Raw genomic sequence first — 64,449 nt, 5'->3', positions numbered from 1 at the left:
CAGATATGTGCCCTGACTGGGAATGGAACTGGCAACGCTTTGGTGTTCAGGATGATGCTCAACCAACCGTGCCACTCCGGCCAGCATCATGTCCTTTAGCTTTAACTCTGTCGAGGTAGTACTCTTGCCGAAGGCTAAGAATGAACTCAGCAAGAGTCCTGCCAAGTCACCTTAGAGAGAATCCCCCATCTTTAATATCTGAGCGACCTCTGGCCTGCCTTCAGCAAGAATCCTAAACTGGTTTAGCAAGAATCCTTCCTACCCTTGGTGTCTCCTCCTTTTCATCATCTTCTTTCTTTCTTTTTAAAATTAAAAACATATTGATTAATTTTAGAGAGAAAGGGAGAGAAACACCCATTTGTTGTTCCACTTATTTACACATTCGTTGGTGTATTGGGACTATGAGGAGGTTACTCTCACCAACTGAGCTACCTGGCCAGGGCTCCTTTCCGTAACTTTCATCCACTTGTCCTTATTGTATTTAGAGTTGAGCACAATCTCTCTTCCCTATTGTAATGTCCCTATTGCAATAGTCCTGGATAAAGTCTTTCTTACCATTTTAATAAGGGTCAGCATAGTTATTTCATTAACACTGCACATGCTATCTCTGAAAGGTTAAACATAGAAGGGCCCCTCCTCCAAGGAGTGGCATCTGAAGTTATGCCCCTGAGGCCACTTTAGGTTTCAGTCAGGAGACTGAGCATTCCTAATTCTGCCTTCTCACAAGACCGGTGACGTTCAGCTGAGGTAAATGGATGGTGAGGAGTGAGTAAACCAGGGGGTGGGGCTTCTGTTGAAAATTCAAATCACCTTCTGAGTTACCAAAATAATACTCTTCCATTTTAAACTCTGTCCCCAAGGGATAATTGCTGTCTCTATCCTGGATACATTTCCTTAATTTTACTTATTAGCTTTTTAAAAACCACTGAGACAGACACCTCCTACACCCACATAAGCTTATGTATACATTAACATGACAACTGTTTCATGACACTTGCCTGGAACTTAAAAGTGCAGGTACAGCCCAGCCTCAGTAGCTCAGTGGTTGAGTGTTGACCTATGAACCAGGAGGTCACAGTTCAAATTCCCGGTCAGGGCACATGACCCGAGTTGTGGGCTCAATCCCCAGTGTGGGGCGTGCAGGAGGCAGCTGATCAATGATTCTCTCTTATCATTGATGTTTCTCTCTCTCTCTCTCTCCCTCTTCCTTCCTCTCTGAAATCAATAAAAATAAAGTTTTAAAAAATGCAGGTACATTTATTGTTCATTTTAGAAACTTTCTAAGAGAACCATCAACTCTTCAACAGAAAGCATCATATGACAATTTTGTACGTTCCAAGACTCTTAGAACACCTGGTCTCAAAATCCTTGTGTTTTGGGATCCATCAGTCCTAAACTATGACATCATGACCTTACCCAATCCTAATCAACTCCTGTCCTGCCCCGCCAAGCTAAACATCAAAGTCTCAAGCAATACCACGACTTTGTCCTGCTGCCTCTGAGCCACTAGTACAGCTTCTTACTATGGTAAGAAGAAACTCAGTTTTGTCTTACCAACAGATTGTTTTACTGATATTCTGGGAAACTATTTGACAGCATAGAATAAAAATAAGATTAACTAGTCTGATTTATTTCCAATAGAAATGTCAAGGGAAGGCTGCAAGTACAACCCTGTAGTATAACTGGATATGAAGGACTGGGACTTGATATTCAGACCTAGAGAGAAACTTTTCCACTCCTATCTTCAACTGCTAGGTGTGGAGGCAAACAAAAACGGGGTGGTGGTAGTTACTCTGTGCCTGACACAACGGATTTTCTAATTTAATCTTTATAAGGGAAGCACTTTTATTATCCCCATTTGACAGATGAGAAAATTGAGGCTTAGCAACATAAAGTACTTGTCCAAGCTCACGCAGCTAGTAAGTGCCATCAGAGGGCTTTGAACCCAGTATTCAGACTGAAGTGACGGCACTCTTAATCACTGCACTCACTATACATTTCATGAGAGTTCAGAATTCCAAAAGGAAAGACAAAAGTGTAACTGAGCTCAATGTCACCTAATATTGGCTTTAGGAGAAGAGCTTACACAGTGCTAAGATAGCACAGAATTAATTTTTCCTAGGGCCAAGAAGGACCCTGGCCGGGTGGCTCGGTTGGTTGGAGCGTCGTTCTGTGCATCAAATGGTTGTGAGTTCAATTCCTGGTCGGGGCACATACCTAGGTTTTGGGGTCGATCCCCAGTTGGGAGGTAACTGATCAATGTTTCTCTCTTACATCAATGTTTCTCTCTCTTTCTCTCACTCTCCCTCCCCTCTCTCTTTCCTTTCCTCCCTCTAAAAACAATAAGCAGATCCTCAGGTGAGGATTTTTTTTTTTTAAAGGAAGCTTTTATAAAAGAGGTGTTAAAGAAAAAATTATTCTGAAGCCTGTTAAAATGGAAAGAAACACTTGATTCGGGAATATTGCAATAGGAACATTATAATAGGGGAGAGAGATTGTGCTCAACTCCAAACCCAATAAGGGCAAGTTGGGATTTACAACCATCAAGCCAAGTGAAGAGGTCCGTGGATAAAAGAATTAGTAAGAGGGTAGGGAGGGTCTTGCTAACCTGACTTAATAGGATTCTTGCTGAAGGCAGGCTAGGGCTTGGTCAGATATCAAGGGCGGAGGATTCTCTCTCAACTACGTAGAGTTTTTAGTAAAGTTGGACTTGGCAAAGACACAGAAGTCCAAGGTGAGGCCTCGACGAGAAAAGGGCTCGGAGGAGCCTCATGAAGTTTGGTCAAAGAGAGTCATTGTCGGAGGTGACATTTGATTAATTTGAATAACACGCTTGACAAGCAGGAAAAAGGATGGGAGAGCAATGTGAGATGGAGGGAGAGCTGCTCATCTATAGCAGGGCTGTCAGGTGGGTTTCTCTGCGAGGACGGACATGTCCAACACCTGCGCTGGCTGTTCCAGTTACCACTAACACGTGTGGACATGTGCTGTTGCAGCTGGGAGCTGGGTGTTTCTATAATTTAGATTTAAATAGCCCTATGTCGTCGCTGTCCTGGCTAGCGCAGATCTACAGCCTCCGGGTAACAGGGGCGTGGACTCTGGGAAGGAGACGCAGGAGGCAGCCGAGGAGCAGGTGCCCACGCAGCAGCTGTTGCTTTCACCTTTGCCCTGAGCGCCAGGGCTGCCCAGCCCTGCCCAGCGGTAACGACTCTGGCCTTTGGACTCTCCACTGCACTGAGAAGGAAGGTGAGAGAAATTGTATCCCTGGCACTTGCTGTCTCTGTATCCACCCGGACTCAGCAGTTTTGTTTTTCAACGGCCACATAGTTTCGATGCCCACGTTGGAGAAAGAGGTTCACAGGTCGATGCTCAACCGCCGAGCCACGCCCACTTCCTTGTGATGGGCGCAGCAAGAAGGGGCTTCCAGGGGGGCCCTTGCTTCAGGGGAGCAGAAGCAGGGCTGGCTTTTTTCCCTGGGTGACTTGAAGAGTCCTAAGCCGAGAAACAAGAGTTTGTGTGTCAACTGCAAACAACCTTCTGAGGGTTCTGTTATTGTCTTACGATCTGTTTATTGAGTCAGGTGGGTTTCCTAAGGAACAAAAAGCCAGTGAAAACAAAAGTTTCAGACTCCCTCCCCACCCCACCCCACTCCCTCACACACACACTCTTGCCTCTGAGTTGGAGCTCAGAGGAGGGGACGCCATCCAAATGCTTTGATGACTGGAAGGACCCTCCAACATATTGCTTCAGCTTTTCACATCCGGGTTCAAAAAAGCTCCGTGACTGTCATGTTTCTAGCTTGCCCGGCACACATCACCAAAGCTCTCTGACTTCCTGGCTGTCCCTCTCTGGCGAGGGGGGTTCCAGCCTGCTTTGCTCTACAGTGGGGGCAGCTCTCCTGTTCGCTCTGTGTTTGTTCCTGTCATCACCCATGAAGGGACAGCGGTGCCAGGCGCTGGCCATTAGCTCCTCCTGCGGCAGGACTCTCATAAAGAGCTGGCTGTCAGGGATTTTAATGGAAACCCTCAGGAAACCACAAATCTTTGCGCTTCCCTCCAGCATCCTCTCCCTCATTTCCATCACAATATCACTCCAGAGGGACCAGAGACCCAAGCTGGAGCTTGGGAGAGCAGATTGGTAGGACACCAGGGGTAGAAAAAGGTGAAATGGGGGAGGGGAACAGAGCTGGCACAGTTGGTCTTAGGGAAGCATCTGCTGGGTGGCCGGTTGATGATGGTCACCTGGGCTCCCAGGGCCTTGGAGAGGGGGAGGGGCAAGATAACCCAGGGCCACCTGGAGGAAAGAGAGAAGAGGATAGCAGAGGTTTCTGGAAGATCCGCAGATGGGCCACTGATTTCACCCTCCGGGATGAATTTAAGCACCATGTAGCAGGCTGCTTGGGACTAAGCCATGCCTTTGCCTCTAGCCTCCTGCCTGGGCACATCAGCAGGTGTAGGTAAAACCGGACAACCAATGGGTCCGGGCTGCCTGTCACTACTTGAGCCAATTCAGCAGAGACAGGGTTCAATCATAATGAGCGTTTGTTCCAATACTGCCGGCAGTGTGGGAGAGCAGCAGGCCACCCACAAACCTCTCTGCACCCCCATAAGCCAGCTGCTTACAGGCGTGGGGAAGTAGGGTGTGCAGGTTGGGATGGGGCTTCATTGTTTGGGCAACAAGTTTGTTAATCTGCCAGAGTCCATTCATTGTCTTCACTAGCTGAGTTTAGACAGAGACCCCCCCCAAAAGCTAGTAGCCCTTGAAAGTCCTAGTAAAGGTCAGGGCTTGAAAGTCCTAGCAAAGGTCAGGGCTGTGCACCACCCAGTTAATCTAGGAACCACTCAGTTAATTTAGGTAATAATAGTTGAAGCATCCCTACCTTAGTTCCCTTAATTCCTTAGATACTTATATGTAGATCCTTGTTGATTATTGTTAATCAGATACTCCCGTTAATCTATTGATGAGCTAATCAGATACTCTGCCTACACTCGGAAATCTATTGATGAGTTAATCAGATACTTTGTCTATTCCTGGAAATTGTCTGCTGATCTGTGTGTCATTGAAACCTCCTTACCCTAAGGGCTACTCCAGATCAATAAAAGATTGGAGCGGCCTGAGCACGGAGGAAGTCCCTCTCCTTGAGTTGGACTTGCCCGCCTGGACCTCCGATATTGCAAAATTATCTCGTGTCTTTTTCTCTCATTTGTTGTGTGGCTCCTCTTTCAGGTACCGAACCCTACTCCACGCGGGTCGTGGAAGGAAACACTCGACATTAATCTTTCCATAATAGGCAATTCTTTTTTAAAATATATTTTTATTGATTTCAGAGAGGAAGGGACAGCGAGGGAGAGAGAGAGAGATAGATAGAGAGAGAGAGAGAGCTAGAAACATCAATGATGAGAATCATTGACTGGCTGCCTCCTGCACGCCCCACCCTGGGGATCAAGCCTGCCACCCGGGCATGTGCCTTGACTGGAATTGAACCCTTCAGTCCGCAGGCCGACGCTTTAGCCACTGAGCCAAACCAGTTAGGGCTACACAGGTTTTTTTGTGTGTGTGTGTGTGTTTTTAATGTCCATGTTGAGCCTCCCTGATGCCCCAGAGGTGGGGGATTATGGTGGTTCCTCTACTAAAGCTCTGCTTTATTCAAATAAGGGAAGTTCAGATGAAGTTTCTTTCTGCATCTGCTGTAGCTCATGGCAGTGAAAGGATTTTTTTAGTCCCTTCACCTGCCATTTCTCTGATGTCATTTCACAGCCTGACGTCCTGGGCACACGCGTGGGACACATGTTCCCAATGAAGGTGGTGAGAGCTTACACCCTCTAGGAAACTTTCCTGGACCGACTCCATCAGATGTGGATTTTGCCTCCTCCATGAGTCCTTTGGAAGAGGTTTCCTGAGAAGGGCCCGTTTCTCCTCCGTGTGTTTCCCTTCAATTGCCAGAAAAGATTTCTACCCTCACAGGAGAGTAATGATCCGTAGTCTCACTTCTTGGGACTAAATAATTGCTTTCACAGGAACAGCTACGTTTCAGTAGCATCAAATCAAGCATCTGGAAAGCTCTCAAGAATGAAGAGGGATGGATGGACATAGGCAACAGGAATCCTCAGCGGAGTCCTTACAGGTGTTTCTAAAATCGCTATGATTCAGGAACTTAAAGTTGATTTTTTGTTTCATCTTGCACCAATCCTGAATTAATCGAGGCAGAAACAGCTCTACTGGCTGCCAATCCTTGGAAGGTAGGAGTCTGGGTTGAGCCAGGTGTGGACGAAAACGGGGTCACAAACCTGACAAGCTCAGGGGAGGCCTGCATGGTGGCCTTACAAACTCAGAGACGGAAAGCAACCACAGGTGATCTGAATTAAAACTTCCTAATAAAAGGGAGTCATGGCGGGCAGTCATGTCAAGGCTGGTATCTTCTCTGACAAAGGTCAGTCTGTACCTTCACTGAGCCTGTCTATTGTCTTTCTGCATCTAGGATAACATACCTTGGGAATGTCAGGGTAATTTCCTTTTTCCAGACCCCTCTGGGCACAAACACTGCAGCAGAGCATAAACCACAAAACCCCTCATTGTTACTCGTGTTAATTGTTAACTGTTAATTATCTATACCCGCCAAGTAAAAGAAGTATGTGTCTATTCATTTTACTTGTTGTCTAATCCCCAAGATTCCCCCATTTTGCTTTCTCCTGCTTCCCTAATCTATCAACAATGGATTTCATGTAACCTCCTTTGATTCTGATGTATAAAATAAATGGTAAAACTGCCATTTTCCAGAACATTTTCTCAATCCGTTGAGAGTTTGCCTCCCAGTAATTGTCATCAATTTGGCTCAAATAAACTCATAACGATTCTGAAAGGTTCAAGTCCGTGCTGCTCGGGCAGGCTAAATAGCCACCTTAGAAGATAAAGAAAAATTGAATTTATTTAAAGAAAAGGGGATGGGGGTGGGAATATCCAAAGGGAAGAGCTACACAGCACTGAGCCAAAGGGTATTGGGTCCGTGATGGCAGCGAAAATGTACTCAGGACAGTAAAACAAGGAAGGCCATAGGACAGTGATGGCGAACCTTTTGAGCTCGGCGTGCCAGCATTTTGAAAAACCCTAACTTAACTCTGGTGCCGTGTCACATATAGAAATTGTTTGATATTTGCAACCATAGTAAAACAAAGACTTTTTTTGATATTTATTTTATATATTTAAATGCCATTTAACAAAGAAAAATCAACCAAAAAAATGAGTTTGCGTGTCACCTCTGACACGCGTGTCGTAGGTTCGCCATCACTGCCATAGGAGAAGCAACAGGAGAGCCGAGGCTGGGCTGCTTTAGTTCCCTGAAACGTCAGAGAGAAGCGGCCTTGGAGACAGGTTTAGGGGGTTAGCCTGGGACGAGCGGCTGCTACCCATTGCTCTCCTGGTTGCAAGTCCCCTGGGGTCCCTTAGGGGGAAGTGGGGGGGGGGGGAGGGCATAGCGCTGACATGCTTCTCTTGGGGAGAACCGGTGCTGGGTCCTTTGTCCTGAGCGTATTTATTGCTCTTTTATGGGTAGAAAGCTTAGGGGAGGTCTCAGGGGAGCGTTTCCATAGAATAGTCATCAGCTTTCCAGGTGTGCTTCTTCAGGTTCATGGTCTCCACGGATTGGTCGGTCCAGGGGGGAGGGGGGGTGTCATTAGTCAATGTAGCTGGTCTGGAGGCAGCCTCAGAGTCACTGGTCTGATTTTTCTGCTTTTCTGGGTCTGGAGTTAAAATACAACTGAGGCCTAGAGGTTGTACAACTGAGGACAGTAAAACAAGGAAGGCCATAGGACAGTGATGGCTAACCTTTTGAGCTTGGCATGCCAGCATTTTGGGAAATTGAGGGAGGGCAGCAAGTGAGGTGCCTCCCTGACGTCTTTAGGGAGGAAAACGTCAGGCGGTCTAAACTGCCTGACCAGGGATATGAAAGATCAGGGGTTCAAACCACATGACCAGTGATGTGCTAGGGGAGGAAAGGTTACCCTGGGCGAGGTTCTTGTTTTCCCAGTTTTGCCCCTTGCTAGGCATCATCCCTGCTGAGTTTCTGTACCTGGCCCACCGTCCTTGCTCTGCTCATGTCTGTCTAACAGATGCTCTCCAGGATGTTATGCTGACCCAGGTAGAAAAGGAAGGGAACCCCTATTATTTGAAACCAGTCAGGACTCTGATCCCCCCACCTGTCTGAGGACAGTCACCATGTTGCTGTGAGAAGCCAAGACCCCCCAACCTTGGGCGGCCCTCTCTTATTGACCAACTCAGTGGAGGAGCCACGATCTCCCATACGCTTGGGAGCTGTCAGGATTAGAAAAAGCTGAGCCGTTCATAGAGGTTTGTGATACCCATTTCACAGTTAAGAAGCTAAGCCTAAGAGAGGGCCTGAGATCTTGACTTGGGTCTCAATCCGATGCTCTCTGTACAGCGCCCCTGCCCCCCAGAGGGCCTAATTAGGAACCAGGCGCCCCTCGATCAGCGCAGCTGGAGCCGGGGAGCCAGACGGTTCGGATCTGCGCCTGCGCAGGGCGCCCCGACGGCGCGGTCGCGGTGGCCCCGCGGGGAGGGGGAGGGCGAGCCGCAGTCCAGCCCCGCGCGCAGGGAGCGTGGCTCAGCGTCCTCGCGTCTCCCGGGACAACCTCGGGCGCCGCGCCGGCCTCTCGGAGCGCAGGGGCGGTTAATTGGAATGAGGAGGGAGGAGGGGGGCATGGCAGCCCACCCCAGGGGCCAATCGAAGGCCTAGAAAGCCCTATATGCAAATATGAGGGCCGGGCGGACCCCAAAGTAGGAAGAGCGCGGGTTGGGGTTAGGGGTTGTCTGGCAGCCAATGGGAGCGTGTCCCAACCCTTCGAGGAGGGGGTCCTCAAGCGTGCTTGCGAGCGACCAGGGCCCGCACCGCCCGGGCGAGACGGGGGAGTAGGAATCGTGGGTAAGAGCTCCCCAAAGCCGGTGCTGGCCCTCGATCGCGGCCCCCCAGGGCCTCCCCACTGAAGACCCACACGCCCCCGATGTCCCCACGGGGCTCATTCCCCCAGGGCTATTCCTCGGCCCTCCCTGCTGGCGTTCCAAGGCCACAGCCTCTCACCCCGACGGCCCCTGCGCCCGTGGGCGCGGAGCCTCTCTCTTCTCAGTTGGTCTCAGTAACGCCCACTCTCTCCCAGCCCCGGACTCGAATTTACCGCTAAAATAACCTCATTCCCTTTTCTCATCCTCAAGGCCCCGATGCCAGGACCTTGCCCACAAACCGACCCTTCTTTTCCCAGCTCCACACACCCTTCTGTGCGCACATCTCTCCGGGGGCACCCTCACTTGCTGCCCTCCCTCGATTTCCCAAACCCCTGGCCCCCAGGGAGCTGTCCCTTCGATACCAGGGAATCCTGGGAATCGCACCACCCTCTCCACCCCCTCTTTCCCCATCGTGACACCCTCTCTTGATCACCTGTCTTCCTTTTTCTGGCCACGCCTTCCAGAAACACACCTGTGGTTTCCATGGCCAGCACAGCCCTCTGCAGCTGCTCCTGCCTCCTTCCCCCTCTTTCTCTCTCACTTCCATTTGTATTTCTCACCCTCCTAAAGGAAAGTTCTCCGTGAGGAAAGATCTCGTTGGGGATTTGAATCCTAGGAAAAATGTAACTTATCTGTGGGGATGTGCTAACATTGACTAAGCGCTGGTATGCGGCAGGCACTTTTAATACGTTCACCAGTCCTACCATCATATTTTTATTTTACAATCTAGCCCTTATTTTGGAACATGCACTGCTTTAAAAAATACTAACTTATCTTTAAAACAACCCATAGGTCATAGGATGAATATTATCTTCATTTTTCTTATGAAGAAACTGAGGTATAAGAGACTCAGTTTCTCATCCATAGTCACCCTCCCAGTAAGTGGCAGAGGTAGGTTGCATCCAGATCCGTCTGCCTTTGCTAGTAATCCACTGAGTACTGTGGAGAAAATGGCTGGGCATGAGCTTGCTCTGAAAACTGCACCGTCCACTCTTGTGAAATTCCTTAATTTTTAGCAGAATAAAAGATGGCATTTGAGTCAGCACGATTCTTATTGTTCCCAGTGAATGTGGCCGGTCATTCTCAGCACTTTTTAAAAATTAATTCATTTATTTAAAAATTATAGTTGACACACACTCTTATATTAGTTTCAGGTGTACAATATAGTGATTCGACATTTATATACCTTACAAAGTGATCACCATGATACGTCTAATGCCCATCTGCCACCACACAAAGTTATTATGATATTATTGATTATATTTCCTATGCTATACATTAGTCTCAGCACTTCTTCTTGGCAAAAATTCAAAGGGTGGCTAGAATGAAAAGCCAAAAGGCCATAAAAGGCATCTTATTTGATCCTGCCTCCATCAACGCTCAAAGCACTTTTCTAGATAGGAAATTTTTAATCCTCTTGGTGATCCTGTAATCACAGAGAAGATAGGGAATGAGAGAGGAGATAATTATAGTAGTCCCCCCCTTATCTGCGGGAGATATACTCCAAGATTCCCCAGTGGATGCCTGAAACCACAGATAGTACCAAACCCTATATGTACTGTTTTCCCCCCCTATACCTACATACCTGTGATAAAGTTTAATTTATAAATTAGGTGCAGTAAGAGATAAACAACAATTAAGAATAAAACAGAGTAATTATAACAATATACTATCATAAAAGTTATGTGAATGTGGTCTCTCAAAATATCTTATTGTACTGTACTCACCCTTCTTGTGATGATGTGAGATGATACAAAGCCTAGGTGATAAGGTGAAGTGAGGTGCGTGATGCAGGCATTGTGACGTAGCATTAGACTACTACTGGCCTTTTGACGACCCCTCAGAAAGAGGATCATTGAGCAATGCCAGTGTTGATGGGTGGGTGTCGGGAGCAGATGGTGTCGATGGTTGGGGAAATGTAATAGTGTTTTCAGATCTCAGTTGACTTTGGAAAGCAAAACCGTGAATGATGGGGGACCTATGTATTTGGCTTCGTAGGGTATACGGTGTCAAAGAGGCAAATCTGAGAGCAAGTCTGTAAGCAGACCTCTTACCTCCACATCTTCCCCTCACCCCAGTCCACGCCAGCCTTTTCCAAGAGCTAGCCACTGGAAGCCAAGGGAGAGATGCTTCTAGTAGAGGAATGAGGACCAAAAGATGCAGAGGGGAGGGAGGAAGGAAAACCTATTGTCTGGGGGAAGAGAAGGCAGTCACAGGCAGACACAGCAGGAGGGCTCTTCAGTGCCGCATATTTCTGCAGACTGAAAGAAAAGCCTGGGCTCTGAAGGTCAGGATGAAAAGATTTGGCTAAAACTTGAAACATGTTCCCCTATTGTTCTTTTTTTTTTAAAATATATATTATTGATTTTTAACAGAGAGGAAGGGAGAGAGATAGAGAGCTAGAAACATCGATCAGCTCCTCCTGCACATCTCCTACTGGGGATGTGCTCGCAACCCAGGTACATGCCCCTGACCGGAATCGAACCCGGGACCCTTCAGTCCACAGGCCCACGCTCTATCCACTGAGCCAAACCGGTTTCGGCCCCTATTGTTCTTTTTTAAAAAAACCATATATTTTTATAGAGGGAGAGAGAGAGAGAGAGAGAGAGAGAGAGAGAGAGAGAGAGAGAGAAACATCACCTCTGAGAATCACTGATTGGCTGCCTCCTGCATGCCCCCCACTGGGAACCGAGCCCGCAACGCTACCCCGGCATGTGCCCTGACAGGAATCGAACCCCGATCTCCTGGTTCATAGGTCGATGCTCAACCACCGAGCCACCCCAGCCGGGCTCTCCTATTGTTCTTTTTAAAAAATATGTATTTTATTAATTGTTTACAGAGAGGAAGGGAGAGGGATAGAGAGTTAGAATTGATGAGAGTAACCTCGATCAGCTGCCTCCTGCACACCCCGTACTGGGGATGTGCCTGCAACCAAGGTACATGCCCTTGACCGGAATCGAACCTGGGACCCTTCAGTCCGCAGGCTGATGCTCTATCCACTGAGCCAAACTGGTTAGGGCTCCCCTGTTGTTCTTAATCATATGATCCTTTCCTGCCATTTACAGGACACCGTATTAGTTCAGCCTTGCAAAGAAAGCACTAAACCTTATTCTACCCCTTTGCACCACCTCTAGGGGCAAGAAGAGTAGTCAACAAGTATAGTCCAGAAATAACCTGCAGTGTTTGCATGGAGCCATCCTAGAGCTCATTTCCTCCCCCTGGTGGCCAGGGAAGGTCATTTTCATGCAGTCTAACCCCGCTTTGGTTAGCAGCCTCTGGCTTGGAAGATCCCAAGCTCAAACCCCATTCTAAAATGGAAGAAAATATCAGATGTTGTTCACTGTCTTAACTATCCTATTTGGGAAGGTGAACTGAACGTGTCTTGGGTAATTAAGAAAAACAAAACTGAAGATTGTATTCCTGTGTTTGCTAGATTGGTAGGCCAACGTACTCTTCTCTTTTAAGCTCCCAAAGTAAAGGTGCGCACTGCCTGGTCACTTACCTGGCATAATGGAAAGGTAAACAGAGGGGCAGGAAGCCGGGGCTTCGCTCCTGGTTCCACTGACTTGCTCCCTGGCTTTGTGCAAGTCAAACCTCCTCTAAAAATCAAACAGGTTGACCTAGAGTCACTCTCCAAAGCCCCACCCAGCTGTAATATCCAGGAATTCACTAGAGCTTGGAAAATGTTCTAGTTATACCCCTACTAAGAGCCCCGATACGAGGTTGATATTGGTAAAAAGAAGGGAAAGAAACAGTGAAAATAATTACCTAGTGGAAACCATAGAGCTGTTCCCAGGTTATGGCAAAATTGGGAGACCCAGGCCCCTGTGGGAATTTGGAAGCAGTTGGCTTTAAGGAAAATGCTGTGGGACCAACTGATTCTCAAGGGACAAAAGTCACCAAGACTCCTTGTGGGAGCCAGGAGATCAGTTGCTTCACTTTATGATTGTACCGTTTATGGGTGATCAGCAGAAAGGGAAAGGCAATGGGTGGAGTGTGGAGGCAAAGCAGCCCATGGAGTCAGACAGACCTGACTTCTAATCCCAGCTCTGCCTCTTACCTTGCTCTCTCCTTGCCTTAGTCTTCTCATCTGTAATAGATTGAAAATAATATCTATGATAGGGCTTTATCAGAAGGCAGGAGAGACGGTGGGAACCCCCAGGTTAGCAGGGAGGAAGTAGTTGCTGAGACTGGGAAGGAAAATCTGGTAGAGCCTAGTAAAGCCTAGAGTAGACTGAGAGGGTTCTAGCTTCAGCCAGGGTCATATCTAATTCTTGTTCTGGAAATGAAGGCGTGACTGTGTTTGGTCCAGCCTTGGAGGAAGCAGCTTTTGTTCTAAGGCCTTGCTGCTTGGAGGTCAGGCACCTCCAGATGTCTGTGGGGCCAGGCATGTAGCCTAAATGACAGAAGTGACCTGGACATACTAACATGTTTTTTTCTCTCTTAATGCTACTGTAAGGAAAACAATAGCACAAGGGCAACCGTCACTTGGCTCCTGTATCAGAGAGACAATAGGGAATGTTAGGGACTGGGGCAGACACGGAAAATGTCTAAAGAGGAAGCCATTCCCCTGCTCTGGTTAATTGCTGGCATGAAGCAATGGGGACCTATTTTCTGAAAGAAATAGGGGAATCTGGGAGTTTTATGAAAAAAAAAAATCTACATTTTCTAGTACTGGTAACTACTATTTAGCAACTATAACAACCACCACACACTACTGTGGGCTGAGTAAATGTTTCTGCAGGCGAGATTCAGGATGTAAGCCCTAGTAGCAACCTTTGAGCAAGTTACTCTCTTGTGGGAGATTGTGGAGAGAAGCTGGCAGGGTCTAGCCCAGGGGTGGGCAAACTTTTTGACTCGAGGGCCACAATGGGTTCTTAAACTGGACCGGAGGGCCGGAACAAAAGCATGGATGGAGTGTTTGTGTGAACTAATATAAATTCAAAGTAAACATCATTACATCAAAGGGTACGGTCTTTTTTTTCAATAGTTTTATTCATTTCAAACGGGCCGGATCCCAGCCGTAGTTTGCCCACGGCTGGATGGAGCAGGAAGGCGAGACTCGGGGAAAAGAAAGCCAGGGGACCAAAGGCACCAGAAATAGCCACATATGACAGCAACCGTTGTTTGCCTTACACCTGTCTCAGGTGCCACCGAAGTGGCTCAGGGGAAGGAAGGTAGGCAAGAATGCTGTAGTGAACTAGTTCCTTTAAAAGTACATGGGCCTAGCCCTAGCCCTAGCTGGTTTGGCTCAGTGGGTAGAGCGTCGGCCTGCTGACTGAAGGCTCCTGGGTTCAATTCTGGGCAAGGGCACATGCCTGGGTTGCAGGCTCGATCCCCAGTAGGGGCCGTATCTCTCTTCTCTCTGAAAAAAAAAGTACATGGGCCAAGTTTCTTGCTATTTGTGCCTGAGGCTCTCTCTTGTGAGAGTAAACAATTTGACCTTTGGTGATGACGTTGTTGTTCTCTTTGAGGCAGACAAATATAAGCAGTCATAACTTGTTCTTCCTACTTGGACAAGGATATGAAAAAGAGCCAAGACAGCCCACAACTCGAGGCCAAATTCAGGGTCGGTTTTCTCTCCTCGAGTTAACATTAACCTTTAGGTAAACGGGGCCACTCCTCAAGGGCTTGGTAAACCGGAGCCGTTGTGGATGGAGGTCGAAGGGAGTGGAGCTGGCTGTTTACCTGGAAGGAAGGGAGCAGCCGAAGGTCAGGATTTCATGTACTTTAGCCTTCTTGAAGTTTGCCAAGAATGCGCCTGTTCGCTGGGAAAAATTGACTCTCAGGGCCCAGGTTTCATCGCTAAGTTGCACTGAGCACAACTCTTTCTTCCCCTGAGCAGGTGTCACCGTAAAGGGACCTGGGTGTAAGTGACAGCCCGCTTCAGCAAGGGAGAGAAACAAGTGCCCATTCTTGGCCAACTTCATAGTTCTGCCTCCCTTTTGGGGGTGGCTGTGAGCATTCAGTGAAATGGAATATCTGACAATTATTTGAAAAGTCCACATACAGGTTTGTTATTAAACTAGTGACCCGGTGCACAGATTCGTGCACATTGAAAGGAAATTAATTAGAAGGTGCTGGTGGGGTGGGATTGGGTGAGATGGGCTGGACATGCCCTGGAGCCAGCCTCTTGTGGTCCCTCCCCGGCGTCTGAGGAGTGAGCAGGGTCCCTCCAGCAGGTGGGGTCCCTTGGCCTGGCCTGCGGGGATTGGTCCAAAACTGGCCCTCTGACATTCCCCAAGGGGTCCCAGAGTGTGAGAGGCCACTCTGCAAAGTTGCCGAGGTACAGGGTGTGGAACACAAACCCAAGTGTGCAGTAAACGAGATTCAGGGCTGACAGTGCCCCAGCAACAACGTAGCCCACCGCTAAAGGTGGAATCGTGCGGCCTTGCGAGGAATTGGGCTCCCTCCTCTCTGGTTTCGGGGTATGTCACCCGAGAACTGCCACAGCCAAGTCACTGCAGCTTGGCAGCTCCTGCACTGAGCGTCTGCCCCCTTGGTGGTCAGTGTGCGTCATAGTGACTGGTTGATGGTTGGACACTTAGCATATTAGCCTTTTATATATATAGACAGAGGCCCGATGCATGAAATTGGTGCAAGGGGCTCGGCCCTCACAGTCCCAGCTTCATCCGGAAGGTCGTCCAGGAGGACAACTGGAAGGATGTCTGGAAGGTCTTTAGGCTGTCGGGTCTAATTAGCATATTATGCTTTTATTATTATAGATTATTTATAGGTTTAGAGCCCCTCCCCCCAATTTTGGTTTGGGAAAGGGACAGAGCGAGGTGGAAGGGTGTAGTCATGTTAAAAACATGGCCGTTAGGCATAAAATTGTCTTGAATTAGCAAGTCTGGGTACAGAGGAGAGGTGATTCCCAAGAGGTTGTGTGACTGGTGAGCCTGCTGTAATTGCATATTGCTGGTTGTAGTCCAAAGGGTTGGAATCCCTCTGGGAAACAACATGGTGATATAAAGAAATAAATACATAACATACATAAGCTACAGTATTTTCATATTCATTAACCTAGTACTTCTGGTCCTGGATATGTGTTGTAAGAAAATAATCCCAAAGAAGTAAAAGGCTTTCTGTACATGAAAGTGTACATTTTAGAGCTAGTTATAGAATAATAAAGTTGGAAGCAACTTACATTGTTAACAATAGGGCAATGGTTGGTTAAATTCAGACACATTCCTTTAACGGGGTATTATTACACAACCATTAAAAACTAGAAATATGTAAAGTTGGCTATAACCGGAAGGATATTGATATGATATAAAGTGGCCAAAAAGCAGATACAAAATTCTTTACGTGTTATGGTTACAATTATATAAGAATAATTACGCTTGAAATTAATACTAGCCCTGCTGGTGTGGCTCAGTGGTTGAGCCTTCGACCTTTGAACAGGAGGTCACTGGGTCGATTCCCAGTCAGGGCACATGCCGGGTTGTGGGCTCCATCCCCAGGAGGCAGCCCATCAGTGATTCTCATCATTGATGTTTCTATCTCTCTTCCTCTCTCTGAAATCAATACAAAAAAAATTAAAAAAATTTTAAGCATAAAAAAGAATATACAAAAGGGCCAATGTTGCCATGTTAGGGTAGAAGAGCTAAAGGTGACTTCTCACCCTACCCTCTCCTAAACTTCCTTTAATGTTATAGTATTTCAAAAATAGTAATAATAAATTCGAATAAAGATGTTATCACTATCTTTACAAGAAGTTGAAAAGTATGCGAGGGAAGAACAGGTAGTAGAATCAAGAGGACTACAGGCATTAAAAGAGAGGACTGGGTGGTAGGAGGTTGGCCAGGGTTTGGAGGTGAGGAGAAGCAGGAGAACACCAGAAATAGGCTGGATGGTCATAGAAGTCTTAGATGTGAACAGGATATAAGTCAGTTAATTAGGCCTGGGCAGTTCTGGGTTACACAGAGGCAAACTAAGCACCTTCTTTTTTTTTTTTATTGCTTAAATTATTACAAAGGGTATTACATATGTGTCCTCCCCCCCCCCCCCCCCGCCCTTGACAATCCCCTGGCCTCCCCTACCCCCCAGTGTCTTATGTCCATTGGTTATGCTTATATGCATGCATACAAGTCCTTCGGTTGATCTCTTGCCCCCCTCCCTCCTGCCCCCCAACCCTCCCCGGCCTTCCCGCTGCAGTTTGACAATCTGTTTGAGGCAGCTCTGCCTTTGTATCTATTATTGTTCAAAAGTTTATAATGGTCTCTATTATCCATGAATGAGTGAGATCATGTGGTATTTTTCCTTCATTGACTGGCTTATTTCACTTAGCATAATGCTCTCCAGTTCCATCCATGCCGTTGCAAATGGTAAGAGTTCCTTCTTTTTTACAGCAGCATAGTATTCCATTGTGTAGATGTACCACAGTTTTCTAATCCATTCATCTACTGATGGGCACTTAGGCTGTTTCCAGATCTAAGCACCTTCTTAAGGATTAGTGAAGCAGGGGTATTAAAAACCATTAAAAAAAAAAAGACTTGATATTTGAAATTCAAGCAGACATCAAAGAAGTCATCATGGGGGTGGAGGGATGAGAATTTTGCAGGCCTTCCTTACGAGTATTTTATGATGGGTCTTGTTTTCACTTGGAATGGGATGGTGGGGGAGACACGACAGCCTCTTTTGTGGTTGGGGTCTCCGAAGCTCTGCTTTTGTGCCCTGGGCTTGAGTCAGTCCTGCGCTCCATGAGCACCGGTTGCTTTTGCTGTCAGGACCACAGGTTGCCTGCAAGGGGTTTCGTGCAGTGCCCCAACGTTAACAGGCCTCCTCAGAGCACCTCATCTGCACCCCCGGGACTGACTCCCTCAGCTAGGAAGGCTTGCAGCGGTTCTCAACCCGTTTGTCGCGAACAATGAAAATACATCCTGCATATCAGATATTTACATGACAATTCATAACAGTAGCAACATTACAGTGATGAAGTCGCAACGAAAATAATTTTCTGGTTGGGGGTCACCACAACATGAGGAACTGTATTAAAGGGTCGCGGCATTAGGAAGGTTGAGAACCACTGGCTTAGGGCTTGGTTCTGAGGCTGTCTCCAGACACTCACTCACTTTAATAATAAGATTGTTTACCAGGTGGTGCCAGGCATAGCATCTCAGCCTGCTCCTGAACGTCCCAGGAGGGAGAAACCACAGCCAGGATTGGCCGCGGGAGTCCCTCAGGCCAGCGTCAGGGGCAAAAGATGGAATCAGCTCCCTCCCGGAGCCTGGCCCCAGCGGTAGAGGTGTGGTGGCCTTTGATACACGGCCACCTGTTGCTTGGTCCCAGAGCACTGGTGGACCACCGCCATGAACAAGAGAGGGGGTCCCCCTGCAGGTGGACCCAAGTAACTGCCGCCCTCTCTGCCTTCTTTCCAGGGGGGGCCTGTATTTCCCCAGAGTCTCCTCCCAGTCCAGGGAGATGCTCCAGCCTCAGCCTTTGGAAGGCAAGAAAGGGACCGAGTCAGAAGAGAGGGAGGACAGTTCCACGGCAGATCTGAAAGAAATCGTCACCTTGGTTTTGGTGGGAGAGAACATTGCGACACCAAAGGGGCTTCAGAATGCCCAGCAGCAAGGCAAGAAGAAGAGGAAGAAAAAGAGGTTAGGATTGAAAGATGGGGGATGGGGACCCACGCTGGTAAGAGCAGGAGGGGCCTGGGAGGAAGGGGGCCTTGGCTGCTCATGTCCGATGAGACTGTCAAAATCACACCACTTCCGGTTCAGATAAAAAGGAGCCACTCTAGATGATGTTTTCTAGAATGAGATGATGGTGCATGTCATCTAAAACCACACCTTGCCCGAGTCTTTGCTGTGTTTGTGTTCAGACTGCCTTTTGTGATTATTTTTTAAAATGGCGTGGGGCGGGCTGGCTTTCCCGCAGCCCTACCTGGGATGGGATGTCCCTGGGTGTGGCCTCTTGTTCCGGCCAGTGTGTCTGTCTCTGTCTTGCTGCTCTTCTTTTTCTCTTTTCCAGATGATTGGTGATCAATATGTGCAGCTGCCGATATGAGAGTGGTGAGCATCTGCATTCGAGGAATCCGCGATGGGGACCCACTGGGTTCCCCCACAGGGTTGGGAAGGGTCACGCTTATGTATTTTTGAGGAAGAAAAGGGGTGTCTCCCAATCCTGTTCTTTGCTTCTCTCAGCTCATTTAACTATTTGAGGAAGTTGGGGAGCTCATTCCAAGGAAATAAGGGTTTGACCGCAGGGCTGTGTCATTAGGGGATCTGATTGTAGAGACGGCAGCTGTTGCTACAATCAGTGGCTCTTTTTAAATTTTTAATTAAAAAAAAATATATTTCTTTTATTGATTTCAGAGAGGAAGGGAGAAGGAGAGAGAGAGAGAGAGAAAGAGAAACATCAATGATGAGAGAGAAACACCGATTGTCTGCCTCCTGCACGCCCACCCCGAGGATCAAGCCCGCAACCCGGGCATGTGCCCCTGACCGGAATTGAACCCAGGACCCCTCAGTCCGCAGGCCAACGCTCTATCCACCGAGCCAAACCAGCCAGGGCTCAGTGGCTCTTTTTATGAGCACAACTTCCAAACGGGCAGTCCCTGAGCTGGAGATGACCTGTAGGCCTACTTTGTTCTACAGAGCGGAGGTGTTGTCATGATTTTAATTTCAAATTTGGATGCTTTGGGCCGGCCCTGACTCTCCTGGTCCCTGCAGGCACTTCTTCCTCTCCAGGCCCTTGAAGGCATTTGCGTTGGTGTTGGCATCAGCTCCCAGTTACCAGTGCTAACAGGGACAGGGGGAGGAGGATGTGAGAGCGTGTGTGTGGATTTGAAATACATTGTGTAATGTTTTTCTGTTCATTGACTCTACTAATTAAGCTTGGCTCAGGCTGATGTTAAGGATTTAGGGCAGTGATGGCGAACCTTTTGAGCTCGGCGTGTCAGCATTTTGAAAAACCCTGACTTAACTCTGGTGCCGTGTCACATATAGACATTTTTTGATATTTGCAACCATAGGAAAACAAAGACTTATATTTTTGATATTTATTTCATACATTTAAATGCCATTTAACAAAGAAAAATCAACCAAAAAAATGAGTTTGCGTGTCACCTCTGACACGCGTGTCACAGGTTCGCCATCACTGATTTCGGTTTATATTCCCTGAACATTCAGTGCTTCGTGTTTAGGGGAAAGCCAGACGCCCACTTCCTGGCCAGGGGAAGCCAGGATGGTTAAAACATTCATCCCAGATAACCTTCTAGGGGATGATGGGGCACAGGCTGTATTTTTTAAATAGCTTTCAACTCTTTGTGTTCCTTTCTTGGCGATGATGTCTCTAGGGCAGGGCAAGATGGCTTCAGTCCTAGGCAGCCGCGATGTCTCACTTCCGTGCTTAGTCTGGGAGCACCTGGGAATGTCACTTCCCCACTTTATGCTCCTCCCTCACCTCCCGGGCTAATGGGCCTTTCTTTCTCCAACCCCCTGGCAGTGCGTAGGGCCGCCCAACAGTATGGCCTTCGAGAGGGAGGGGAAAACGACGACTGGACTCTCTACTGGACTGACTTCTCAGTGTCGCTGGAGCGGGTGATGGAGATGAAAAGTTACCAGGTATCTGGGTCAGAGCTGGTCCTCAGCATAAGTGGGGTCCTCACTGTCCCCCAAGGGTATCCCATGGGTACGCTCGTGTCCCCCATTGTTCACGAATTCCGGCTTCCATTGCAGAAAATCAATCACTTCCCAGGGATGAGTGAAATCTGCCGCAAGGACTTGCTGGCCAGGAATATGAGTCGCATGTCAAAGTTGTTCCCTAAAGATTTCCACTTTTTCCCTCGGACCTGGTGTCTTCCTGCTGAGTGAGTGCCGACCCGAGCTCCCTTCTCCACTCCCCACCCCAGTTCCATTTCCCACAGGGTCTCCCATCTCTCCTCCTGTTCAGGAAGAGAAGGGATATGGGGTGTGGCCAGGGTTCCCAGACTTTCCTCACTTGCTTAGTAGCAACTTAGAAGGAAATGTGTTTGCCATCAGGTCAACAGGCACCTCCGCATTTCATAGCCACCGAGGACCATTGAGTTAAGTGACTTCTCCACTGGTCACAGGCTCCTTTGAGTTAAAGTGCAAAACAAGAAATATAGGAAGACTGAGATTTATAGTCCATTAAGTTTCTTTCTCTCTTCTGAATATACTTTCTTTTCTATTTAAAAAAATATATTTTATTGATTTTTTACAGGAGGAAGGGAGAAGGATAGAGAGCTAGAAACATCGATGAGAGGGAAACATTGATCAGCTGTCTCCTGCACACCCCCTACTGGGGATGTGCCTGAAACCGAGGTACATGCCCTTGACTGGAATCGAACCTCGGACCCCTCAGTCTGCAGGCCCATGCTCCATCCACTGAGCCAAACCAGTTAGGGCTATACTTTCTTTCTTCTTTTTTTTTTTTTTTAATATTGATTTCAGAAAGGAAGGGAGAGGGAGAGAGATAGAAACATCAGTGATGAGAGAGACTCATTGATCGGCTGCCTCCTGCACACCCCACTCTGGGGATCAAGCCAGCAACCCAGGCATCTGCCCCAAACAGGAATTGAACTGTGACCTCCTGGTTCATAGGTCAATGCTCAACCACCGAGCCACGCTGGCCAGGCTGAATATACTTCCTTCAAAGTATGTTCAAAGATGGTATTTCCTCTCTCACACACTGGCTGGAGGGGAGATGTTACAGAGAAAAAGCTGAGCCCAGAGTGGGGCAAGAGGCCGATTGACCCAAGGCCACATCACTGGGCTTGAGCCAGATTCAGATCTCCAAATCTCCACTCTGCAAACCAGAAGATCAAACTCCTTGTTCACGGCTAACGTTATGGGGTGTGCAGTATATACAGTGGGGCCTTGACTTATGAGTGTCCCGACTAACGAGTTTTTCGAGATACGAGCCGTCTCTCGGCTGATTTTTTGCTTTGAGTTTTGAGCTAAAATTCGGGTTACGAGCCAGCTTCAGATACCCAACCGCTAGTTGGCACAGCGAACGTCACAGTGAATGCCACAACATCAGCCCAGCATGATGTGTCTCACTCATTCACTTTTTGATTTGACATACGAATAATTTGAGTTACGAGCTCCGTCACGGAACGAATTAAACTCGTAAGTCAAGGCCCCACTGTATCAGCACCCTGTCTGCGTTATGTCATGTACAAGATAGGGTGTCATCACCCTCATTGTGTAGATGATGGAACTGAGGCTTTCAGAGGTCAAGTCCTTGCAAAGGGTTACACTGGTAAGTGGTGTTGCCTGGGTTTAAATCCAGGCCCAAATTCCCTCCAAAGCCCACCTTCTCCCCACTGTGGGTGCTTTCCTGGCTCTCCTATTACCAGGCCTCGGGGCGTCTGTCTTTCAGTCCAAGGTGTTTTTCACATTAGATCATTTTGTTTGTTTGTTTTTTAAATATATTTTATTGATTTTTTACAGAGAGGAAAGGATAGGGATAGAGAGTTAGAAACATCGATGAGAGATAAACATCAATCAGCTGCCTCCTGCACATCCCCTACTGGGGATGTGCCCGCAACCAAGGTACATGCCCTTGACCGGAATCGAACCTGGGACCTTTCAGTCCGCAGGCTGACGCTCTATCCACTGAGCCAAACCAGTTAGGACTGTTTGTTTGTTTTTTAATGTACAGAGTTAGCCTTCCTTTTTACTGCTTCCCAGCTAAAAGTGTATCTCATTCACTCCCTGTCTGGTAGCTGGGGAGACTTGCAGAACTACAGCAGGTCAAGAAAAAATAAGACATACATTTGTAAGCCGGATTCGGGCTGCCAAGGGAGAGGTATATTCATCACCCGGACGGTGAAAGAAATCAAACCGGGGGAGGATATGATCTGTCAGCTCTATATTTCCAAGGTACTTCTTCATGGTGATTGTTTATTTATCTCCACAGCAACCTCGGGCTGTAGCTCCACTGGGCTGAATGAGGAATGAGGGAATGGAGGGCAGGGGTGAGGGTGACGCCGAGTCCTGCCTTCTGCCTTGGACTTTGTCAGCCCAAGCCTTCTGCCCTGATATGACATGTGCCCGGGCCAGAGCGTCCCTCAGCCTTGCACCCTGTCCGTTGGCCTGGCTCTACCAGGCTGGTCCCTTGCCTCTAACAGACGACAGCTGGGAGAGCACCTTTGGTCATTGAGGAGAGGAGAGTGGTCCTGGATCGATAGTGGTAACCAGCTTTACTCCATGACTGGAGGTCAGAGGTCCCAGCAGGATAGCCCACTGCAGGAAGGGAGCCCTGCGGAAGTGTACATGGAGGGGGAGGCACCGGCCAGCATTGCAGGCCAGCACCGCAGGGAGAACTCTTACAGAACTGCAGCCATAACATAGCCCTGGATAGTGACAGAATGTTCTTCATCACAGGCTGTTTTTATTTTTTTAATCCTCACCTGAGGATATGTTTCTATTGATTTTTAGAGAGAGAGGAAGAGACATTGAGAGAGAGAGAGAGAGAGAGAGAGAGAGAGAGAGAGAGAGAGGTGAGAAACAGCGATCATTTGCCTCCCACACACGCCCTGACTGGGGATCGAACCCACAACCTAGGTATGTGCCCTAACTGGGGATCGAACCTGCAACCTTTTGGTGTATGGGACGATGCTCAACCAACTGAGCCACCTGGCCAGGGCATCACAGCACTTTTTAATGCTATTTAAAAGTGTGGTTTAGTGACTTGTACAAGATCATGTGGCTAGTCACTGAGCCCAAACCCCCATTTCCCTGTCCCCAGCCCTGGCCAAGTCTGCACTCTGTAGCAAGAGGCAATGTTGGCGCTGACGCCAAGAAAACCAGACGGGGCGCTAATGACTTTCAAGTCGAATCTCTCCGATGCTGGTGTCACTTCTGTTCTCTCCTCCAGCCCTTTATCATCGATGGGTTCAAGTTTGACCTACGGATTTATGTGCTGATCACATCCTGTGACCCTCTCAGGATTTTTACGTATAAGGAAGGACTGGCCCGCTTCGCCACGACCTCTTACTCCCACCCTTGCACAGACAACCTGGTGAGCTCAGGGGACATGCTGCCTTACCTCCCTCCCTTAGTGTGATAAAAAAAAAAAAAAAAAAAAAAAAAATCCTAGTTAAATCCACTAACACTTTCACTAACATTGTGGATTTGGCTACCGTGGCTGAACACTTCACACTTGCCGGGCTGCATATGTTCTTTCCTTGAGCCCTCCCAGGAGCCCTCAGGAATAGGCAGTATCACCTCCCTTTTCCAGAGGGAAATGAAAACCCAGAGAGAAGGAGGCCTTGTCCAAGGTCACAGAACTAGGAAGAGACAGACTGGGACTCAAGGCCAGGTCTGCCTGACTGCAAAGCCAGAGCCACAGTTCCACACCCCGGGAGTGCCCTCAGGCAGGGCACCGCCCCATCTCAGGAGGAATTGGAGTTTCTCATACTCCAGGCTGTGGGATACCCCTTCTTTCTTCCTCTGTGCTGCCAGTTTTAGCCCTAAGACTCCCCCCGCTTTTAAAAAAAATATATTTGTATTGATTTCAGAGAGGAAGGGAGAGGGAGAGAGAAATACCAGCATCAATCATGAGAGAGAATCATTAATTGACTGCCTCCTCTCTCCCCCGCCCCCCTCCCCCCCCCCACTGAGGATTGAACCCGCAACCCAGGCATGTCCCCTGACCCAGAATCAAACCGGTGACCTCTTGGTTCCTGGGTTGACTCCCAACCCCTGAGCCACCCTGGGCTGGGCCCCCTTTCGTTAAGTCCCAGGGGCCTCAGGAGGAGGCAGGAGGCCCGCCCTTCCTCTCACTCCATAGACTGCGTCTCTCCCCTCAGGATGATATCTGCATGCACCTGACCAATTACTCCATCAATAAGCACAGTTCCAACTTCGTTCAAGACTCGCTCTCTGGCAGCAAGAGGTAAGCAAGCGGCCTCACGCCCCTTCTCTTCCCCTGCCAGTCTCAGCGTGGCGCCCCGGGATGCGACCCAGACCCTGTCAGTCCGCATCAGCGTTTCCATCCTGGGTCACGTGCTCTCAGAAAATATTTCCTGGCCTGGAAACCCAGAACAGACTCCTTAGTCTCTGCCCTCGGGCTGTTAATCATTAAAAGAAGGCCACGTCGTAAACCCTAGAAGGGTGGGAGGAGGAGAGATAAACAGGAACTGTTTCCCCAGCAGGGTACACACACACACACACACACACACACACACACACACACCCCAAAACACACTCTGGTTACCGTTGGCCCTTCTGACATTTCCAAGCCAACAGATATTTATTGATTCTGGTCTGCTGTGGGAAAGGCCGTGCCAGGCAGTGCTTCCTAAGCTGTGGTTGCCTGGTGTGTGGCTCCAACTGAGATTCTCAAATGGTGTGTCACGCGGCCCGATGTGGCCTGACCTGTGGCTAGCTGGCTTTCTGATTCTCCAGAAGAAGGGGAAACATGAGAGGAAGGCATGAGCATCTTCCCAAGCAGCTTTTATACGCCTGCTATCGTCTAGTCCTGTCTCATTGGAGTTTTAAGAGAAAGGGGGACTGAAGAATGTGAACATGACCCGACAAAGGAGAAAGAAAAGGAAGTGTTTATGGAGGTCTCCCGTGTGTTTGGGCCTGAGCGGGGTGCTTTGGGAGCATTTAAAAAATACTTTTGCCCTAACCGGTTTGGCTCAGCGGATAGAGTGTCGGCCTGCGGACTCAAGGGTCCCAGGTTCGATTCCGGTCAAGGGCATGTACCTTGGTTGTGGGCACATCCCCAGTGGGGGGTGTGCAGGAGGCAGCTGATTGATGTTTCTCTCTCATTGATGTTTCTGGCTTTCTGTCCCTCTCCCTTCCTCTCTGTGGAAAATCAATAAAAATGTATTTTAAAAAAAATACATTTTTGTTGGTTTCAGAGAGGAAGGGAGGGAGAAAGAGAGACAGAAACATCAGTGATGAGAAAGAATCATTGACTGGCTGCCTCCTGCAAGGCTCCCCACTGGGGATCGAGCCCGCAACCCAGGCATGTGCCCTGACCTGGAATCGAACCGTGACCTGGTTCATAGGTTGACGCTCAACCATTGAGCCACACTGGCCAGGCTGCATTGTTTCCCCCCATTACATTTTTACAACACCATGGCCGAGGCATTATACACTACCCTTTGTAGACGGGGAACTGTGAGCTAAGCGCCATCTCATTTTACAGATGAGCAAACCAAGTCTCTGAGAGGTTGTTGCCTCAGGTCACACCGTTTTGAATGCCACAGCAGGACAAGAAGGTCGGTCGGCAGGCAGAGGCCGAGGCACATGCTCCTTCTCCTGCACCAGGTTCAGAGGACTGATCAGCAGGCCACCTGTCTGGCCTCAGAGCATCAGAGAGGCTTGGTGCAGGGGCAGTCACAGTGTCCTCCGTGGCAGAGTCCCAACGAGCAAATGGGAAATCACTAGGGCCGTGGTCGGCAAACTGCGGCTCACGAGCCACATGCGGCTCTTTGGCCCCTTGAATATGGCTCTTCCTAAGCCTTAGGAGTACCCTGATTAAGTTAGTAACAATGTACCTACCTATATAGTTTAAGTTTAAAACATTTGGCTCTCAAAAGAAATTCCAATCGTTGTCCTGTTGATATTTGGCTGTTGACTGATGAGTTTGCCGACCGCTGTGCCAGGCGAGGCCTGCTTGGAGGGTTGCGTCGGGCTGGGTTGGGGCGATCTCCCTTTCTCAGCAGGCCTCTGGGGCAGAGACCGGGTCCTCTTCATCTCTCAGGGAGCCTGGCACATAGCTGGTGTGTTCCGTGGAACTGGCTAACCCCTGGGCATTAACATGACAATGTGCGTTCACTGTGATGTGCCTGCGTCATCCCGAAGAGGCTGTGTTGATTTGTAACGGAAGCTCCCTCTGACCTGCCCAGTGTGGAGCTGACTGGAGCAACCCCTCAGATGTTTCCTCAAAAACCTGTACACATCCTCTGACCTCTGTGACAGGGTGACCAGCCATCTCGGTTGGCCTGGGAGCGAGGGGTTTCCTGGGATGTGGGACTTCCCGGGGCAGTTGGTAACTCCATCTGTGGAAATGCCCTGGGGCTGCCTTTTCCAAGTGGGCAGTCCTGACACAAAATTTCTGTGTCTTTAGTGTCCCCAGAAGCCCCTTAGATGATTGAGGTAGAACTCAGGCAGTGTGTGTGTGTGTGTGTGTGTGTGTGTGTGTGTGTTTAAGTCTATCTATTGAGAGAGAGAGAGAGAGAGAGAGAGAGAAAAGAAAGAAAGAAGAAAGAAAGAAAGAAAGAAAGAAAGAAAGAAAGAAAGAAAGAAAGAAAGAAAGAAAGAAAGAAACATCAACCCATTTTTCTACCCATCCATGCATTCATTGGTTGACCCTTGTGTGTGCCCTGACGGGGGTTGGAATCCACAACCTCAGCATATTGGGACGATGCTCTAACCAACTGAGCTACCCACCAGGGTGGTAGTTGTGTTCTTAAAAGGCTCCCTAAGTGCTTCTAATGAACACCAAAGAAATAACCACCAAAACAAAAGCATGAGGTAGGGTACTGGTTTCTTATTTTTTTAAATTTATCCATTAAGCTTTCCACCCAGGATACTCAGTCCCTGTCCAAGCCCACGGGTGTGTTCTGGGTCACAGTGAAAGTGCCCACACAGGCAGGGCCTTACATGTCATTCTATCTGTGCCCACTCCAGGGCTGTGGCGGCTTGCGGAGTGTGGCCCTGTGGCTCCTGCATGACCCTCCTGAGCTGACAAAGTCCTGGTGCCCCCCTAGCTCTTGGGTGTCCATCCCTGTTGGCTCTGGCACCCTATTTTCTACGGACGTTTCTGGTTCTCGGCATGCCGTGGCCTTAGATGTCTGAGGTGGGCTGCCCAGCCTCATGGCCTGTGGTTCCCCTCCAGGAAGCTCTCCACCTTCAACACGTACATGGAGAGCCACGGCTACAACGTGGAGCAGATATGGAGAGATATCGAGGATGTCATCATCAAGACGATCATCTCCGCCTACCCCATCATCAAGCACAACTACCACACCTGCTTCCCCAACCACACACTCAACAGCGCCTGCTTCGAAATCCTGGGCTTCGACATTTTGTTGGACCGCAAACTCAAGCCCTGGTTGCTGGAGGTAGGAAGCTGGGGCGAGGGGTGAAAATTGGCCCCTGTGCTTGGGATCGGCCAGCTTCAGGCTCCTCTCTCCGCCCTCGCAACTCAGCTAGATCTGTTTAATCAACTTAACTGGCGCCAGTTCCTCCCCTGGTGCTTGCTGCCTGGGGCTCCTCCTTTAGCTGAGAAGTGGCCACCAGAGGGGGTTAGACGGCCAGGAATTGGAGAATTCCCTGTGCCTTTTGGAGGCCCCGGGGACTTGGAAACCGATCTCAGACACAGAGCGACAGCTCTACCTTCTGTAACAGGGTCCTTTCGCCTCCCAGAAAGGGGGTGCTCTTCATCCAAGCTGGGCTGATGATGTTGAAGATCAGGTGGGAGCTGCAGGCCTGGCTCTCAGGGGCCTGGACCGCTCCGTTCCAAGCACTAACAGAGAACGGCCTGGCGTCTGTGGGCACAGGCATGGGTGCAGAGCCACACAGTCATGTTCCTGCCTCCCCGAGACCCCAGGGTGATGGGAGGAGGAGGAGGAAGAGAAGCTTCCGGGTGGCGGTCTCCCTTCCAGATTGTACTTGTGCCCGAGCAGTCAGTGATCCAGTATGCACTGGGAGGAGGGGTGAGGGGTGTGGGTACAAGTCAGAGGTGCCAGCTCGTGCCAGCTGCCAATGACAAGAGTCAGCCTATGGGGTGGGAAACCCAGAATTACACATCAGATTCCCAAGGCCTTGCCTTTCCTCCACTCCCAGTCCTTGTTCCCAGGGGTGGGTGGGAAGGAGAAAATGGCTGTTTGGAGCTCTTACCTCAAGAGCAAGCCGGCAGAAACGGCTAGAACTCTTCCAATGTCACAGAGTGCCTCTGAATAATATGGACTTTCCTATGAGCAGGAACATGTCTTCTCCCTTCTCCCTTCTCCCTTCTCCCACCTCTCTCCCCTGCAAGCCCGGTTAGAATCTCGAATGCATCATTTCTTTCTACTCCCTACCTCCCTGCCTGGTCCTTTGGACCGCCCCTTCCATCTGCTCCAGGCACGTGAGAGGACACCACACACCAGATGGAGAGGAAACCAAAGACGGGCTACTCCCTGATGCCTCCCAAGAAGCAAGAACTAAAATAACAGCTCGTTAGTCCTAGCTGGATTGGCTCTGGATAGAGGGTCAGCCTGCGGACTGAAGGGTCCGGGTTCAATTCCTGACAAGGGCACATGCCCAGGTTGTGGGCTTGATCCCCAGTAGGGGGCATGCAGGAGGCAGCCGATCAATGATTCTCTCTCATCGTTGATGTTTCTATCTCTTTCTCCCTCTCTGTTCCTCTCTCTGAAATCAATTAAAAAAAATATATATATAGTAATAAAAGCATAATATGCTAATTAGACCGGACAGCCAAACGACCTTCCAGATGTCCTTCCAGACGAAGCTGGGGCTGTGAGGGCCGAGGCAAGCCGCCACGGCTGCGAGGGCCAAGCCCCTTGCATGAATTTCGTGCATCGGGCCTCTAGTATATATATATATATAAAATAAAAGCCAGTTACTCTAGAGGGGTTCTACCTCCTCCGTTCCTCACTGTGGCTCCAGTCCAGACCTTCTCCCTGCCCAGGGCCCCAAGGTGGGCATAGGTCGCTCCCTGGAGGTGGTGTTTAGGCCTCCCTCTCCGCTTTCGCTCTGGAGAGCCCCGCTTCCAGCTGCCATCTTGCCCTCACAGGTCAACCACTCTCCGAGCTTCTCCACCGACTCCTGCTTGGATAAGGAGGTGAAGGACAGCCTGCTGTATGACACCTTGGTCCTGATCAACCTGGGGAGCTGTGACAAAAAGAAAGTCTTAGAGGAGGAGAAGCAGCGGGGCCGGTTCCTGCAGCAATGCCGTTCCCGGGAGGCCAAGTATAGTAGCCCCTCCCCCCCCAGGGACCCCATTTTTCTGACTGGTCTGTCCTGATCCAAGTTATGATACAATAGCCTACTCGTTATATGGTCTTTTTAAAAAATATAGATTTTTATTGGTTTCAGAAAGGAAGGGAGAGGGAGAGATAGAAACATCAATGATGAGAGAGAATCATTGATCCGCGGCCTCCTGCACACCCCCCCACTGGGGATGAAGCCCGAAACCCAGGCGCATGCCCTTGACCGGGATCAAACCCGCAACCCGTCAGTCCACAGGCTGACGCTTTATCCACTGAGCCAAGCCGGCTAGGGCTCTTTATGGGGCCTCTATGTCACTTCTCTGGGCCTCTGTGTTCTTCCTGTGAAATGGAGCGAATGATACATACAGTTGTTGGGGGGAATGACACGTTGGTGTATAAAAGGCTTACTTACCATAATGCCTGGCATTATCGTTTGTGTTTGAGACTATTAAGAATTTTGCCTGGAGTTGGTGAGGAGGGGAGTCAGCGCTTACACATGATTATCCCACTTGGAAAATTAGTTTATATTTGTGGAATGTGGCAGTTTGAATATTTTTACTGTGACTATTCCTTTGTCTCTATTTTAAGAGATTTAAGTTATAGGTATAACTATACCTAATGGAGATAAGCTTATTAATATCAGATGAAGATTTAAGATTTAGGGATTACCAATACGAAAAGTAAAACCATTCCTTTTTTTTTTTTTTTTTTTTTTAACCAAAAGAAAGATTTGCCTGTCCTCCCCCGTGTTACTGTGTTGGCAGGAGCTCACGTGTCCCTGCTCCCTGCTGGGAAGCACTTGCCTTACAGAGGCCTCCTTCTGCAGGGTGAGTCTAGTGTCAGAAGACTCTGAGCCTGGGCAAGGAGATGCCTGTGTTGATTTTCAGACCCGCTGTGGCCCCTGCTCTCATGTGCGGAGCTAGCCTGGTCCTTCGAGATGAAACTTCTGGAACCAAGGCAACAGCATCTGTGTCTGGAAGGCATTTTCTTGTGTACTGTCTTCTCTGCAAGGAGGGTGGCAGGCAGTGGGGTGTAGGCAGTGGGAGCTAAGGAGACACAGACTCTGGAAGGGGAACTGACTTGTACTAGGTCACCTCGCTGGTAAGCGGCAGGTCTGGACCCAGAGCCCCAGGGGTGTGTGGCCTGGGGTTCCAGGATGCCCTCCACTGTGCTGGCTTTCTCTAAACCGCTGGAGGAGGAGGCAGCGTCAGCTAAGGCGCAGCTAGGGCCCTCTCCTGAGTCATTCTTCTTGTCACAACTTGGCCTGGATAGCTCAGTGGCTCTTGGTTTTCCTGCTGTAAAAGGGGCTTATCATTCCTCCCTCGATGACCGCCATCTCCCCAGGGGGCTGTGAGGAAGAGTGAGATCATCAGAGCTCATAAAAGCACATCCAAGAAGCCCTCAAATTTAGCAAAACACAAGCTGTCGTTCTCCAGAGAGTGACAGGGTAGGAGGGGCTGTGATTGGGAAGGTGGCCATAGTCTGAGAATCTGATGAACTGTCAGAGAAGACTGTTCTTTTCTGTGTTTAAAATATATATATATATATATATATATATATATATATATATATATATATATATATATATTTGTATTGATTTCATAGAGGAAGGGAGCACTAGAAACATCAATGATGAGAGAGAATCATTGATCAGCTACCTCCTGCACACCCCTACTGGGGATCGAGCCTGCAACCCAGGCATGTGCCCTTGACCGGAATCAAACCGGGGACCCTTCAGGCTACAAGCCTATGCTCTATCCACTGAGCCAAACCAGCTAGGGCCAGAGAAGACTGTTCTAAACAGCTTTTAGTGCATATGACGGGATGGCTAGAATCCTCTCAGGGAAACGTTTAGGAAATACCGATGGACCCCTGTTGTGTGCAAGGCCCCTGCCTGGCCCTAGATGATATCCAGCTTGGTCACATTTCTTTCAAGCATCGAGCCATTTCCCAACGCAGCCCTGTGTTCTGCTTGCCAACAGGATCAAGGAACTCAAGGGTTTCCAGGCCTTGCGTCAAGAGAAAACTGAGAAGTATGAGAAGGAAAACGGTGGAAGTTTCCACCTGATTTATCCCAATCTGAATTCGGAGAAGTATGAGAAGTTTTTCCAGGACAATAACTCCCTCTTCCAGAATACTGCCACCTCCAGGGCCCGGGAGCTGTATGCCCGGTAGGAAAGCACCTTCGAGGTGGACTTGACCTGCTGGGTAATTTGGCCTGGGTCTGTGAGGAGGGTTTGTGAACTTCAGTCTCCAACCTTGAACTTGACAGGGAAACATTTGCTTTAGTGTCACAAGGACCAGTGTTGTTAAGTAGCTATGTGGCTGTTTCTAGAAATTCACCCCTGAGACAGGCACCCCCCTACACACCCCTCTCCAGAATGACCAGCCCCCCTCAGAGCTGCCTCCTGGATTCCTGCAGGTATATAATCTGAGAGCTGGGAGGGACTCATCCCATCCAGTCTGGTCCCCGCCCACCATCTCATTTTATGGAAGGGGAGGACGGGGCAGAGAAGACATCATATAGAGTAATAACAGGAAAGAGACAACAGTCCGTCTCCTGATTCATGGGACTACGTTATTTCCATTACACTATTGGCCAGAGGCCCAGGATGTGAAGTGGTCCATTGTGGGAGCCCCTGACTTTGGCCTGTCCAGACCCTCTCTTCAGCACCTGTCATGTATGGGATCTGTCCTCCTGGGAGGTGGGGAGCGAGATAGGGTTGTGGTGGAGTGTGGTGGAGTCCCCTTCCTGCGTATTTCTCCTTGGATGCTATTCCCAAGCCTGGGAATGACGTGGTTTAAGGGATGCCTCTCCTCCACCTCCTCTTCTGTGACCTTCAATCACGTGTGCAGACTGGACATCCTGGGAGGGAATGGGGAGTTCCCTCCTCTTTGCCCAGTCCTGTCCACCCCATTCAAAGCCCATCCCTAACCTACTGACACTCACTGTTCCTCAATGGGCAGGCAACTGATCCAGGAGCTGAGACTGAAACAGGAGAAAAAATCCTTGCAAACAAAAGAGAAGAAGGTAGAGATGCAGGGAGAATCGGCAGGCGAGCACGCGAGAGCCAAGGGGGCGAAAAGCTGGCAACAGACACAACACCGAAAATACAAGGCCGCTGCCACCCAAGTCTCCAAACAAGTAAATCCGGATGGGAGGGGAGCACCCGTGCCCAGCACCCTTCCCTGGCTGCGGCCAATTTATACGAGGGTGGGGGGAGTCGGGGAGGGGAGGATGCCGAGGAAGCCACTGCTCAGAGCCCGGATGCACTGAAGGAATGGGCTGTACGGAGGGCTGGGCCACAGGAGGGGGACCCCGGAAGTCACAAGGAGCCCAGCGTCCTTCAGAGGACCCTTCCATCCAGGCAGAGAGGACGCTCACTGGTCTGTCCTTGCCTCCATCAGTAGGAGTTAGCAGCTGGGAGGGTGAGCACAATCTCCACGTAGGGAGCGGGCTCCAGGACTACATGTACTCATTGTTCCCAGCTCCAGTTGGGGTTGTAGCGCTCTCTTCCAGGAGGCCAGGGGCACCGCCTAGAAAGGGAAGAGGTTCTGGGAGGCAGGACCCTCAGAACATTACATGGGGTGACTGACCACAGCTGGGTCCTTCCAGCCTGCTCTCTGCTCAGAGTGTGGGCAGTCCCCCACTGTGGGCCACGGTTGTCCTGTGATCTGACTCTCTGGATCCCCCTGTCTCTGCCTAGCTCTCTCTATAGGCTCAGTGGAGAGATTCAGTTGACTTTACAGTCCATCTCCTTCTTCTCAATGACTCACCCACAGAGACAGGATTAGAGCACGTGCTTGTTTGTTTTCATAACTTTACTGGGGCCATAGACCCTCTGAGTATCTGATAAAAGCTATGGAATCTCTTACTATGACGTATACAAAGATAGTTTTTTAAAATATATATATTTTATTGATATTTTACAGAGAAGAAGGGAGAGGGATAGAGAGAGAAACATCGATGAGAGATCAGCTGCCTCCTGCACACCCCCTACTGGGGCTGTGCCCGCAACCAAGGTACATGCCCTTGACCGAAATAGAACCTGGGACCCCTTCAGTCCGCAGGCTGACGCTCTATCCACTGAGCCAAACCGGTTAGGGCTACAAAGATAGTTTTAAGTGGTTCAAAGACCCCGTGAAACCATCCATGAGCTCTCTAGGAGTCCCTGAACTCGAGGTGAAGAGCCCCAGATTAGAGAGACGTTTGATACCGATTGCTTTCCTTCTCCCCCTCATCTCCTTTGCACCTACTCTTGGGTGCAGATGAATCTGGACGTGGACAGAGCTGGGTTCCCATGAGCTGTGTGTTTCGTTTCCTCCTTTCCAATCCCTCCAGTCGCTGACACTAGTGCCCTCCGCGCCTGATGTGCTCTTGGATGTCAGAGATGAAAAGAAAAATGAGACAGAGATCAGCCTCAACCAGGAGGCCCCCAAGAAGGAAGACGGCCCTGCTTCCCCCGAGCCTTCCTCTGCGAGACATTACTGCTCGCTCCCCGACCTGAGGAACTCAAGCCTTTTCAGCTGCTCTGGGCTGGACCTCAGTAAACCCATCTCCAGACTCAAGAAAGCCAAGTGTGCCTCTGTAGTGAACATCCTCCCCAGCCCCGTGGTAAGTGGAGCGGCCTCCCCCCAGGGGGCGGAGCTCGGGAGATGGTGGTGGGACTCTTGCTTTCTTGTCCCTTCTCTGCCCCTGACTTCCTATGGGTCCTTCGAGTAAGCCTCCTTCCCTCCCTGGGCCTTGATTTCCCCACTGTGATGCCCAAGGCGTGGAATGGCACAGCTGGTAGGAAGAGAGGCCTCTACTTTTAGGGCTGTTAGAAAGGCTGGCCCATGCATCCCCTCTTTTTAGGCAGGGCACCTCCTCGGGCTACTGTAACAAATGACCACACACTTGGTGGCTTAAAACACACATTTATTCTCTCAAGTTCTGAAGGCTAGAAGTCTGAGAACAAGGGCCAAGTGGCAGGAAGTCACAGAGAGAATAAGTATTAGGGGCTCACTTCACCCTCTGGGGACCACAGCTCCTTTGCTTGGAGGTGAAGTTTCCCTTCTCGGGACTTTAGATTCCTTAGGCCCTGCTGTTGATTGTGCTGCTATCACCGCATAAATTCATCACATCATCACCTCAGGATTTCATGGATGTGGGGAGTGGAGAAAAGAAAAGGAGGTCTTTGAGCCAAAACTCTAGGGCTATTTATTTGTTTATTTTTGTCTGATGTCATTTCTCTTTAGCCTGAAAAACTCCCTTTAGTGTTTTTTGTAATGCTCCCCTCTCGGCTGGTGATGAACTTTCTAGTTTTGTTTACTTGAAAAAAAGCCTTTATTTAGCTTTCACTTTGAAGGATATTTTTGTTAGACCTAGAATTCTGGGTTAACATTATTTTTCTTGCAACACTTTAAAAATGTTGTTCCACTGTCTTCTATTTTCTTTCTTTTTTAGAGATTTTTAATTGAGAGAGAGGGTAAGGGAGAGAGAGAGAGAGAGAAACATCAATGTGAGAATGGAACACTGATGGTTGCCATGGGGGATCGAACCTGCAACCGGGCATGTGCCCTGACCGGAATTGAACCGGCAACCTCTCGGCGGATGGGCCGATGCCCAACCAATTAAGTCACACTGGCCAGGGCTCTTTCTTTCTTAAAAATTCATAACATTGTCCCCTGTATGCAATGTGTCACTTTTTAATGGATGCTCTTTATCTCTGAATTTAACCAATTTGATTATGATGTGTCTGGGTGTAATTTTATTTGTATTTATCCTATTTAGGATACTTGAACTTAATGGTTTTGTAAATTGAGGACTTTCACCATATTTGAGAAGTTTATAGCTGTTATTTCTTCACATATTTTTTCTGCCTTATTCTGTTCCTTTCTATTTTACTTTCTGTCTCTGTGACTGCTCTAGGTGCCTCATATAAGTAGAACTATACAATATTTGTACTTACATGTCTGGTTTATTTCACTTAGCATAATGTTTTCAAAGTTCATTCATGTTGTATTATGTATCGGAATTTTCTTCTTTTTTAAGACTGAATAGTATTCCATTATATGCATCTACCGCACTTGATTTATTCATTCATCTTTTGGTGGACATTTGGCTACTTTTGGCTACTGTGAATAATGTTGCTGGGATCATTGGTGTACATAGTTTTTTAAAAGGAACTAATAACTTATTTTGAGTGTATACCTAGGCACAGAATTGCTGGTCACAGGGTATTTGTAATCTTATTTTACCAAGTATTTCTAGATGATTCACCAGAATGACTGTCTGCATTCTCATCAGCAGTGCATGAGAGTCCCTGTACCTCTGCATCCCACCAACAGCTTTCTAATTTTTGCTAATCTAAAACTGTAGAATAGCTATTTCTCTGATTACTAATCTCTAGTGTTTAAAATCTCTGTCACATTCAAAGACCTCCAGAGGAAGCTCTGTGGACATCCCTACCATATTCTGCCCTAGTGTTTAACCCAGTGGTCGGCAAACTCATTAGTCAACAGAGCCAAATATCAACAGTACAACGACTGAAATTTCTTTTGAGAGCCAAATTTTTTTAAACTGAAACTATATAGGTAGGTATATTGTTATTAACTTAATTAGGGTACTCCTAAGCTGGCCTTTGCTAAAAACGTCCTCAGTCTGATTGAGGTACGTTCGCCGCGATCGACCTTTCCAACTCTCCCATCCACACTCGTCTTGTACACTTGTTTCGTCTATCTCCTTTCGCTCATCCTCTCTATATGTCCAAACCATCTCAACATACCATTCTCAATCCTCGACACTACATCTTCCTTCACTCCACAACGTTCCCTAACATGAACTTAATAAACTTTACTTAAAAGTTTTAAGTCTTAGTTAAAAGACTTATAGGTGCGTTGAATAAAACTTGATATCATACTTAATAACAATATTATATTGATAAAATTAAGTTCCTTACAATTTACTTTACAATATCCATAAAATTAAATCATGACAATGGCTGACAAACACTAATGTGAACAATGGCCTTGCATCTCCTTGGAAAGCTTGGGTAAGTCAGGTTTGTATTTTGTTGTTTTTAATTTTAGGCACGATTTCAGGTTCTCATCAATAAGACGACTTCTCAATTTACTCTTTTTTTTTTTTAAATATATTTTATTGATTTTTTACAGAGAGGAAGGGAGAGAGATAGAGAGTTAGAAACATCGATCAGCTGCCTCCTGCACATCTCCCACTGGGGATGTGCCCGCAACCCAGGTACATGCCCTTGACCGGAATCGAACCTGGGACCTTTCAGTCCGCAGGCCGACGCTCTATCCACTGAGCCAAACCGGTTTTGGCTCAATTTACTCTTGATAAGGTTCATGCTTGAAAATGATTGTTTGCATAAATATGTAGACCCGAGTAAGGAAAGAACAGAAAACGCTAGTTTTTTTCACTTGATTATATGAGTCAGGAATACTATTCCCCCCACTTCTTCTAACGCCACTTTTTAAAAATAGACTTGCCCAGACTGAAAACCGACTTCTGCCATGGACCACGAAGTTTCCATCGCACTGTACGTGTGCGCCCGCACGTGGTATTTTGTGGAAGAGCCACACTCAAGGGGCCAAAGAGCCGCATGTGGCTCATGGAGCCGCAGTTTGCCAACCACTGGTTTAACCAATTCCTGGTCAGAGGAAACTATTCTAACCCAATCTTTCATCCTGCTGATGAAATCAGTTCTTAATCTGTTTAAATCAAGAATGGCATAGCAAGGAGCCCTTTGCTTTCCACAATCTCATTTTGGATTGTTTTCTCTTCCAGCTCTTATCGTCATTAGAGACCTCAGAAACCTGCACCCAGTTCTCAGACTCCCCTGAGTCCCCGCTGCTGAGCACGACAAACAGCCCAGAATGCAGTAGCCCAGAGATGGACAGAGTGGTCTCCCTGAAATGCAAACAGCAGACCTCCCAGTACCTCTTCCAGGAGAAAATATCAAAAATTTCTCTGCCGGCAAAATCCCAGCGCTACTCGTTGAACCCACGTTGGACTTGGCTAAAGAATAACGCGAGGAAACAGCATCTGATGTCAGAGCTGTTCACCAAGGTTCACCTGAGGGAGAAGCTCTCCTTGTTCCCAGCTTCCTGCAACCCAAAGCTGGCGTTACAGAACCAGTCACGTGAGTGCCAGCCTGTTCAGGGATTTACCCAGAGCACATGGAGGAACCAACAGAACCAGTCCTAATCTTTGGGGAGCATCCAGCCTGAAGGGGGATACATTCCCTGTCCTGAGGGTGACCGCAGTCTGATGGTGGAGACATAGTCTGTGTCCTTAGGGAGTCTCCAGTCTTACTGGGAAGATAAGAAAGATAAAAACAGAATGCTATGTCTACGTACCCTCTTCAACATTCCCCGGTTCTCATTCAGTTGAGGCCCACACAGCTAAATCTGTACCAGATGGAGGCATTAAGTATGAAAAAACAGGGAAGAGAAACTATTTTGAGAAAAGAACAATGGATGATTCTGATTCAGGATCAGATTTAGGCCAGGTGACCCTAGAGCAGTAGTTCTCAACCTTCCTTTAATACAGTTCCTCATGTTGTGGTGACCCCCAACCATAAAATTATTTTCGTTGCTACTTCATCACTGTAATGTTGCTACTGTTATGAATCGTCATGTAAATATCTGATATGCAGGATGTATTTTCATTGTTACAAATTGAACATAATTAAAACGTAGTGATGAATCACAAAAACAATATGTAATGATATATGTGTTTTTCCAATGGTCTTAGGCGACCCCTGTGAAAGGGTCGTTTGACCCCCAAAGGGGGTTGGCGACCCACAGGTTGAGAACCGCTGCCCTAGAGGGAGGTGGCCTTTTCTAAGAATTTGTGCTGAGTCCAGCAGCCTAAATTGATAATGCCAATTTATCAGTTTCTTTGCCTTTCCAGAAAACTTCTCCCTGCCCCAGAAATGTTATTTGCGCAGCCAAAGCTCTCATGAGAAGAGGCCGCTGGATATGCCTTCGCTCCTCTTCTTGAAGAAAACTCACCGCCGTGATGTTTCTCTGAGGGATCTGCTGGTGGTGGCCACTTCAGCCCGACTGGATCCGAGGCCTGACAGAAGACGTCTGGGTGCTATGAGGGACCCGTGTATACAGGATCGGGAAGCATGCAATCACTGCCTGATCTCTGGTCAAAAAGAATGTGAGAGGAAATAGGTAGGCCCACCCATATTCCCTTAATGTGCCTGGTGCATTGGCAAGCACCATAAGTATATATTTCTGGAATGAATGTTGGGTAAGTAGGTGGGTGGATGGATTGATAAAGCCATACAGGTAAGTAGACAATTAAGACTAACCTTAGTTAACGTGTGACCCTCTTGCAATTTATGCTTCTGCTACGACTACTCTGTGCCCCCTGCTTTAGTGCACTTGGCCTTGTCTTCACTTATGGCTAACATTGAGACCATCATTAAAGCCGGTCCCAGAAGTAGAACCATGCCAACTGTGAGGGGTTGATTTCCACATCTTTCATGCTGTGCCAACCTGGCCTCGGCCCAGGCCGCTTGCCCCAAAGCTGGCCCTGTAATGGCGTGTACCGAGGGGACTGAGCAGCTGGACAGTGGATACTGAGATGTGGAAACAAAGATCTTTAAGCTTTGATTCTACTGTGTGAAAGGACCAAAGGGAGCAGGGAGCCCTCTGTCAGAACTTCAGTTGGTATATAGAAACTTCAGAGAGCGCTACAGCATAGCGTTGCATGGTAGAGGGGTTCGTGCTGCTGGGCACACTTGCCTTGGGTGTACCAAAAGCCTTGCGTGCATTATCTCAATCCTCAGAGAAACTCTATGTGGTTAATACCATGTCATTCTTTTTTTTCAAATGAGGAAACCAAAGTTTAGAGAGGTTAAGTGGCTTGCCCAAGAACACACAGATAATGAGCTCCTAAGCGTGTGCTCTTAATCACTACCACTTATTATCTCTGGCCAGCCATCTTGGCTGCTCTCTTAAATAATCTATAGCAAATGTTTGGGGCTATAGGGAGGTAGGAAGATGAATGTAAAATGAATGTAGGTAAAATGAATTTCTGGTGACCATGGATGTGAATCACCTGAGCATCTCCTGAAACACTAGATAAGAATGGTGATGATGTGTTAATTGGCCTGAATATTCTAGAGGCCATTTAACCATTTTACAGGAAAATCTAAAAAAAAAAATCTTCTTTTTTCCCCCCCCAGAATCAGACTGGATCTCTGCTATTCCCCACCCCACCCCCATTTTACTTTTTACTCCCAGGAAATGATTTGTCTCTTCTTACAGTGTCTACAGTGCCCATGGGATCAACCAAGAGTTTTATTTTCTCAACTAGATATCCTAGTCCACTAAGTCCCTCCCTCTCACTAGCACCACTGAGGCCAACAGCCTTGCTTTTTGTGCCCTCCCAGTTAGCTGACAGTGTAGGACCGTGACTTCTGGGAGTTATTGATGTTGTCCCGGGACACGCCCCAGTTGCTCCGACCAGTGTCATTCCCATGGGCCCCTCACATGGCACCATCATCCAGAACACTCCCCCAGACAGAGCAGTGCGAGGGAGGAGTGTTTCAGAGGAGGGTTCACAACTTTCAAGAATCCAAAGTCCTCAGTCCACCAACAGGCCTGTGTCAGTTGGTCTTCAACTCCAAAGAGCAAAGGCAGAGAGAGGGCTAGACATGATGGAGAACTCAGAGCCCCGAGTGAGAGAATTGGGGCAGTTATCACCACCAGGTACAGATCATACTTCCTCCCATCCCAGCCACCTCAGTACCCAGACATCTTCCTGCTACTGCCCTTACCAGCCCCACTCAATCTCGCCAGTGAAGACAGAGGTGAGGTGAGAGTGCCCAGCCTGCTGATGTTTCTTCCATCAACCTACAGAAATGCTGCATTTCCCCCTCATGTGTACATTAATAAAATAAATCACCATGCTCAATGCCAGGACAAGGAGCCCGATTCGTTAATATTGTGAAGGGCCTAAAATGTTATCCTGGGAAGTGTTCCCCTTAACTCCGTGGGCTGTGGAAAACCACTGCAGGTTTTTGAACGGGAGAGAGATTTCATGGGGGGTGAGAACAATGGACCTGGTAGCAGATGGTAGGATGGATGAGTGGCAAGGAGAGAGCCTGAGGTAGGAGAGTGGTTTGGAGGCTCAGACAGTGGCCTGCGTTTGAAGCCCTGGCAGCCCCTATCGGAATGGCTGACGGTGGGAAAGAAAAGAGGGCAGGCCAGTCAGCCATCGTAGAGCTGGGCATGGCATTGAACAAATGGAGGGAACAAGGAAAAGGGAACAAAAGGCGGCTTCCAGAGAACTGAGTCCCTGAAAGAAAATAGGGACATTGGGAGAAGCAGCTTTGGGGGATGGAGATCAGAGAGCCTGTGTCATAAAGCAAGTGGATGAGTTCCTGTCCTGAGATGGGTTGAAAAGAGCAGCACTAACGGAAAAGTTTCTCGATGCAAAAATAACTTTCCTAAAATTATTAGGAAAATGGCCACGTTGGTCTGGGCAGGTTTTTCCAGGCTCAGAACTATCTGGGCAGCTAAAAAGATTGTGTGCTCTCACCTTGCTGTGGATCAAATTGGTCAGTGAGGGGGTGGGGTGGGGTGGGGAAGTGGGGTGGGGTTGACCTGGATCTAGAACGCTCCCTCGGAGGGTTCTGATGCATAGCCATGTTTGGGAGCCGCTTACCTGGCTTCACCCACACTGGACAGCCCCTGGCCCACCTCAAACAGGCAGGACACCTCTCCTGAGCCTTCGAAGGCTGATCTCAGAGTCCAGTTTTGCTTCCACCCTGGCAGGGAGTGTAAGTCAGGCAGATTGGCAGCTGTTCTAAGCGTCCTCCCCCGCCCATCCTGGGTGATTACATGAACCGAATAGAATCATGCACAACCCTCGTCTTTACAGCTGGCATGTCCCTTGGCTTAATGACAGGGCAGTGTGGCGTTTCAAACTTAAGGAATCTAAAGCAGCAATAAAATGGGTTTTGCAAATTGTTAGGGAGGCAACGAAGACCTTGGAACTGCAATTTCCTAAGTATTGCTTTCGATGATTTTGCATTCTCCAACCATGACTCTCACCAGCAGCCTGGGGAAGCCAAGCCGGCAGTGTGTCCTGTGGAGGGCACGTCACGCCTCCTGAGGGCACACTGTGTGCTGGGGAGCTGGCTGGAGGCTCCAGGAGCCGCCTAGGGGTGGGAGGGGTTGTGATTGTTCTGAGCACGTGTTCTTCCCATCAGACACCTGCTAATCATGCTTCCGTCAAGACACTCCCACCACCATGGGCTCTGACTGGTCTGGGGTGACCTTCAGCAAGGGCCCCCCCTTTCTCTTTACTCAGGAACATCTACTGTCTGCAGAAAGCATGAGGAAAGAAGTGTGGGAAACAAAACGAGTCCTTTAAAAATCTAGGGCTGGTGCCTGGTCTCTCTGGCCCTTTGATTTCTTTTCCTGCTATTTCCTGGTTCTTTTTAACCCTCGGAAATGTACTTTTTGGGCAACCATTGTGAAAGGAAAAACTGTGGTGCCCCTCCACCACCCTGCTCCCTCAAGCCTCGTAGTCTTAGGAAAGATAGCACAAAGGGACCCCATCCGTCTGAGGAAGAGATGGAGGCCGCAGGAAGCTACAGCAGGCAGTGCTGGGACAGATCCCTCTTGCTGTGAGCAGCATTGGTAGGCATGCTCACCAGGAGCGGAATGCCAGCTGCCTCAGCAGTTATGCCAGGTGGGAGAGCAAACACCGAAATCCTGTTGGCAAAGCCAGCAGGGCCAGCACACTGTGGCCAAAGCAAATAGAGGCCGAGGTAGGCCAGCTGCAATGAACTCTCACTTCTACTCGGATCTGGCAAAGGGTGAGACTGAGCTGGCTGAGCCCACGTACCAGTGCATCGAGTAGCCGTGGGTGTGCTCATACCGATCCCTGGGCTGCTGCTCTTGCTCTCCTTGGCATGGTCCCCTTTCATTTTGGCACTTTGGCCAAGGAAAGTCTGATCATGATAAAGCATTTCACCTGTATTGCTTTGGTTATTCTTCCCAGCAGTCTGTGAGATCAGTACAGTATTATCCCCATCTTACAGATGAGAAAATTGAGGCGAGGGGAGGGACATCAGAGCCAGGACTTAGTGTGGGGGCCTCTGACTCAGGGTCTGCTGCATTTCCCATTCCCTCCACCCTCCCACCTCTCCACCTGAACGCTCCCATTTCAGTTCCCACACTCCCTTCACGGGCAGAGCTCCCACCTTCTAAACCAGTGAAGCAGAGGCTCAAAGGAGGGTAGGGATTGTTTTTGCTTTTAGACCAGCTCATTGACACCCCTGATTCTTTATCTGCCACACCCACCAACACAGAGGCCCAGTAAAATGAATACAATTACAAATATTTTCAATTTTTTGCATATTTCAACAAGTCACAACCCCTTCCCCTTTATTTAAACATGAAAGATCTGAATCAAGATCTCTGCTTTTTTCCCCCTTCATGTTAGTTACAATGTGGTTGTATTTAAACATAGACTCAATAGACCCTCTTATGACCTGCTGCCTTTTGGTGTCTCTAGGCCCCAATGTATACCCACAAAAATGCGTCTCTCTGGCCACCTGGTTGGGAACTGTATGCTTCACCGAGAGATAGACAGTGGCTACATTCATGTCTCATGGATGGCTGGGCTCCCACTGAGAGAAGAAAGCCAGCTGTTGGGTTGGCTGTACCCTTCCGAGTCCCCCTTCCTCTACAGCTTTCCTGATGATCTGAAATTTCCTGATTATTCCCCAACATCCCTGTTTGAGGGGAGAGGACAGGAGAAGAAACAGGAACCCTTCATGGGACTCAGTGGATCTGATAACCAGTCCTTTTCCCACCCAGCATTCTGATGTGCTCTCCCCGGGACCCTGCGGGGAAAGGCCATTGGTCAGAGGGGCCTGGGGAAGTGGAAGTGAGGGCCGCTGGGAGCATGTCCTCCCTGTCTCCCTCGGCAGAGAGGCCCAAGAGCGCAGGGCGGGGCTGGGGTCCCCGAGGGGAGAGGGGCCCGTGCGGGGCTGGTTTGGAGGTTCTGCTGGAGAAGGTGCGCACGGGGAGGGCGTGTCAGGGCGGCGTTGCTGTCCAAGCGACCGGAGGAGCAGGGCTGACTCCAGGCGCGGAGCCGAGAACAAGCGACCAGGTCCACCGTACTCTGCGCGCTTCCCCGACGCCGCACCGCCACTGCGCTGTCTGCCCCGCACGCATCCCGCATCCCGCATCCCGCTCTGGAGCCAGACCCAGGGACCGACGGGCGGCCCCGGGGTCAAAAGGCTCCCGCACAGAAACCGGGACTTCGCCCCAGCGGGGGCCCGGGGGCCCAGGACGGTCCGCCTGGGGCGGGAGGAGGACAGGCGGGGAGAGCTGCGGCCGGAGCGCCCAGTGGAAATGCTCGGGGCAGGGCCAGGCAGCGGGTCACCAGGCGCCTTTCTCCGGCTCCACGCTTCTCCCCAGCGGCTCCGGCTCAGGGGCCCCAAAGCAGCCGGTAAAGCTGGTCCCCAGGGGAGTCACTCCATCCAGTCACTGCTCCCAGAGGGACTCCAGAGGAAGTCAGTGGGAATGGTGGTCGCCCCCATTTCACAGACGGGAAAACTGAGGCTCAGCTTTCCCAAGGCTCCATTGACTTGATTCTTTGTCCGGCGGGAGAGAGACAATGCCCCATGCGATGCTCGTTTGCTGCCTGCCTGGGCCCCAGGAAGGCCACTGCTGGGTTCCAGGCAGGAGAGAGAGAGAGAGAGAGAGAGAGAGAGAGAGAGAGAGTTTTGGAACCTCCCCACCCTCAGCCTCCCTCCGTCTCGGGCACCTCCTTCTTTACCTTCCTCCTCCCGCCAGGTTTGGAGGCGCAGAGGATGTTTGCCCTGGGAGCAGGCCGGATGCCTCTGCGGTCAGCAGCCTGATTCACTGCAGGGAGGCACCGCACCCAGCGGCCCCAGCTGTCAGATTGAGGGTGAGGGCTGTGGAGAGGGGACTCCATAATCCGCTCCACCTTGCCCCCAAGGCACTCCTGCCGTACCTGAAGCACCATCCCAACTAGCCAGGGATGTCTACTCATCAGCCTTTACCCCCCACCTGGCTTCTCTTCACTCTTGGGGAGGAGGAGCCAGTAGGAAACCCAAGACCGAGCCCCTTTCTGAAGCCAGGGGTTGGCCGCTCCAAAGGCTTTGGGAGTGACTCCCAGGATGCGGTTAGGGAAGAGGCTAGGATTAACCCCCTCTTTTTCTCCACTCACTGAGTCCCCCCTTCAGAGCCCAGAAGGGGTTAATATTTCACCAGCTACCCCCTTCTTTCACCTGAAGGATCCCCAGAAGGCTTTTCCGGAAGCCCAGCTGACACGTGGTCCCAGGTTGTCAGTGGGGAGGGGGGCACTGGCCCCCAGGCAGCCCCTCCTCACCTGTGCGGCCCCACCTCAGGGCGTCTGCCCCAGATTCCCCTCGGCCCCTGGCTGACCCAGACACACTGATAAGCCCCCAGACGGCCAAACATCGTTAACTTCTTTGCTTTTCTAGACTTCTCTCCCTGTCCTTTCCCCGACCCCAGCGGAGGGATTGCCGGGTGTCTGCACTTCTCCTGGGTGCTGGATTCCAGGGACCAGCCTTCCGCCTTTTGCCCCCCCTTCCCCTCATGCTTCCGGATGGGGAGCCAACTTTCTGTGACACTCAGTTGCTCTAGAAATAGTGTTCGCTCATCCTCTCCCCAGCCCCAAGCCCCGTGCCCACATAGACTCTGCTTCAGAAGAGTTCCAGGAAACAGTAAAAAATTAAGAGAGAGAAAGGGAAAGGGGATGTCAGAGAAAGTCAACAAGGATTTCAAGAACAAGCTTAAACTTCTCAGCTCAACCCTGAACAGGGAGGAGGAGGGCTAGATTGTCCATTGGGACTGCACAAGCAAGCAGCTCTCAGTTTATTTCCTATTGCCTTTAAACATTTTGCTCACTCACATACAAAGGGATCAGGGTGATAGGAGGCAGTGTCTGCCCCCACACACCCGGCTGCGCTGCAAGAAGACGGGTTTTCCCAGGGTGGCATGGAGGGTGGACAGAGCTGGCGTGGGTCATGGTCCCAGGTTCCCAGGGTGGAGAGAGCCACTATCATTACAAAGCTGACCGTTCTCTCTGCAGGCGGCCCCACTGATGGCTCTGCTTGCAAATCCTTCCCTGGTGCTCTTCTCCCCACCCCGTCTCCCCAGAAAGAGAAGGTTCCTGGAAAAGGCCCCTGGAAGACAGGCTCTGACTGAAGTGAGGGGATGTGGGGAAGTGACAGCCACAGGGGAGGGTCCATGCCCCCCCTCCAGCGGTGGGGATGGGTAGGGATCATCTGCCCTTTTAGACGGGAGCAGAGGTCTTAAGCCCAAGTATGTGGTTTCCATGAATTCAAACAATTTTTAAATAAACTGGGACACTTTTCTCAACTAAAATAATATAATAATTGGACAAAAAAAAGTTAAATATCCTTTGGTCAGAAGTCCTGGGAGAGAGCTCTTTTGACAGGAAAAGAAATCGGTAAGTTGTTATCTGAATATTTTTTAGAATTTGATTGACCGAATCCAGACCTCACTTCCAACAGGTCTGAGGGGATGAAAATAACAAACCCTTGGAGAAAGCGTGCATGTCTCGTTTGGGAACCTTAAACACTGCCCTGAGGCGCTCAGCACCCTGCACGAAGCAAGTGCTCAGGGAGTGCAAGGCTAGCGGGTCCTAATGCTGGAGCTGGGCCGGGCCAGAGTTCCCCCCTGACCTGCCCGCGAAAGGTGTGCCTACGCGTTTGCAGCTTCTTGACCGGCCACGCAGGTGCAGAAATGGACGCCAACCATTCCGTCTTCCAAAGAATTCCTGCAAGCGCTGGCCATGCTCACTGTGCGCTGCGCCTGGGGAACATCCGGTGCGACTGAAGGGCTGCGTTTGTGCACAAGCCTGGACCACCGAGCACCGCCACCCTGGAGTTTTGGGCACCGGGATGGAGGTGGCCCGGCGAGCGTGGGGGTGGCGGGGTTGGGGACCCCCCCAGGCTGAAGGGCGCCTCTCCGGAGAGTGAGAGGCGGCTTCTGTGGCCACTCCCATCCCTCCACTCCCATCCCTCCGAACCCGAACCCTCGCCTCCCTTGCCCCTCCAACTCCAGCCCCACCGACCCTTCTTCTCCTATGTCCCCTTGTCCTCTGAGGTCACATAGGCGCGTGGCCATCACCAGGTCCCGGCAGCAGCCCGGCACCGGCAGCTTTCTACCAGTTGGCGGGAAGCAGAGGCCGAGAAAGTGCAGGATCTCCTACAGCCCATCTGCCTGCTGCCTGCGGGGCCGTATCTAAGCCTCTCCCCCATTTTCTAGCGTTTTGTAAGCTCAGGCTCTTGGGGAGGAGAGCCTGCTGACTGCGTGGGGTTTGCCCTGGGCCGGGGCTCAGAGCAAAGAGGCTGCAGGGGGCGCGGGGCCTGAGGTCTCAGGGCCGCAGCGCCAAAGCCGTTTTACTTCACGGTCCAGCCTGGGCTTTCCTGCTTCTTCTAATCCGAAGGCCAGGCAGAGAAGATGAGGCATGGTTAAGAAAAAACAAATCTCTACCGGCTTTCCGGTGAAGATGGGAATTCCGCAAGAGAAAATCCAAACGGGGGATAGTCTGAAATCGACGCTCCATCCCCTCTAGTCTGTCCTCCACCTACAGGAAAAATTGCTTGGGGAACTCCAGCCTATACAGGCGGATGCATGTGAAACCCTCCCTGCTGACCAAACGAAAGCACAACTTCATGTTTTAGAAAATATTAACACAAATGAATGAGAAGCTCGATCAACAACAAAAAAGTAGAAAACGGAGAGGACACACACAATTATCTGAAAAGGGACATTCTCTATGCTTCCAACACTAAAGACAGGTTCAACCTCCATGAATATTAAAAATGCACGAGGCCTTCGAGATGGCCCATTTCTAAGTCGCTGAAACCGGTTTGGCTCAGTGGATAGAGCGTCAGGCTGCGTCCACTCGCACACTACAGAGTCGTGTGTGTATATTATATGCAACAGCTCATAGAAAGGAAGAGGAATTTGGAAACAGTCTAAATCGCTATCAACAGTTGCCTGGTTAAAGAAAGTACAGCACAGCGATACAATAAAATAGTCGTTACAATGAAGGGAACATTAGTAACGATTTAAAACCATCAACGTGTGTTTTTAAAAAATAAAAGGCGGAATACAAAGCTCTGTGCATGGCTCGCGGCCACGTGTTAAAGGCGAGTCTGTGAGGACTCCCAGGACCCTGGGGAGATGTGCGGTGAGAGGCAGCAGGAAGGAGTACTTTTCAGCTCGTTTGAATGTTTCCTTTTGGACACGTGATGTGTGTTTTTTAAAAGAAATTAAAATCTGGACGTTATTATTCTAATCGTGTTTAATTACACAGGCAATAAAGGCTTATTATGGACAAGATTGAAAACAGGAAAATTTTAAACTATACTTCTGCTTATTCCGGTCTGATCTACACAATCTTTATAACAACTAACATGTAGACTTTCCCCAGACAATGAGAACCAATAACACCCAGACCATTGACTTAATTCGTTTTTTAAAAAAATAAACACGCAGTATTTTTTGCTAGAGCCAGTTTGCGGAATCTAACGCGACCGGCCGGAGGTGGGCCGTCGGGGGGCAAAGCTCTATGGGGTAAATGAGAACGAACTCTTTTCGCTCCCGGCCGGGTCTTTACCCGCCAAGATCTCCGACTGAAGAGTGAAAAGGGAAATTGTTGGCTCCATTCGGAACGTGGGTCCGAATTTTCCAGTTGATTTGTATTCGTTTTTCAAGTTGAAACACACGCGCTGGGCTCTGACTCGGGCTCTGGAGCCGCTGCTCCTGCGGCCGCTCAGGCGCGGAGGCGAGGAGTGGCAGCCGATGGCTGGGGCGCCCCGAGAGGTGGCGACTCCGGGGGAACCCAGGGGCATCTGGGGATGGAGCTGGGACAGCAGTCGCAGGCACCGCACCCCTGATGGGAATAAATGCTCCCCGAGGGAAGTGCCCCTCTGCGCCCCTCTGCGCCCCTCTGCGGCCTCCCAGAGGCGAGACTTGAGGGCCCTGACCCAGGAGCCCCTCGCTCCCGGACCCATCCCGACTACTGGGGCCCCCGGAGCCGCCCTCATCGGGTTGGGCAGACTCCGGGCTTTATTCACAGGCCGATCGACCCGCCGCGCAGGTCACCCCAGGACTTGCCCAGGTAGCGGCGGCCTGGGGTTCTCGCGCGCACTGCCCTGAGCGGCACCCCGCCCTCGGCTGTTCTCCGGTCCGCGGCTCCCACCCGTTCCGGTTAGGCGCTCGCGGTGGGTCCCAGGAGCGAGCAACAGACTCCTAGGCGCGCAGGAGAACCGCGGGTCTGGGGTCCAGCCCCCTTCCCTTAGCTCTGCCCACATCCTCCCTTCCCGCCTTCACTGGGGTCTCCGCTCTCTCCCGAGTCCGCCCCGCTAAAAATAGAGGGCGACCGAGGCACCGACGGCGGAAAGAGATCTGCTGAAATGGGGTTAAAAAGATTGGGTGGATGGTTTCTTGGTCGCAAGGATCCTTAGGAAGCTTGGAGAAGGAATTGTGTGAAGGGAACAGACCGGGAAGGGGGGCACAAGTTGGGGCAGGGTTAGGAGAGGGTGTGCTGGGGGACAGGGAGAGCCCACGTTCCAGGAACCCCACGAAGAGCCCTGGGGAGGAAGGAGGTCTCTGACTTGAGAGCGGGCAAGCCAAGCTCCTGGGCTGCGGGTCGGAGGTGGTTCAAACATCCCAGGAATTACAAACCGACTGGATTTATCCCCAACAGCAGTGCCCTCCCTTTCCTCCTTTCCTCCCTGCCTGGGCATTCTGCTCCCCATTGTCAGCCCCTCCAAAGGAAAACTGTTAAATGCTGGCAAGATCCTTGTCAGCCCAGCAGGGCCTTTGGAATTTTATTCCTCTGTCACCTCCCTTCCTCCCCGCTCCCAATTCGGTTCCATTTGATTTGCGCGGCTAAAATGGGGGGAGGGAGCTTGGACTCTGAATATTGGCCCCAAACCACCAGTTTTCTTTGTCTAAACGTGGTGTGGCCCTGTGACACCAAGCAAGAGGAGATGACCAAGAATAAGACAAATAATACAAATTAAAACAAAAATGCGTTGGCTTTTTGGGACTTAAAAATTGTGGGTGGGCTTCTCTCGGTCCTACTTCTGGTCTCTAACCTGACCTAGGAGATGAGAGTAGACTTGGCAAAACTTCAGAATCACTTTAGGTTGTTTTGTTTATAAGCAACAAACCAGAATACTTCCTCTCCAATGTTCAATCAGTAGAGGTGAGAGGATCCCCACCCCCATGGGGAGCAGTGGGGTGGGAAACACACCTATTCCTAAATGAGGGCAAAGTGGGGGCAGTTGACCAACTCCCCAGGAGTTAACTCAGGTAACGTGAAAATTCCAGCCAATCAACTATTGTTTGGTCAAAGAAAAATCAAACAGTGGCTCTGGTTGACTTCTCCTGGAATTGGCGGAGCTGGCTGGTTATTTTGGCATCTCAGAAAGCCAACCTGGGTGGGTGCTGGGCTAGGCGATCTGTATCTGTATCAACATGGGTTCTGGACAGTTCCAGCCCCTGCTGCTCTCCTGTCCAGCTGGCTAGGACTTCCCCTCAGCTCTGTGTGGACTGAATTCCCCAATTCCTTTAACTCTAATTTGCATCCCTCTTCTTGTCTCCATATATGCTCCCATCTCTCCTTCTGTCTGCCGGTCGCAGATTGCATTCATTTCTCTGGGAGACGGGAGTTTCCTTTGGATTCAGTGCTTTGGATCTGGTGAAGGAATTAACCTGTCACTGGTTAACTGGCTCATTTAAATGCTAGGTCGGAGCATGTGTATACTGCTGCTGTCTGTGGTTCTGTCCGCCTGTCTGTTTGCAGGTGGGGCTGGTGGGAAGTGTTTCGGGTGCCTTATGGGGTAGATAAATGTGTCTTCGTGGGGAGGGTGAGCTGCCACAGCTTGTGTTTATTACATTCCCACACACTTTGAAATGACATCCACTGTTTTTTCCTCCTGAAACTGAAAATTTAAGTGGGCCAGGGAGAGAAGAGGGTTTCATTTTGTTTCAGTTTGCAGTCTCCTGGGCCTGGTCGCGAGTAGAAAAAAATTCCAGGCCACCACTGAAGCTGAGACAGACTTTACCATTTGGTAGGACCTGGGGGACTTTGGGGACCGGCTAGGGTAGCGTTCTGGGGTCTGGAGGGAGCTACAGGGTGTTTGAAATCTAGCTTCCCTTTTACTAAAAAAGAAGTAAATAAATTCTGGTGTCCAAATCAAGAGAAAACATTAAAGGAGTCCGAAGGGAAAAGAAAACCGGGAAGAAGAAAGCTGGAGCGGAAGGGGCTCCGTACAGGGCCCCTTGTCAGAACCCTCCACACCCAACTCTGGGGCCAAACAAAAGACTAAGACAAAACAAGCCACCCTGCTGTTCTTCCTTAAGTCTCCCCTTCCTCTCTTCCTCCAAAAGACCCACACCCTCCTCTGGGATAGGAACCCAGACAATGCTGAGTCTCCCTCCCCTTCTCTAGTTAAACCCTGGATTGGGGGGTGGTGGTGGTGGTTCAAAGTTGGCCTTGAATCCCTGCTCCTCTCCCCCTCCCATCCCCCACTCTGAACCGCCTTGGTCTGTCTGGGCAAGGAGCTTGGCAAACAGGTGTCACTGCCCAGCCTGGACACCCTCCCCCCCTACCCCCCTACCTCATTCTGTATCTCCAGAGTCTCTTTAACCAAACAGCCCCACTATCTCAAAAATGTTTTTTAAAATGTAGACTCCCTGATGCCAATGCCATGGACCATCGCTGCAGGGCTAATGGCTCCACAGGGACCCTGCACTCATTCTGGGAAGGAGCCTGCTTTGTAGATGTGGGGCCTAGAGTAAGGGGCTTTTCAGTTAGACAGAAAGGAATCTAAAGCCCAGACAAGAGCAATTCCAGGCGGCACAGCAGAGACCTCGTGATAGGAGGCGAACGTGAACCTTGGATGATAAGACCGAATTTCAGAGGCCCCAGTAGTAGGAGAGACAGCTGCCAGGTCAGCTGAAACAACATTCAGCACAACTTCCTATTCTGCAATGAGGTGGCTTCACAGGTTCTTTGCAGGTACTGCAAAACAGTGACTGGAATAGATAAATGTGTGTGTGTGTGTGTGTGTGTGTGTGTGTGTGTGTGTGTAAAACACTAGATTTTCTAAGAAAGAAACCAGCAGTTGAGAAAACAAGACTCAATCTCTTCCTTGTACCCCAGCTGGCTGAGTGAGCTCTCTACAAGCTAACGTCGCACTTAAATTTCACCCCAAGACCTTCAAAGGATAAACAGAAGTTTTGTGCAAGTCTTTGAAGAGGATCACAAACAACCTGCTGCTCAGGATGGATTCTGTGCAATTCCATTTACGAAGGCAAACTGTGTTTCACACACGACTCACCTTGAATAACCAACAACCAATTAAAACTAGGTTCTACGGGGAAGAATTTATTACATTTGCTGGCTTTTTATGACCTTGGTATAGCTGGGAAATGAAAAATTCGAGGACTTCAATGATGTCTGCACCAGCATGAAGGCTCCCTCTCACGGGTCCCAGAGAGCAAGACCGGGGCAGAGGGGTTGGCTTGGAAGGGTGGAGCCAATTTATTGGACCCCCTTCAGCTTCTGCCCCCATGTCCCAGCCAGTGTTTCCAGGAGTTCCTCTTGAAGACAATTTGGGGCTTTGGGGTGGTTGATGCACCACAGCTGGGAGCCCTGGAAAGAGGGAAGGGTGAGGGAGAGGGGGTGGGGTTCAGGGATGAGACTAAAATCCTGGCTCCAGGCTCCTTGGCAGTTTCTGGGAAAGAGGAGTGGTATCCTGGCACTCTTTTCTGTCTGGGAACCACCAGGCACAGGTCTCTTCTTAGTTGTTTTTTTTTTTTTGGGGGGGGGGTCTCTCCATAGGCATGAGGCAGCACAAGGTGGTAGGCTGGTTCCTATTCCCCAGCAGAAGTCCTCACCTTCTCCTCAAACACCACCGACTATGAGAGAAACAACCTATCAGTTATATACATGTTGTACTCTTTATAGAGTTTTCACTTCCCTCATCTTTGTGTGGGCAGATGATCACTTCCATTTTACAGATGAAGAGACTGAGGGTCAGAGAGCTGAAAATCAAACAGCTGGCCCAGTGGGCCAGAGCAGGGACAGGAACTCAAGCTCCCTAAGTCAGTAATGTCCTAGAAACAGGACACACACACACACACACATCAACTTTCACCCTCACTTTCTGGGGGTAAGCCTTTGAGAACCTCCATGGATTCACCAAACTTTTCCCCAGGGTGAGGTAAGAATTGGAAAATGTTTTGGCCCCAAATGGACCCTTACCATGTTTTCCCTCTGCAGTGCTGGAGGTGCCACTTCCAGACACTGAGGAGTTAGGCCTCAGTTGATTCAGCTGTAGGTGAAAATTTCCAGGCCTAGCTCCCTTGTTGCTCATATGGACACAGCTCCAAAGTGAAACGGTAGTTGGAGTGACAATTGTCCTCTACCCGATTCTATTGTGAGGATTAAATGAAAGGCACACACCTACAGGGCATTTATGGTTCCTGGCGCAGCCTTAGAAGCTGAATGGGCCGCCCCAAGAACGCCCCCCCACCTATCCCCCGGGATGTAATGTAAGAGTCTGGGCACCAGGTGCTGGGCGAAGTGGTGTCCAGGGAGCTCTCGGGTGTGAACTGGGCCCGCAGGAGGGAGGGTGCCTCCCGCAGACGCACTAAACGGGTTTTGGTCCAGCGGGCACATCCGCCTTGAATTGGAACCTCCACCTTGAGGTAGAACCTCCGCCTCAAGGTGAGGGGTCCCTGGAGGGTAGGCGCACCTGCTGACCTAGAGGGGGCCTCTGGGTTGTGGAGGAAGGTCTGGGAGGAAGCTCCCGCGCTCTCCAGCTGCGCTGCAGTTAGAGAACTCACCCGCCCTCCGGTGCTGTGCCATCAGGAGCGGCGGTAAACCTCTCTGGGTGCAGAGCCTACGGTCGCATTCCTGAAAAATCTGCCCAGCCAGGTGTTTACACGCACGGAAGGAAGGGAAGCAAAGCTTTTGGACAAAAGGGGGAAGGTCCTTAGGCTGCCCCTCATAGATGGAGAGTTGTTGTGGTCTCCATAGCCCCTATGAATTCTCCTACCCTGGCGGGGCCTGCATAGCCGGCCTAACATGCATGAATGTAGGGCCATGAAGGGCCTTGGGATGAGGGGCTGGTCCAGGGTCCATCCGTGCCTTCCCTGGCTCAAGGCTTGACCTGGGCCCCTGGGACAGATGATTCACGGGCTAGAAGAACCATGCAGATGGGCTGAGCAGAGGACAGATGAGGCAGAATCTGAAGGTAGACTGGTGTGGAGGATTCCAGTCAGAGAGCACCCAACCCTTTCTGCATCATCTACACACACACACACACACACACACACACACACACACACACACACACACACCCCTGGAGATCTGGCTGGGCCTGTGCCAGGTCCCAGGGTTATTAAGAGGTTGGAGGGGCCAGAGAGATGGAGTCTGCTTCCCAGGGCTCTTCTCCAGGCCTCCATTCTATGGAAACTTTCCAGGCAGACTTTAGGGATAAGAACCTGGGAGCATTGGCCTAGTACAGTGGGGCAGGGACAGCTAGACCAGCAGTGCCTGGGAGGGGGTGCCGTTGTGACCAAGCTTTGGCCCCGTAGGACCTGGTAGACATGGAGCTGAACTTGAGGAGCTGCCACACACTCACGTCCCAGTCTGTCTGACCTTTGGGAATGCCCTGGGAAGGACAGTCGGAGCACCCCTGGAAGTTCCAACACTGCATCCAGCTGCCATGGTGTCGACATGCCGTGTTATTCACCGCTCCTCCTGCTCCCACTATGGCATCTCGGAACTGCCCGGAACCACAGAACTGACCACTGGTTTCTTGATGTCAATTCATTCTGACTTGGACAAAACAGCTTATTTCCTTAGGTACCTGCCACCCAGCCACTTGAGCACATAGCTGACTAGAATGGAATGATCTGTAAAGATCCTCCTAACCCCAAACACCAGTTGGTTGATTGGTTTGCATAACTGGGGAATTTGGGGCTTCCTATTCTTCAAAAGAAGGGAGAAAGGGGGAGCCCCACATCTCCCCTCAATCAGGGACAGCACTGCTCTAATTAATTATTTCATTGGAGAAACTTTTTCTATTCTTCTAAGCTCCTAGAATCAGCCGTGGGCAAACTACGGCCCGCGGGCAGGATCCGGCCCGTTCGGCTGTTCTATCCGGCCCGCGGAGCGGAAAGAGCGGAGGGTTCTCTTGCTCTCCCCTCGGCTCCTTCACCAGCAGCAGTGTTAACATGGCAACGTCGGGAAACACGGCCGCAGCTCCTTCTTCTGAGTCCAGTTTAAGAACCCATTGTGGCCCTCAAGTCAAAAAGTTTGCCCACCCCTGTCTTGGCCCCTGGTGTTAGTAGCCTCTGAGATGGGAATTTCTTCTCAAGCCCTGTCACCATGATATAAGCCACACAAAGGACAGCAAAGATCTTAATGTATTTGGGGAAAGATTTCTGGCATCCAGGGCCAATAACAGCTACAATCCTCTCCAGTCATGGATAGAGCTACAGACTCTCTGGAGACTTTGAAAAAATTTATTTTCTGGCTGATTTTCTGGTTAAAAGTGAAGGGCATTCTTAGAAAATCTCTGAAGGATGCTGGAGGGGAAGAAGTACTAGTTCAAACCCAAGCAGTCCAGAGCCAACCCACGGGTGGATCTCCTGTGTGTGAAATGTCTGCCTTTCTCCTCTCCCAGCTTTGTTTCTTGGAACAGATAACTTAGTGGGAAGAGAAGGGAAAAATCTTTTGCTGTGGGAGTGGGGAAGAGACAGAGAAGGGGGAGACGGTCAAGTTCTGGGCCATTGGAATGGTCTCAGGCTTCTCAGCAAGGGAAATGGGGGAATCAGAGCAAGAGATCAAACCTCTCAAAGTGTACGTTCCTCCAAGCCTTAAACTGACAGCTCCACTTCAGGCCAATGAGGTGGGTTTGGGACTTGGCACTGACATTCCTCTTGATTTAAAGAGTAAAAACTCAGTCTTTGTCTCTAGCACTGTCTATACAAGAGCAGCCCTAAGAATAGCCAGTATTTATCCTGATAATTATCACCTATCTCTACATCCCTGAGGGGGAAGGGATAAGGTGGAGATGGGGGGGGGGGGGGTTGTAAGCGACTTTAATTGCTTTCTTGAACTTGTAGTTTTTTTCATATATTCCTCATTTCTGAGTGCCAGCCAGGATCTCAGGGGCTGGAACAAAGGAAGCTGAGTCTTCCAGGACCCTGGAAGCTGCTACAAACACCAAAGACCTTGGTTATGGGTTCCATTTAAGAAACCCACCCCTGTTACTCCATTTCCAAGTTTATGTGGGTGGGTGGGGGGAGTGCTGGAAGGTTCCTCATGGAATTATGGAGAATGGACCTCTTTATTGGGTACTTTGGAGTTCATGCCTTGGAGCTGACCGGTCCAATGGAGCCAGCCCATGATGGCTGCCTCACAGATGCCAGGCCCAGGGGCTGGGCTCCCTCAAGGCCCTAATAACCGTGCCCACCCTAGGTCTACATGGAATACTCAATGGTGAGCTTAGTGGCCTCTTTGCGGCTCCTTCTGCAGTCTTCCTCCACTCTGACACCCTCAACCTCTAGTAACATCCCTGCCCCTGCCTGCCTGCCTCTGTTCTGCCCAAAGTGAGTACTGAGAAGGACTTAAAGAGCAGCTGGCCCAGCCCTGCCCTCCTTACACAGAGCAGATAGGAAAACAGAGGCACAGAGAGGAGAAATGACTTTGCTCATCACACTGAGCTGAACAAAACCTTGCCTAAGACTTGGGCCCTACAGTGCAGCCCCCTAGGCTCAGAATTCCCAATGGTTGGGGCACAGTCCAGGCCTCCCCAGCAAAGGCCAGGGTCAGAAGAGGAGCCAGGGGACTTGGGTCCATGGGCCTTCCAACTCTGCCAGCTATACACGTGGCATGCAAGGAGCCCAGAGCTGCAAGACCAGAGACCAGGGGCCTTGGTCTCTGTTCAGTGACCCTCAGTTTTGTCTCCCCTTCCCCACTCCCTCCCTCTGATCAGGACCCCACTCACAGTTGGTGGACTTGGCTAAGGCTCTTCCTGTTTCTAGGCATTTAATAGTGAGGGCACAGTGTCGCTGGAGGTAGCCTCTCCTCTTAGCAGACCATCTTTCATCGCCTCATAGATACACTTGTACACTCCACAGATACATGGAGTCCGCGGTTGGTCAGTTCTAACTTCACAGCCGGCTCCCTCAAATCTCAGCCTCAGAAGCCCGGGGATTTGTCCTGAGAGAGACCTAATCCCAAGGATGGTGCAGGGCTGCCCAGATGGGGAGAGCCCGAAGGTGATAGTGGCCCCCTCCTGACCAGCCAGGCCTTCACTCTCTGGTTCTTGTAGCTCCCGGACCCCTCCTTCATTGTGTCCAAAAGATTTCCCTCTACAGCCAGGAGGGGCCTGTCTGACTTCACTTCAGGGAGAAGGGCCCTGGCGCCTCTCATCCCCCAACTAGGGGCCTCGCAGTTCTAGTCACTGGCAGGAGCTCCGAGGGTGGCCACACGGATCTAGACCTGCCCGCAAGGCTGCCCCCTGCCAAGGGCAGACAGCTGCCCAGCAAGCCCTTCCCAGACTTCCGAGAACAATGGAAAGTGGAGGAGGCTGGAAAGAAAAACTGAGTGTATGTATGTATTGAGGGAAAGGGGGTAGAAAAAGTACAATGGAGATAAGGGAGAAAGAAGTAGAAGTAAATGAAAGAACTAGATGCAAGGGAAGAGAGAAAAGCAAGCGGGAAGGAAGGGAGCATTGAAAATGACAGGAAGAAAAATGAGAGGACGAGAAGCAAACCAAGAAAAAATAGTGTAAGTGAAAGAAAAGGAACAAAAGGGGGTGGGGGTAGAGGGACCGTGGGGGAGGGGAGAGAAAGTAAGCATTAAAGACAGAAGGAAACAAAACAAGAAGGAGCGCACAAGAAGCAAGAGAACTAAAACCGGAGGAAAGAAAGGCAGGAAGAAAAAATACAAAAATAAGAAGGAAAAGAGAGATACAGGAGACGGAAGGCAGAAAGGGCAGAAGAAAAGACGCAAGAGAGAAAAGCGCGCACCCCATTAGGCCCCGTTCATAAACCCAGAGAGGGAAGCGCTCCCCAGCCGTTCAGCCAGGCCCTTTGCAGTCTGGCGGCACCCGAGCCCCGACCTTTCCAGAAAACGCAGCGGCGCCGCTGCAAATAAATTCTCATTATTGATCAGCACCAACCTGAGGGCCTCGGGGGTCGCGACCACGCACACTGTTCCAAGTGGGGGAATGAAGTCACCGGGTGCAATCTTTGCTTTAAGGAAAGGAAAACAGAATTTAACAAATGCCGCAAGCGGGGCGGGTGGGCGCCTCTCGCCCCCTCCCTCCGGCTGGGCTGCGGGCCGGAGCCCGGGCTGGGGCGGGAGCTGACACCGAGGTGCCAAGTCCCCGTGGCCAGAACCCCCGGGGCGCGGCGGCCGCGCTCAAAGGCCCGGCAGTAAAGGTCACAGGCGGTCTGTGGGGCCGCGCTGAATGGGCTCCCGGTGATAAACAGGCTCTTAACTTTCAACTTGGCCTTGACCTTCCTGGAGGTGTCTGGTCGGTATGTAAAGGAGCAGATGAGGCTTTCAGCGCGTTTGGTTGGGTCGGGAAAGGGGAGGAGGCGGCCCAGGGTCTGAGAGGGTCCGCCTGGAGGCTCCCAGCAGGACACAAAGGATTCTGTGGGGCCGGGGGTAGGCCTGACTCAGCCTGGGCTGGCTGGGCGGTCAGACGCCTGGGTTATCCTGAGACCTCGGCCTTAACCTCCTGTAGAGCCCTAAGGAGGTTTGGGGGTGGGGGTGGGGGTGAGGGGGAGGGGATCTGAACCTCAGTTTCTCTATGTGGGAACCTCAGGCTGATTCAGGGCCGAGCGAGGCAAGTACAAAGTGACCCGTATATTTTAGGACAACTGTCCTTTAATTTTAAAATAAAAACAGGTGTCTTGTAGTTCATTAGAAACAGACACACATGCAGAAACACAAATATAACTCATACTTAATTTAATTCATAAAATGCTTTCATATGCAAAATCTCCATTTAATCTGCACAGCGTTCCTGTGAGGTAGGGATTATTGTGCCCATGGGGGGACTGGGACTTTTTACAGATGAGACTGAATCCTACTTTATCTGACTCGGGTTGAGGTCTATGATACGTCCCAGACAGTTGCCTATACGGATGCCTTACAGGAAACGGGAGCAATGCTCATGTTAATAAATATGACATTCAGACGGCTCCCTGGGACCTGGTAGTTGCTAAATAAATTGTAGAGCAAAAACAAAACCAAAACCAACAAGCCCCGTAATTTTTATTTGTAGGAAGTGTATCTGTTGGACAGCCGGTGGGCTGGTGTTCCACAACATGCCAAGCTAGGTGAGCCTCGCTGCTTATTTTCGGAGACATGAAGAAGAAAACCATGAATCCAAGAAGCACAGCGGCGAGGAATGTTGTTATGAATCTTTACGTTTTTGTACTTACAAAACAGAGATAAAACTGTTACAAAGTGCAGAGATAACCAGTGTACAGCTCGCATTTTCACACAGTGAACACGCCCATGTAACTGCTGTGCAGACTGAGAACGAGAACGTGTGCCGCACCCAGAAAGCTTCCTTACGGCACCTCCCACCCAGGAGCCCCTCTCTCCAGCGTACTCTCTTCTAACCTAATTTTGCCTGTTCGTGAACTGCATAGAAATAGGCAGACAAAAGTTAATCTTCTGTGTCTGGCTTCTTTCACCCACATATCTTTGTGATTTATTCGTTTTGTGTGTAGCAGTAGTTGTTTATTGCTGTGTAGTGCTCTCGTTTTTAATTATAGCACAATCTATTTACCCATTGATTATTGATGGACATTCAGTTTTGTTTCTATTTTTGAGCTATAATGAATAAAGCTGCTTTGGACATTCCAGTACATGGCGTGTGATGGACAGGGACATTTTCTGTTGGGTATATGTCCAGGAATGACTATGATTACTTTTTTTTTTAATTTAGAGATTTGTTCATGCGTGTACTGTCATCTACCAAGTAAAAAGCAGTGAAAAAACGTTGTCTTTAGGTAAAAATCCTGATATTTCTGTCTTTCAGAGTCAGACAAGCTTGCTAGAAGCTATGATAAGAAACCGGGAAGCGTCAAAGAGTGTGCTCAGTATTTTCACCATAAGCGTCTTTACAGTTTTGCTGTAAAAAATAAGATAAAATAAAATAACTGGTTGACAGTTTGATTTTTTTGGCTTGGTTCTATTTCTCCATTGACAAACCAGTTAACTGCGTTGAAGACAATGTACTTAAGCCAGTTGTTGGTTTGGTTTCATTTCTGCATTGACAAAGTTCTCACAGTTACTTCCTTTTTTATATTAGATATAAATCTCAGCTAGCCCACATAAAGGTCAGTACGGTGAGTAGATATGATGGTGGTCTTAGCATAGTTAGCATTTATTTCTTGCAGGGGACAACAATTTGCCCCAAGAGTTGGCTTCTTATTTTGAAACACACTACAGGCATCTTATTGCTCTTTGCTTTATTGTACTTCGCAGATACTGTGTTTTTTACAAATTGAAGGTAAGACTTTCCACCAGCAAAAAGACTGAACTTGCTGAAGGCTCACGTGATGGTCGGTATTTTTTTAGCAGTATAGAATTTTTAAATTAAGCTGGGTACTTTTTAAAAGACATCATGCTATTGCACACTTATTAGACTACAGCCATGTAACATAACTTAGATGCACTAGGAAACCCAAAAATTCGTGTGACTCACTTTTGTGACACTTTTTTTATTGCAGTGGTTTGGAACCGAATCCAAAATCTCTCTGAGGTATACCTGTACATTGGGAGGAGAAAAGGGGCTGAGGGTTGTCTTTGAGGGCACCAAGTTGAACCCACAGTTCCCATACAATGAAGACAACGGCTTAGATACAATCCGCAAACTAAAACCAGCTATTTGCACAGGATTGCCATGAACCTACACACATTTGAAATATATACAAGTGTTTTGTATTTCTCAATAAACTTTTTTAAAATTTTGTTATGTCTGTTTTTTAACATCCCTCATTTATTTTTTTGTGATTTTATCTTTTTTAAGGGCAAAATTGCCTTATGGCCAATGAGTTATATGGTAAAAATGTTTGCAGCAAAAATATTTGGGCAAAGATATCTACAGGCAAAGATACTACAGCAAAAGTACCCAGACCCGTTGAAGAGACACCTCCATTTTCTCTCATGTGGTTTTCAAATGCAATAAAATATAGAGAAAGAGAGAGAGAGAGAGAGAGAGAGAGAGATCTGTTTGTTGTCCCACTTGTTTTTGCATTCATCGGTTGCTTCTTGTATGTGCCCTAACCAGGGATCAAACCCACAATCTTGGCATATCAGGACGACACGATAACCAACTGAGCTACGTGGCCAGGGCAGCAGTATTTGTTATAGGTGATCTATAATTTCCCCTATAGTCCTGCAACTCCAGTTTGCATGGGGCCAGTCCGGAAAGATGGCTCAAGTTCAGGTTCAAGTTGGTGAGTGGGCATGAGCTCGGGGTGGTCTGTTCTAGATAATTGCCATGACCCCTATGCAAAATGGAATCATTCCTGTCTTCTCCAGAAAAAAACTGGGGGTTCTAGAAAAAGTGGACTTGGACAGATTTGATTTGGGCGAGGTAGTGAAGAGACACAAAACCTTAGATTTGTGAAACAAAGCAGTTTTAGTTTCTTGAATTACACGGCACAGTAGGCCCCATCAGGGGGGCCTCCAGCAACTTCTCCAGTGGTAGGGGCCCTCCCCCACCCCCCACCCCCCTTCTAAGAAAATTTAGAGCCTGCAGGGAGCAGAAGGTGCTGGACTTTCTGGACTGTCAGCTTGAGTGGAAGCGTGCCAGAGGCAGGAGGGCAGAGAGGCAGAGGCTCACAGGCCAGGCTCCTGTGCTCTTGGGGTCCAGAGCTCCCACAACTAGTTCATGGCCAGTTAGTTAACTAGCCCCGACTTCCTGGAAATTCCTTAGTTCTCAGAGAAGGAGAAGGAATTATCTTTTCCCACTGGTATTCCAGGATTTCATAAGATCCTCTCCCATCTCCTCCTTCAACTTGTCTCTGTGCTGCTACCCCTGGTTTCCTCTTTCTGTTTCTGCCTCTACCCGTCTCTCTGAATACACGTCATGTGCGTCTTCTCTCCTTACCTCTTTCTCCATCCTTGAACGGAAATGCAGAGCCCCTCTCACGGGCCTGGTCTAGAAGCCCCGGTTCCCCTTTAAGTCTAAACCTTCTGTGTCCCAGGCTCCAGGTCTCTCATCGCTTTCTTTGGAGCTCTGTCCTCCTTCCTCTTTCTCTGCCCAACCCAACCCAGGGAGCCAGACGCCAGCCGAGCTGTGTGGGGCATTAGCTGGGGTCTCTGGGGAAGGGGCGTCCCAGGCACTTCCGGGGACCAGGAGCCGCTTATAGTGCACCCAGGATGGGAGGGGCATCTGGGGTGAACTGGGATGCTAGCACCCAGGACCCAGAGGAAAGGGCTCCCAGAAATACCCTTTCATCCCCAGTGGCTTGCTTCCGCTGGCCCAGGCGCAGGCACTCCCAGGTTCCCCTTGCAGGCCAAGTGGCCTCCCGACTCCACCCCCGACTCCCCTTCCCCCACGAGAGAGGCCCTTTATAGGGAGAGCTTTATTCTCTCGTTAAACCGGCCAAAGCGCAGGAGACAGAGCCAGGGCGGTAACGGAGCTGCGGAGGAGGGGGCTCCTTGTCCGCTCTTCCTCCGTCTCCCACTTCTCCCCTCCCCCAGGAAAGCAGCGAAGGGACACCCGTCGTCTCTCTCACGCTGAGAGAGAGAGAGACGAGAGAGAGAGAGAGAGAGAGAGAGAGAGAGAGAGAGAGAGAGAGAGAGAGAGAGAGAGAGAGAGAGAGAAGGGAGAGGGCAAGGGGGGAGTTAAAGTATTTTCGCAATTTCTGCCACGAAGATTTTATTAGCTTCTCCACCTGACGGCGGCCAATCAGCGCGAGTGCCCGGGCACCTGCGTCTCGTGCGTCAGGGCGGCCCGGCCGAGCCCGAGCTGGCGCCCTGGGAGCGGGGAGCGGCTTAAAACGCTTTGGATCCCCAGGGCCTGGGTGGGGAGAGCGAGCTGGGGGCCCCCTGCATCCCCCGCTCTCAGCATCCCATGCGCCGACCCTCGGCCCCATGGAGCCGGGCAATTATGCCGCCTTGGACGGGGCCAAGGATGTGGAGGGCTTGCTGGGGGCGGGAGGCGGCCGGAGTCTGCTCGCCCACTCCCCGCTGGCCAGCCACCCCGCGGCGCCCACGCTGATGCCCGCTGTCAACTATGCCCCCTTGGATCTGCCAGGCTCTTCGGAACCCCCGAAGCAGTGCCACCCGTGTCCCGGGGCGCCCCAGGGCGCGTCGCCGGCTCCGATGCCTTACGGCTACTTCGGAGGCGGGTACTACTCCTGCCGCCTGGCGCGCGGCTCCCTGAAACCCTGCGCCCAGGCCGCCACGCTGGCCGCCTACCCCGCGGAGCCTCCCGCGGCCGGCGAGGACTACCCCAGCCGCCACGCCGAGTTCGCCTTCTACCCGGGGTACCCGGCGCCCTACCAGCCTATGGCCAGTTACCTAGATGTGTCCGTGGTGCAGACGCTGGGCGCCCCCGGGGAGCCGCGCCATGACGCCCTGCTGCCCGTGGACAGTTACCAGCCCTGGGCCCTCCCCGGGGGCTGGAACAGCCAGATGTGTTGCCAGGGAGAACAGAACCCACCGGGGTCCTTCTGGAAGACGGCGTTTGCAGGTAACCTCACTCACTCCGCTGGGTCCACTTGGCGCCAAGCCTGGGGTTGCAGACCCCGCTGGCACTTGCCTGGGAAGAAGAGGAGGAAGACCTGGGGCTGGAGAGGAGGAGTTTGGTGATCTTCTTGGGCTGTTAGGACTCTGAAGGAGGATCCAGGTAGTCTGAGAGCCTGGGTGGAGGTCCCCCCAGGTCAGTGTGAGGGGCCGGAGCTGGGGACCATCTGCAGCCAGAGGCCAACAGGCCCCTTCACAGAACCCCAGAGGCCTTGTCCCAAGCCTTTCAATATATCCCAGTGGTTGGATGGGGCTTATTAGGGTGTTCCTACCCAGCAGATCCCAGTGTACTTCCACAAAAAGGCGAAGTAACTCTCAATTCAGTGAGTGTGGGGTGGGACGGGGTGGGAACAGTTATTGGAAATTCTGTAAAGAACACAACCTCTCACTTTCTCTTTGATGAGCTTTTCAGTTTCCAAAGGAAAATTTAGATTTCCCTCAGTCATAACTTAGGTATGTGCATTGGTGTGTGTGTGTGTGTGTGTGTGTGTGTGTGTGTGTGTGTGTTGTGTTGGAGTGGGAGCAGAAACATGTTTCCTTCTGTACAGAATTTGCCTGTAGAATCTGTAAGAGTGGCCAAGAGTCTCAAATGCGCGAGGGTGGATGTATGTGACCTGTGGGCAAAGGT

The 64,449-nt window shown here is 50.0% G+C and overlaps 2 protein-coding genes across 2 annotated transcripts in view; both read left to right on the top strand.

The window, feature by feature from the left end:
* The first annotated feature begins 8,767 nt into the window (after positions 1-8,767).
* TTLL6 (tubulin tyrosine ligase like 6) lies at positions 8,768-39,124 on the top strand. Its single transcript, XM_036342192.1, is given in 16 exon segments — positions 8,768-8,896; positions 8,898-8,935; positions 18,393-18,614; positions 18,988-19,028; positions 20,464-20,582; positions 20,697-20,827; positions 22,709-22,865; positions 23,863-24,006; positions 24,797-24,882; positions 27,841-28,066; positions 29,743-29,918; positions 31,921-32,109; positions 32,906-33,083; positions 34,245-34,550; positions 37,728-38,082; positions 38,856-39,124. Coding segments are annotated over 16 exon segments (2,700 nt in total). The 5' UTR covers positions 8,768-8,833.
* Positions 39,125-63,167: 24,043 nt separating this feature from the next.
* HOXB13 (homeobox B13) overlaps positions 63,168-64,449 on the top strand; it is a 1,805-nt gene continuing 523 nt past the window's right edge. The window contains exon 1 of the mRNA XM_036339027.1: positions 63,168-63,768. Coding sequence (XP_036194920.1) covers positions 63,168-63,768 — 601 coding nt within the window. The remainder of the gene's footprint in view (positions 63,769-64,449) is intronic.

Source organism: Myotis myotis, unplaced genomic scaffold (assembly GCF_014108235.1).
Source record: "Myotis myotis isolate mMyoMyo1 unplaced genomic scaffold, mMyoMyo1.p scaffold_m19_p_17, whole genome shotgun sequence".
Classification (NCBI taxonomy): Eukaryota; Metazoa; Chordata; class Mammalia; order Chiroptera; family Vespertilionidae; genus Myotis; species Myotis myotis.
Note: the sequence above shows the minus strand (reverse complement) of the source record. Positions and strands in the feature narration are given on the sequence as shown.